Source organism: Bos javanicus, chromosome 11 (assembly GCF_032452875.1).
Source record: "Bos javanicus breed banteng chromosome 11, ARS-OSU_banteng_1.0, whole genome shotgun sequence".
NCBI lineage: Eukaryota > Metazoa > Chordata > Mammalia > Artiodactyla > Bovidae > Bos > Bos javanicus.
The window spans coordinates 939,655-1,011,743 of record NC_083878.1 but is presented as its reverse complement, the minus strand read 5'-3'; positions in this window follow the sequence as shown (position 1 = coordinate 1,011,743).

The window sequence follows — 72,089 nt, the reverse complement described above, 5'->3', positions numbered from 1 at the left end:
ATTTTGAGATAATGGGGCAGCCACTGTGGAAAACAGTGTGGCAGTTTCTCAAAAAAAAAGTAAAAGTAGAATTACCATATGACCCAGCAATTCCACTTATCCAAAACAAACAGACAAACAAAGACACTAATTCAAAAAGATACATGCACCTCTTAGGTTCCCTGCACTGGCGGTGTGAAGTGCTAGCCCCTGGGCCACCGTGGAAGTCTCAGTGCGGTCATTTTCAATTTAAACTTGATCCTATGGTTTAGACTGACATCCACCAATGGCAAGTGGTACTGGCCTTTCGTTTTTGATAGCACTGTAAAGTATACATCCTAAGTACAATTGTTTGAGCATAATGAGTGAACCATAAGACAGGAAATGCCCAAGTGAACAGTCTGCAGCAACGCATGGATAAGGCAAACCTCACGAAAATATCATGGGATGCTCGAGAGACGTGTATTTACAACCCTCTCAAAGCAGTAACCTTGTTGAAGGCTTCCCTGAAGGCTCAGATGGTAAAGAATCTGCTTGCAATGCAGGAGACCTGGGTTCAATCCCTGGGTTGGGAAGATCCCCTGGAGAAGGGAAAGGCAACCCATTCCAGTATTCTTGCTGGAAAATCCCATGGACGGAGGGGCCTGGCAGGCTACAGTCCTTGGGGTCACAGAGTCAGATGCTACTGAGCGACTAAACAAAAACACATAGCTCACCAGAGCTGAGTCTCTCTCCTGACCTTGGAGTGGCCCAGCAAACACTCTGGAATTGGTCATTTCAATTTGCTGCTCTCCTGGACCAGACTACGCCAGCCATAGGACATCATTTTTGTGCAAAGTGGAGACACAGTGTCCCTGCCTCCCCAAACAGGTGTAGGGTGCATCAGCGATGAGGTTACCAGGGGCTGGGTGTGACCCTGTGGCCCCTTCCACACAGTGTGACAGACAGTCTGACCTGAAAAGGCCCTCTCCTTATGAAGGCAGCATATTTCCCCTTTGGCTGGTCTCACGTGCATACTCATACATGCTCAGTCGCTCAGCTTTGTCCAACTCTTTGCAACCCCATGGATTGTAGCCCACCAGGCTCCTCTGTCCATGGGATTTCCCAGGCAAGAACACTGGAGTGGGTTGCCATTCCATTCCCCAGGGGATCTTCCTAACCCAGGAATCGAACCTAAGTCTTCTGCATCTCCTGCGTTGGCAGACAGATTCTCTACCACTGAACCACCTGGGAAGCCTGGCAGGTCTCATCTCCACCCAAATCAGGACTGCGTGTGGAATCCCATTGGCTGCCAGGGGCCAGAGAGGCTCTCTCATCGGCCTGGGGGCCTGTCAGCAGGCCCTACCCCATCCCATGTGTTGTTGAACTCACAGGGCTCCTGCTCCCTGGGGAGGCCAGGCCGTGTCCAAACCACTTGAGCAGTTTTCTGGTAATGGATGGTGCCCTGTGCCTTTCCTCTTTCTTTTTTCTTTCTTTATGACTAATTGATTTTTTCACTCTAGGTGGCTTTTTATTAATAGACTCTTTTCTGAATAGTTTTAGGTTTACAGACAAATTGACCAGAAATACAAAGACTTCCTATAAACACCCTCCTCCCTGCTCCCCAGTCTCTTCTATTATTAACATCTTGCATGAATGTGGGACATTTGTTACAATGATGAGCCTTATTATTATCATCATTAGGCTTCCCAGGTGGCTCAGTGGTAAAGAATCCACCTGCCAATGCAGGAGATGTGTGCTGGATCCCTGGGTCTGGTAGACCCCCTAGAGTAGAAAATGGCCACTCACTCCAGTATTCTTGCCTGAAAAATTCCATGGACAGAGGAGTTTGGTGGGCTGCAGTCCATGGGGATCACAAAAGAGCCGATACAACTTAGCAAGTAAATAACAGCATTATTATTATTAACTAAAGTTCATAGCTTTGACAAACGTAAAAAGACATATATTCATCACTAGAGTATCACACAGAATAATTGCACTGCCCTCAAATCCTCTGCATTTCTTTCTTTTTCTACAAAATCTGCTTCTGCTGAAAGGCCAGCTGAGCTGCTTCATGCACATCCGAAAGGGGGCCTGGCAGTGTCTTCGGGCACCTTTCCTTACACGAGGGCTGGGGGATAGGGGAGCGGAAGGGCACAGGAGACAGCATCATCATGAAGAAGCAGCAGCAGAGCCAGTGAATTCTCTTCTTAAACCACTGCATGCATGCTCAGTAGCTCCAGTCATGTCTGACTCTCTGCGACTGCATGGACTGTAACCTGCCAAGCTCTTCTGCCCATGGAATTCTTCAGGCAAGCATACTTGGAGTAGGCTGCCATGCTCTCCTCTAGGAGATCTTCCCAACCTAGGGATGGAACTCATGTCTCTTAGATCTCCTGCATTGGCAGGCAGGCTCTTTACCACTAGCACCACTGGTGGTGGATAAAAACATTCTTCATCCTGCAGCTGTGGACAGCACCTTGCTTTGTGGTCACCACCTGTGGGAGCAGGACCCAGGATCTGGAGTCTGTGTGGCCCACACACCCTGGCTACTGGAGTTAGAGGACAATGGCCAAGTTCACAAGCATTTGCCACAACCGTCTGTGTCTGCACCTCTTCTCTACGAGGGGAGGGATGCAAACAGGGACAAATCTGGGCCTGACCAGGGCAGCTGTGGCATGCGGTTCTGTGGGCTCTGCCAGCACAGAGCCTGGGGCCCCCATCTCAGCCTCAGGAGCACAGGAAAAACCCTCTGGAGTGTTGAAGGGGTGGGCCGAGTTGGGGGTGGGGTGGGAGTTGGGAGGAAGACTGACTAGCAGATTCGAATTTCTCTACTTGAAACATAAGAAGATATCAAAGAAGTAAGTGTTCCCCCATGCTGGGAGTTTCTGAACTGAATCAAGCATCCTTTTTCCCCTTTTCTGAAAACATTATGTCCTGAGGCCAGAGCCAGCCTGTTCCTGGAAGAGGGGAAGAGGGAGACCCCTGAGGCAAGGAGATGTGTCCTGGTTGCCACATCCTGGGTGCCCCAGCACACTCTGCAGGTCAGTCCACATGTCACCAGATCACCCACGCCAGTCTCCAAAAGTGGACCAGAAGAATAATACAAAGTTTTTTTATTATTATTACTGTTATTCGTATACAACCTAATGCAAAAGATTTGAGAAGCACTAAAAATAAAGAATTCTATCAGGAGCCCCAGAGCATAAAAGATGAAGCACCCCACCCCACTGACTCACATGTGGTCTGTCCAAGTCCTGCTGGTACAGAAGCTCTATGCAGTCACCCCAGGGGCAGAATGGACCATGGGGGTGCTGCAGGTAAGTAGCCATCTCGAAGTCACCAGAACCACTCGCCATGACCACTCTTAGAACTCTAAAAAGACAACTAGAGAATTCTTCTCCAGCTCTAGTCTTAACAAACTCAGAGGAAATGGATGCACATGGACCCAATACCAAATATGACATCAAACGCACTAGCCTCTTGCATCCTCTGTGAAGGAAGTTGCCAAGAAGGGAGCCAGGCCTGGACCACGGTGCTGGATGAGAGTCCCAGCTGAGCTGCCTCTTAGCCGTGCAGCTGTGGGCAGCTTGGTCTTCCACTCATGGCTTTATCTGTAGAATGGGGCTGAAAAAACTGAGTTGGCTAAAACGTTTGTTCGGATTGTAAGCTACTACAGAAAAACTCAAACGCCAACCCAAAAATACAACCCTGGACCACAGAAGGGACTTGTGAGAAGGCATGCGTGACTTTGAGCGTAGCCCTTAGAACACAGAAAGGCAATCAAAAAATAAAGTTAGCTGTCCTTTTTGGTCCAAAGGACTGAAGGCACTCTTTTATTTATGTATTCATTTACTTTCAGCCAGAAGATGAGAAGTCATCACCAACTCAATGGGCGTGAGTTTGAGCAAGCTCCGGGAGTTGGTGATGGACAGGGAAGCCTGGCATGCTGCAGTCCACGGGGTCACAAAGAGTTGGAGTGACTGAACTGAACTGACTGAGAAGGTGAGATGGTTTTTTCCTCTCTGATTCATATATGGTGACCAAAACCACCTGGCTTCTTGGGGTTAGTGTGAATAAATTCACAAATCTCACTTTCTGATTGACACCATTCCTGTTCTAGGTCCCTGTGGCCGTGAAACACAGGGACCTTTGTTACAGGAAAGATAGGCTCCCTTATTCTCACCAAACTCAGGAAAGAAGATCAAGTTCTATAAGCAGGACCATCAGGAAAAGGTAATCATCTCACTAGGACATCCTTTCCTTGGCCATATTAAGACTTTAAGTTTTATCTTAAAAAATTAATAGCAAAAATGGTAAGTAAGTAATAGTAAGACACTGTCAATTCTACTGACACAACCCAGCAAATATTTTAAGAATATTTTAATAACATTTTAATAATATACAAACATTAATATTTACTTGTATTTTTAATAATATAAAATGTTTAAAATACAGCATACGCTATGTGGTTTTAGCAATGGTAAGACATATTTTAGAATGTGCAATCTTTCCAATATTCAGAACTAACATCCTCAATAAATGCTTCCCTGCATCTTTACCACCACCCACATCCACAACACCCTTCTGTTGCCCACTGATGAACATCTCAGAATTGGTAGGAAAGGGTTTTGAGAAATTTTTGACACATATTTTAAAACCATGGAATAATTAGGCTAAAAGCAGCAGGGGCAACAGCAGCAAAAAAAAAAAACAAAAAACAAACACAAAAACTCACACCTATCTGTGTTGAGGAACATGTTTAAGACGTTTGCAAAATGAATTCCATGTGTACCTTATGCATGCATACACAGTACACACACGTTCACACACACACACACACACACACACACACAGAGCGTCAGGCTAAGGCCCTGCTGGCCCGAGGAAAACCTTGTTACCTTTCAACACGATTTGGGGAACCCAGCTCTCACTCTCAATGGAAGCCCACCTTGGCAGCAGTGAATGCTGAGGCTGCCTCTTCCAAAGGCCAAAGAAAATTGAAACAAGTTTCATTTAGCTTTTGCCTGGAGGCAGCCCCACTTAGCATTTCACAATAAACCAGCTCTCAAAGAGCTCCTCTGGGGCCCTCTGTAATTTCTTTAGCTACTGTTGGCATTGCAAAGCAGGCCTGCCACATCTGATGGTTTGAGCTGTTCCATCCAGGGCACCTGCTATCCATAGAGCACGTCAGGGGGTGGACTAGGACAGCAACCGGACCTCCTGGACGACAGCCAGGCACCCAGGGGTGGGAAGCACACTCAGGCCCCAGCCCTGGTCCCCAGAGGCAAAATCTCAGACTCCTACTGGGCGCAAAGCCTGTGTCCTTTATCAAGAGTAAATACTGCTCAGCTTCCTTCTATGTGGGAGCCAAGAAACTAGAACCCCGCCCCCTGCCCCCCAAGTATTGCTTTTCCTTGGTTCTTGGGACCTGTTCTCAGTTATGTGGGATTTTGCCCCTTAAGTACAGTGGCTACTTCCTGTGTCCCTGCAAGCAGCCTGCAGGCCTTCTTGTGTCTTAATCTCTGGGTCTCACAGCCTCTCCCACAGGAGTCTTCAACAAGGGCTGCATGGTGGCCCTGTGGGTGAACGAACAAGGATTTGCTGGGTGAGTCAGAGGCCATTCTTGGAGGACCTGTTTAATTACAACATTCTGGGCAGTGGTGGGCAGAAAGGCTCCTGAGGACGGTCAGATCTGGCCTTCACTAGCACAGAGACAGTCTCAGGAAGGAGAACAGAGTGCCTTGTCCACAAAGACAGTCACCTCCGCGCACACACAGGCAAGAGGAACGTGACTTGTTCTGCACAAATGCATCTGAGTCATGACCCCAGAGCTGGCCGTCACTGTGGGTCGTTAGGAAACTGCGTGGCAGATATTTGCATGTCAAAACTGACGTTTTTCAGAGGTGATGGGGAAACATTGTTAAAGTCAGGCTTTGGGGAGAGGGACACACTTTTTTGTGTGTGTGCTGCATTGGATCTTTGTTGCTGCGTGCAGGTTTTCTCCAGTTGTGGTGAGTGGGAGCTTCTTTCTAGGTGTGGTGCTCAGGCTTCTCGCTGCCATGGCTTCTCTTGCAGCAAAGGTCGGGCTCTAGAGCACAGGCTCAGTAGTTGCGGCGCACAGGTTTAGTTGTCCCAAGGCATGTGAGGTCTTCCTGGACCAGGGGTCAAACCCATATCCCCTGCATTGGCAGGTGGACTCTTAACCACTGGACCACCAGAAAAGTCCAACACACATTATTTTAGATTCCAAAAGCTCCCTGAGTGAATCAAGAGCTAGATCTGGCCAACTTGGGCGTGGAGTTGGCTGTAAGCCTGAATGAACAGCAGATGAGGACTTTGGTACTTTCGGAAGCTTCCCAAAGCTTTGGGAAGCAGGGAGATGCCCTCTGGCAGAGAGGAGAGGACTGAGGGAGAGACTCAGGGAGAAGAGGGATGTGTCCCAGTCCTGCTACCGAATGAATTGAGTCCTGCTGCTTGCCACTTACAAAGTCAAACTCATAAGCATTGGTAGAGGGGAAAGTTGTCTTTAATCAGAATGCCAGCAATCTGGGGAGATGGTGGACTCAGTGCCCCCAGAGAATCACCTCCCAAGATTCTGCTAGAGTATTAAGGTTTTTAAGGAAGGACCGGAAGCAATCTCAGTAAAGCATTGAGGTAGGGGGTCACCAGCCCCTCCTGCATGCAAGCTCATCCTTGGGATCTTCCTCTAGATGTTATCTTGTTCACATAGTCTGGTCATGCTGTTTGTTCATGAGATTGCTAAAGGGGAACCTAGGGAAGAGATTCAGTCATCTGTTAATTACTGATCCTTCATCCCTTCTTCTCTGATCTACATAAAGAACCTGACAAGTTAGGCAAGATGTTGTATGATTAAAAGATTTGAAAGGCAAATACACATTAACACATGTATATGAAATCTAGAAATATGGTACTGGTGACCCTATTTGTAGGGCAGCAAAGGAAACGCAGACATACAGAACAGACATATGGTCACAGTGGAGAGGGAGAGGGTGAGAAATGAGAGACTGGCATCAAAACATATATATTGCCATTTGTAAAATACACGGCCAGTGGGAGTTTGATGTACGATGCAGGGAATCCAAAGCTGGTACTCTGAAAACCTAGAGGGATGAGATGGGGAGGGAGGTGGGAAAGCAGTTTAAGAGGGAAGGAACATATGTATACCTATGGCTGATTCATGTTGACATATGGCAGAAAACAACACGATATTGTAAAGTAATTATCTGCCAATTAAAACTAGAATAAAATCTAAAACAGATTCGAAAGGTTTGCTCAGCTGGAGATGTAGAGCATAAGGGTGCCCAGTTAGCAGTTAGTTACAGTACAGCTTTGCTAAAGTGACGAGGACAGGGCTTCCCAAGTGGAACTAGTGGTAAAGAATCCCCCTCCCAGTGCAAGAGACGCAAGAGACGTGGGCTCAGTCCTGGAGCCAGGCAGATCCCTGGAGGAGCGCAGCTCACTCCAGTATTCTTGCCTGGAGGATCCCATGGACAGAGGAGCCTGTTGGGCTAGAGTCCTTAGGGTCGCAAAGGGTCAGACATGACTGAAGTGACTTAGCACACACACACACAGTAACAAGAATAGGGGCTTCCTGTTGAGAGCAGTTTCCTGCAAAGAACTCCTTACAGTCCCTCCTGGGAGAGGTAGGAGAAACCCCCAGCTCGGTGAGATGGGACAGGCCCTGAGAAGAAGGCCTGAGCTAGAGGCTGAGTTCTTTGGGTTGTTTTCCATCCACACTAGGGAAGATGAAGTGCATCCAGATAAACCTGTCTGCCTCTCCTGATGCTTCCTTATGGCCTGAGAAGACCCATTGTTCCTCAGTGCCCACAGCAGAGAAGCAGGGGCAACTGGGAGCTGGCCTGCTGTAAGGCCACCATTGCAAAGCCTGGGGACAGGTGACAGACAGGGCTGAGATTGAGAATGATCCATGAGGCCAAGGGGATCTGAGCTGTGATAGTCCCAAAAGACAGAAAAGTCAGCCAGACCCAGTGATGACCAGTGCTGACCTTCAAAGACAGGGCCAAGCTAGCTCCAGCATAGCCATCAGCCACTATGTCCCGAAGGCTGGATAAGTTCAGTGGCCACCCCACACACGACAGGAATCCACCAGTTTCTCCCTCTTCGGCTGCCAACTTGGGATAGAGGTGGGTGAAAAGTCACCTTTTCAGATGGAAGTATAAATTTGATGTAGCTGTGTATCTACCCCAAAGTGAATTAAACCCAAAGACTTCAAGTTGCTTTCAGCAGGCAAGTTTAAGTTCTCCTCCATCCAACAACTGTCAGCAGGAAGTGATGAGATCACCTTAGCAGACTTTTTAAATGAAATAAACTATCTTTTTCTTTTTAAAAACTTTTATTTCGTGTGGGGTCTAACCGATTAACAATGTCATGATAGTTTCAGGCGAACATGGAAGCTCCAAACTAGAAGGACAATTGAGAGAAGAGGCTGGGCCCTGCCCAGATAAAAGACCACATATTTGTTGTTTTGTTTTTTTTTTTACTTTTGACTACTATTTTATTCAATAAATACTTTATACAAATTCTAATCTTATTGGCCCACCAGGAATTTCGCATAGCCATGTTCAAAGGGCTTTTCATTGCTCCCTTTTCCAGAAACCTCTGGACCTAAACTCCTAAATATTTTTCAAGCAACAGCTTCATCAATCATTATGACAGCCATTGGGGTAGACCAGAGACCCGTAAAGGGTTGCATTATGGATGAAAAAACAATGCAGTTGCAAAGTATTATGGTTGAAAACTTTTCACCATCAAGACCACATATTTCTCATTCTTGAAGTCAAGGAGACCTTCCCAACTAGGAGGTCAAAAGGGGAGTGGTGCTAACTGACACCAAGCCACCCCTGGGTCTCTTTGGTGGAATCCTTCTTGGTTGAGACATGTGCACTCACACACGGGAGGATCCTGAGACTGGCCAGAGAGAACTCAGAAGCAACGCTCCGTGTAAGTGATTAAACTACCATGAGGGCACAACTCTCTCTGTCTATCCGCACACACCATACTCTCTTTCCTCCCAGTAAAGACTTAACTTGTTTCACTAATCCCGGTATTTGTGGGAATTATTTTCTGCAAAGCTGAAGGGCCAGGGCCCTTGTCACTGGCCACTGATTTAGCAGCTCGGATTCAGTGTTCTCACTGTCATGACCCAACCTCAATCTCTGGCCAGGAACTGAAAACTCTTGATTCAAGCCCACACAAGCCGAGGCCATCCAAGATCAAGAACAAATAAACTGGGATTTCCCTGGTGGTCCAGTTGCTAGGACTGTTCTCTCAGTGCAGGGGACCCAGGTCAGGGAACTAGATCCCACATGCTGTAACCAAGAGTTTGTATGTCGCAACTAAAATCCACATGCTGCAACTAAGACCAAATAAATAAATACTTTCTTTAAAAAAAGGACAAAGAAACTACAGTTATACATAATAGTATGGATGGTTCTTAGCAGTATGTTAAGAGAAAAAAGTGAGTGATAGTATTAGTCACTCAGTCGTGTTCGACTCCTTGTGACCCCATGGACTGTAGCCCCCCAGGCTCCGCTGTTCACGGAATTCTCCAGGCAAGAATACTGGAGTGGGTTGCCATTTCCTTCTCCAGGGGATCTTCCCGACCCAGGGATCCAAGCCTGGTCTCCCGTATTGTGAAAAAAGTAAGATTCCCTAAAGTTACATGGAGCATACCACTTCTTTTCAAAGTTAAAAACAATTAAGTATATACGAAACCTTCTAGAAATACATACAGAAGCTGAAAACTAAATAAAGGGTGTTAGGAATACGACAAAATGATAGTGACCTCAGGATGAAGAGAAGGGGTTAATGAGACACAGGGGACAGAGTGAGATGTAGGTTATGTCTTGGTCGTGGTTTTCATTGGGGGTGTTGGAAACATGGGTGCCCATCACACTATGGTAAACAACTCATTACACAGTTAAATAGATGACCAAACCACACACAGATCACAGGGGGAGACTGTTATAACCAAGGGTTGTGATTAATCTAACTTGTGAGCTCTAATGGATGGGGGGAAGGGGGCACCCCGTGGGGTAAGTGCTAGTTTTCTCTACATGTTACAGGCAAGGAAACTCAGACTGCTTGAGCGACTTGCCCCAGACCACACAGCTAATAAGCAGTAGAGCCAGAGTCTTGATGACACTGATGTAACCAACAGGGAGCCAAGAGTGCATGCACTCAGAAGTGGCCTGTCCACTGAGAGCAGACACCCCACGGTGTCCACAATGGGTGGGCCTCTCAGTTTAAACTGGGGTCATTTATCCCACGTCAGCTCTCAAGGCTGTTCATTCGCCATCACCATCTGGAGGTCTTGGGAGACTCCCATGAGCAGATATCCACCCACACTCTCAAAGTATTTTCTGGCACCTTTTCAAATCATTTTCATATTCTTTTTGAGAAGTTTCGTTTTCTAGGCCTGTTACTTCAGAACTCATTCATAGGATACATATGAAAGAAGGGCTGCTCAGCATTGACTAAGCATTTGAGTAAGGTTTTATTTTAATAGCACCGTGTAGGAGGCAGCTTTACAAATGAATGAGGAGAAGGGAGGCAATTCTTGCAAACTGCCCACAGACAGGAGCTAAAAGCTGTAAAAGCAGGCTAACACAGAATTACTCTTTTCAGGTTCAGACTGAGCTCTGTTTTGTAATATCTTTTGCAAAAAAAAAAAAAGACAATGAATAATCTTTTTACATTTCATTTCTTAATGATGTCTGCTGATGCAGTGAGTGGGAATGTGTGGACCTCCTAAACAGACAACACATTTATCAGGATTCCATTCTTGCCCAAAATGTGTCATGGAAATGCTCATCGTGGAATTGAGAAGTATAGGCTGGTCTGCATTGAGGTACCATGACTTTGCATTGCCCTGAGCTGCTCAACTCCAAAGGCAAAATCATTTTCAAAGAGATTGAGCTGCAATTGGATTTAGGATGGGCTGTAGGCAGCATGGGCCAGGGAAGGACTGGGTAGAGTCAGGAAATGCTGTTAACATGTGCTCTCTGCCCCCAGCTTGTAGACTGAGCCCCCTATCCGAGGCACTGAGGTGGTGGCCTCTCTAGAGAACAGAGCCCAGCAGAGCTGCCCCTGAGTGCATGGGGAATGGACAATGTGGAGCCACCACAGGCGGGGTTGGGAGTGGTCCTGCTGGAGGGGGCTTAACTCCCTACCTATCACCCCTTCTGAGTGTTTCCTGTGCACTCTGTAGCCTCAGAGAATGGGTCCTGGCTTCCTTTTTCTGAGACATTGCTGGGGGTGCAGAGAGGAGGTTAATATATATGTGATTTTATTTTTCCAAGTTTCTACTAGTCTCCTGAAGTATTGCATCAGCATGAAGGATTTTAGTGCTTTTCTAGATATGGGGAGAAACAAGAATTGGACTCATAAAATCAATTCCTAAAAATATCTAATTTTGTGAAGAACTGTCCTGCCAGTTTTTCCCCACAACATAAAGTGCCTCGTTCCCGCCCTCCACCCTGAACTCCTTTCAAGGTGCTGAAGGTCAGCACTGCAGCAGCTCATGACTTAATCCTTGAGGAGGGAGATGGCGAGCACCCAGGGCAAGTGCTGATTTGTAGTTGACACTAGTCAACAGTTTCGGGTGAGCACAGCCTGAGTAGACGAAGATGTCAAACGCAGCCCTGTACTCCCCTGGCTCCTGGAGGATGGATGGCAACTGTCAGGGGTGGGGAGCGGACTGCGGGCGGCTGTGCTGCTCTGCTCAGGTGAGTGTGCTGCGGAGCAGGACCAGCGGCCGGCATTGGGCTGACACAGACCATCTCACATCTCGACTTCCCAAGGACCTGTTCCTTGCTTTCTAGCAAAGCCTAATGTCCACAGCATAACTCACTTCCTCTTCCTTATTCTTTTTAAATCTTTTATTTTTATCTTATTTTTTTGGCCATACATGTGGGATCTTAGTTCCCTGACTAGGGATAGAACCCTCAATCCCTACATTGGGCGCATGGGGCCTTTAACTACTGGACTGCCAGGGAAGTCCCTCTTCCTTTTTTTTTTTTTTAATATTTCATTTTATTTTTTTGGCCACTCATGCAGCACATAGGATGTTAGTTCCCTGAGCAAGGATCAAACCCACACCCCCTGCATTGGAAGTATGCAGCCTTAACCACTGGACTGCCAGAAAAGTCTTCTTCCTTCATTTTTTAAAATTAGCGGTTTTTTCAAAATTGCAAAAGTTCAACATCTACCAGGTGTATAGGTGAAAGGTCAGAATCTCTTCTCCTCCTCGAAACCCCATGCTGCAGCTGTGCCAGCAGTCAGCAGGCGGTGGTGCTGCCTCCTCGGTGAGTGCAGCCAAGGCTGGAGGCACGGAAATGGGGTCTGGGAATCAACAGCTCCTTCGACCCCTCTCTCAAAGGAACTGACAATGAGAGGCTGCTGCCCCCTGGGCTATTCATGCAGCTACAGCTGTCAGGAAATACACGCCCCCCCAGGAGCTCTGGGAGCCTTCACCCTAAGGGTGCTGGGTGGGGAATTCTACAGCAGAAATGGGCTGCAGAGGCCCATCGTCATGCCGCAGAGGTTTTCCTTCACACTGAGGGAAGGTTAGGTGCTAGGGTCTTTAGAAACCGTGATGCAGTAACAGCAATTGCGTGTTACTCTACGTAAGACATAAAATACATCCAATTCTAACTTAAGAGAAAGGAGTTGATTTTGGGACAAGTGACTTTTGCCTAAGAAAATAATTTTTAAAATACAGAAGGGATGTACTTTTAAACTCCCATTCATTGAAATTGTCAGTTCATGGTTCAACACAAAATTATCGACTTTCCAGTTTATATCTTAACCAGGTGGCTCAGTGGTAAAGAACCTGCCTGCCAATGCAGGAGATGCAGGAGATGCAGGAGATGCAGGTTCAATCCCTGAGTCGGGAAGGTCCGCTGGAGAAGGGAGTGGCAACCCTCTCCAGTATTCTTGCCTGGGGAATCCCATGGACAGAGCAGCTTGGCCACCAGAGTCCATGGGGTCGCAGAGAGTCAGATGCAACTGAGCACAGCACAGGCAACATTCACATCAAAATTTAAACACCCTTTCATTGTCTTTTCTGGATAAAAAACAAAAACACAAACCTTTCTTGTAATTGAAAATGTTAGTCGCTTGATCACGTTCGACTCTCTGGGACATCATGAACTGTAGACCGCCAGGCTCTTCTATCTATAGAATTTCCTTGTAATTATTAGCTTCTAATTCAACATAAGGTCTTTAAATAAAGTTCGCATTAATTTTAAAACTTTTTAACTTTAGAAACTAATGTACGTGTAATAGAAATAACTGAAATGTGACAATTAAAAACAAGTATAATTTGAAAAAGTTGGCTTAAAGCTCAACATTCAGAAAACGAACATCATGGCATCTGGTCCCACCACTTCATGGGAAATAGATGGGGCAACAGTGGAAACAGTGTCAGACTTTATTTTTGGGGGCTCCAAAATCACTGCAGATGGTGACTGCAGCCAGGAAATTAAAAGACGCTTACTCCTTGGAAGGAAAGATATGACCAACCTAGATAGCATATTCAAAAGCAGAGACATTATTTTGCCAACAAAGGTCTGTCTAGTCAAGGCTATGGTTTTTCCTGTGGTCATGTATGGATGTGAGAGTTGGACTGTGAAGAAGGCTGAGCGCCAAAGAATTGATGCTTTTGAACTGTGGTGTTGGAGAAGACTCTTGAGAGTCCCTTGGACTGCAAGGAGGTCCAACCAGTCCATTCTGAAGGAGATGAGCCCTGGGATTTCTTTGGAAGGAATGATGCTAAAGCTGAAACTCCAGTACTTTGGCCACTTCATGTGAAGAGTTGACTCATAGGAAAAGACTCTGATGCTGGGAGGGATTGGGGGCAAGAGGAGAAGGGGACGACAGAGGATGAGATGGCTGGATGGCATCACTGACTCGATGGACATGAGTCTGAGTGAACTCCGGGAATTGGTGATGGACAGGGAGGCCTGGTGTGCTGTGATTCATGGGGTCGCAAAGAGTCGGACACGACTGAGCGACTGATCTGATCTGATCTGAATGCTACTTTTATCTTCCTTCTCATCTCCAATATCTCTTAGGATCCTTGTTGTAAAGGTAGCAGTTTGGCATTTCTTGATGTTTCAGGGTCTTCTTCATGACATTTTATCTCATCTTTCATCTCAAAGTTGTTGACTTGTGGGTGTCTTTTTTTTACACGAACACCAAGATTGTCCCTTAATTAGGTGATCTCACTTCAGAATATGCCATTTGTTTTAGAGACTGAAACACAGCCAAAGTTAAAATGACATCTGTGAAGGCACAAACATCACAAAGTGCACGGACAGTGTGGCTCGCACCCAGAAAACTGAGACCAGAGGGACCTCCGCCTGCCTTCCCGCCTCCGAGACAGGAAGCAATCCACTCACCCCCACCTGTACCTCTACAACATGCGACCCCCAGACCTCTGTCAGCCGGCTGTGTGGCCCCTCACTTATCAGAACATGAGCAAGGAAGGCGTGCTCACCCCAGGAGGCTGCCTGGGAAGCTAGACTGACCCACTCAGGCCAGTATGGTGGGACTTCCTTGGATGGGACAGGGTGTTGGGGAGACAGCTGTGCCCCATGGTGCGCCACACACCGCTCCCTCAAACAGGAATATGGCTCATGGCGAGGCTCTGCTCCCAAGAGCTCCCAGCTGTGAAGCCTTCCTGTCTGGAATCAGGTGGCCCCAGGGAGCCTGACCTGCAGGGCCCAGAGCCCCAGCCCCCAGCCCTGCCCAGCCCAGGCACTCTGCAGAGCAAGCATTGCTCAGTGCTAGCTTGGCACCTGCCACCTGGCCAGTTTAGCTGTGGACATGCCAGGCATTGGGTTCAGAGCCCACCCACTCCCACCCCCCTTGCCCTTCACCTTCCCCATCTCTCTCCAAAAACAGTCTGCTTTTGACTCTCTCTTTGTTCCTGCGGTACATGCTATGGAGGGTTTAATTCTTTCTTCTTCTATATATTGTTGCTGTTCCCTTGACTCCATGCACTGCAGCATGCCAGGCTTCCCTGTCCTTCACTATCTCCTGGAGTTTGTTTAAACTCATGTCCATTGAGTCAGTGATCCCATCCAACCATCTCATCCTCTGTTGTCCCCTTCTCGAGAATTCCATAAACAGAGGAGCCTGGCGGGCTACAGCCCATGGGGTCACAAACACTTCTCTCTCTTTATATATACATACATATATATATATATATGTATTGTTTTAAAGAATTATTTTGTCATTCTTATTTATTTTTATTTTTTTGCCATACCGAGTGGCATGTAGGATCTTATTTCTCCAACGTGGGATCAAACCTATGCCCCCCTGCATTGGAAGCATGGAGTCTTAACCAGGGAAGCCCCTTAAATCTTTCTCTTTGTTTAATGTTCACATCTTCATTTGCATTTTTCCACTACAACTTTCTGCAGAGACATCAGCCGTCCACAGGGAAGTCTGCAGTGTGAATGGTACCATGTCAGAGGCAGGTTTCCCGGGCCCACCACACCAGGTTGGGTGGGAGCAGGCAATTCCCACCATGGAATTGGAACATGAAAGTGAAAATGTTAGTCACTCAGTCGTGTCCCACTCTTTGTGACTCCATGGACTGTAGCCCACCAGGCTCCTCTGTCCATAGAATACTGGAGTGGGTAGCCATTCCCTTCTCCAGGGGATCTTCCCAACTCAGGTATCAAACCCAGGTCTCCCGCATTGCAGGCAGATTCTTATATTGTCTGAGTCAAATGTGGAATGCGTGCGGGTCTAATTCCAGGAGCCACGGCATACTGACACCGTTCAGGCTGAGGCCAGGGTGCATCTGCGTCACAGACCTGTTGACAGCTCAGGGGAAGCAGAAGACCTGCAGGAGCTGGCAGTTTGGTTTAGGAAGCAGGAGCCTGGGGTGGGGTAGAGGTGGTGATGCTGGGGTGGAGCACGGAGAGAGGCCAGAGGAAAGAGGAGAGGCTTAGGGGAAGGGGGCCCCAGAGAAGAGGGGCAGTGGGGATTTCTGAAGAAGACACTTAACAGCTAGAGCTAGCAGGGTGTCCAGGAAACCGCTGATGAGAGGGAGACCTGGCGGCCGAGGGCCACTCCACAGGTGAGGTGATTTATGCTGTCTGGGGGAGGCCCTTGGCAGCATCTGAGCCTGGGCAGTGAGCAGTCCATCACAGCCATCCTGCACGGAGATCTGTGCCTCTGTAGAAAAGCGGAGCCGCCAGGAGCCACCAGGAGAAGTGTCCTTTTTCATCACACCACTGCAGCTTAGGCCCCTAACAACATAGCTTTCTAATAACAAAAACTGTACTGATGAAACCTATTCTAACCATAGCATCAGCGTTACGTGGCTCACGCATGCATGCATGCTAAGTCACTTCACTCGTGTCTGACTCTTTGCAACCCTATGGATTGTAGCCTGCCAGGCTCCTCTGTCCATATGGATTCTCCAGGCAACAATACTGAAACGGGTTTCCATGCCCTCCTCCAAGGGATCTTCCCAACCCAGGGATGAAACCTGCATCTCTTATGCTCGTGCACTGGCAGGTGGGTTCATTACCACCAGTGCCGCCTGCGAAGCCCCATATGGCTCATACGATGTATGAAAGAAACCTACTGCGAGTACACTGTACGGGAGACAGGGATCAAGACCATCCCCAAGAAAAAGAAATGCAAAGAAGCAAAATGGCTGTCTGGGGAGGCCTTACAAATAGCTGTGAAAAGAAGAGAAGCGAAAAGCAAAGGAGAAAAGGAAAGATATAAACATCTGAATGCAGAGTTCCAAAGAATAGCAAGGAGAGATAAGAAAGCTTTCCTCAGTGATCAATGCAAAGAAATAGAGGAAAACACCAGAGTAGGAAAGACTAGAGATCTCTACAAGAAAATTAGAGATACCAAGGGAACATTTCATGCAAAGATGGGCTCAATAAAGGACAGAAATGGTATGGACTTAACAGAAGCAGAAGATACTAAGAAAATACACAGAAGAACTATACAAAAGAGATCTTCATGACCCAGATAATCATGATGGTGTGATCACTCACCTAGAGCCAGACATCCTGGAATGTGAAGTCAAGTGGGCCTTAGGAAGCATCACTATGAACAAAGCTAGTGGAGGTGATGGAATTCCAGTTGAGCTATTTCAAATCCTAAAAGATGATGCTGTGAAAGTGCTGCACTCAATATGCCAGCAAATTTGGAAAACTCAGCAGTGGTCACGGGACTGGAAAAGGTCAGTTTTCATTCCAATCCCAAAGAAAGGCAATGCCAAAGAATGCTCAAACTACCGCACAGTTGCAGTCATCTCACACGCTAGTAAAGTAATGCTCAAAATTCTCCAAGCCAGGCTTCAGCAATACATGAACTGTGAACTTCCAGATGTTCAAGCAGGTTTTAGAAAAGGCAGAGGAACCAGAGATCAAATTGCCAACATCTGCTGGATCATGGAAAAAGCAAGAGAGTTCCAGAAAAACATCTATTTCTGCTTTATTGACTATGCCAAAGCCTTTGACTGTGTGGATCACAATAAACTGTGGAAAATTCTGAAAGAGACGGGCATACCAGACCACCTGACCTGCCTCCTGAGAAACCTGTATGCAGGTCAGGAAGCAACAGTTAGAACTGGACATGGAACAACAGACTGGTTCCAAATCGGAAAAGGAGTACATCAAGGCTGTATATTGTCACCCTGCTTATTTAACTTATATGCAGAGTACATCATGAGAAACGCTGGGCTGGAGGAAGCACAAGCTGGAATCAAGATTGCTGGGAGAAATATCAATAACCTCAGATATGCAGATGACACCACCCTTATGGTAGAAAGTGAAGAAGAATTAAAGAGCCTCTTGATGAAAGTGAAAGAGGAGAGTGAAAAAGTTGGCTTAAAGCTCAACATTCACAAAACTAAGCTCATGGCATCCGGTCCCATCACTTCATGGGAAATAGATGGGGAAACAGTGGAAACAGTGTCAGACTTTATTTTGGGGGCCTCCAACATCACTGCAGATGGTGATTGCAGCCACGAAATTAAAAGACGCTTACTCCTTGGAAGGAAATTTATGATCAACCTAGGCAGCATATTGAAAACCAAAGACATTACTTTGTCAACAAAGGTTCATCTAATTAAGGCTATGGTTTTTCCTGTAGTCATGTATGGATATGAGAGTTGGATTATAAAGAAAACTGAGTGCCGAAGAATTGATGCTTTTGAACTGTGGTGTTGGAGAAGACTCTTGAAACTCCCTTGGACTGCAAGGAGATCCAACCAGTCCATCCTAAAGGAAATCTGTCCTGAGTGTTCATTGGTAGGTCTGATGATGAAGCTGAAACTCCAGTACTTTGGCCACCTGATGTGAAGAGCTGACTCATTTGAAAAGACCCTGATGCTGGGAAAGACTGAGGGCAGGAGGAGAAGGGGACGACAGAGGATGAGATGGTTGGATGGCATCACTGACTCAATGGACATGGGTTTGGGTGGACTCCGGGAGTTGGTGATGGACAGGGAGGCCTGGTGGGCTGCAGTTCATGGGGTCACAAAGAATCAGACACGACTGAGCGACTCAACTGAACTGCAATATTCTCCCCTAAACTTGCACAATGTATCCTTTTATCTGGGGGTACGGTGTTACCACATATTTTTTTATAGGATCATGATCTCTACACACCAATGTATAATGAAAAGAAATACTATCCATCAATACTTTCTTTAAAAATTTTGTTACTGAAACCTATCGTTACCAGTGTAAGGTGTGGGGGATGAACTGGGAGACTGGGATTGACGGGTACACACTGCTATGTGTGAAACAGATAACTAGTAAGAGCCTACTGTGTGGCTCAGGGAACTCTGCTCAGTACTCTCTAATGACCTTCATGGGGAAAGAATCTAAAACAAGAGTGCATATATGTGTATGCATAACTGACCCACTTCGCTGTAGGGAAGAAACTACATAATGCTGTAAATCAACTATACACCAAAAATTTTTTTTATATTTTGTCTTTGAGCTTCTACGGAATCATTGCAAATGATGATGTCTTCTGGGGGAGTGGGAGAGTCTTCTGCATCCCAGGGATGACTCCCTTATGAAACACTCCCTGGCTCACTTGGCACCTGGCTGGAGGCGCTGCCTACAAGAGAACTATCTCTCCAGAAACTCTAGGCCCTGGGCCTGAAACTTTGCCAGGACATTTAACTTCCTGCCAGGAAGTCGCTGTGAACTGTGCTGCAGGAGACACTCCAGAGAAAGGGGGTCGGGGTGGGGGGACAAACAGGACTGAGACTAGTTGGAGAGAGCTGGAAGACAGCAGGGGTTGTGGGAGGGGAGGCGCTCGGGTGGCAACACAGCAGTCAGCAAACTCCTCTTGGGGCTCTGGACACAGTAGGAGGAGACTCAAGGCCAGAGGGACCCTCAGCAATGCTGGCCTGACCACTCTGCCTGTCTGGCCCCTTGCCTTGGTGTAACTTTTCCTTATTGCCATCTGATATCAATGAACATGAACTTGGGCAAACTCTGGGAGATGGTGAGGGAGAGGGAAGGTTGGCATGCCGCAGTCACAAAGAGTCGGACAAGACTTGGTGACTAAACAACATTATTGTGTTGGCCAAAAGGTTCGTTCCCTTTTTGCACAAGATGCTATGGGAAGCCCAAATGAACTTTTTGGCCAACTCAATATATTATATTGTGATTATTCATCTATTGTCTGTTCATCCTATTAGAATCTAAGTTCTGTGGCCATAGAGCTTTACACGCTCAAACACCCCATTATTCATCACCATGGCCATCTCCACCATCATTTAATTCTCCTGGCAAACGGCCCAGTATATGTGATCATTCTGACTCTACAGAGAAGGAAACTCACACACACACACACACACACACACACACACGCATACACGCGCGCGCGCACACACACACACACAAGCAAAAAGCAGAGCTGAGAGCCATGCCGAGGGCCCTGAGGTTTCAGGACCCAGCTGCTTCTCTTCCATCGAGGACACCTTTGGCAGCAGCCCAGAGGGAGTAGGGCCGAGTCAGCACTCAAAGCACCCTGAGTAGAACACTGGGATCCAGGGACAACCCCACTCTGAAGAGCAGAATGAGCAAGAGATAGGCCGCCATATACCATCACATAGCAGAGCATCTTCACCATATGGATGCAATAGATATAAATAATCTCGAGATGTTGAATAGTAACCTGCAGTAAAATGATTAGAAGTAGTAAGCTCTGGGTTCATTACCATCTACTACCTCTGCTTTTGGTATAATCTAATTAACTGAATATGTATAGAATTTTTAACAGCAGCTGTTAACCAGCACACCAAATTCCTGAAAATCTTCTAGTAGACTCTAGGGAGCCTGCTGGCAGCTCCACGGTCTGTCTTCGGAGGAGCAGGGGAGAAGAGGGGCCCAGGGGCCCGGCCCTAGCTGCTGCCACGCCCATGCTGTCACGTGGGAGCCACGAGGCTCAAAACTCGAGCACTCCCAACAGGAAGCAGACGCTAAGCATCCCGGAAGTCACGTGCACTGTGCATCCTAGCAGACAGCTCCTGTTCCCACGGATACTAGAAGAATGGAAATTCGCTGGCCAGACAGGGGCCCTGGGGAGTTTCAGGGATGTTGCTACAAGGGGAGATGAAAGAATCCAACTGTGGGAATGTCCTAGGGTAGCAGTGGGAGCACAAGATAGGGGCTGCAGGAGAGTGGAACCTACCGGAAAGACCCAGAAATGGGCGGTGCCTCTGGTCCCACCCCACTCCAGTACTCTTGCCTGGAAAATCCCATGGATGGAGGAGTCTGGTGGGCTGCCGTCTATGGGGTCGCACAGAGTTGGACATGACTGAGTGACTTCACTTTCACTTTTCACTTTCATGCATTGGAGAAGGAAATGGCAACCCACTCCAGTGTTCTTGCCTGGAGAATCCCAGGGGCGGGGAAGTCTGGTGGGCTGCCGTCTATGGAGTCGCACAGAGTCGGACACGACTGAAGCGACTTAGTAGCAGCAGCAGCAGCTGGTCCCACCCACGCCTCAGAACCACCGGCTGGATTTCTGCTGCTGCTGCTGCTTAGTCGCTTCAGTCGTGTCCGACTCTGTGCGACTCCATAGACGGCAGCCCACCAGACTTCCCCGCCCCTGGGATTCTCCAGGCAAGAACACTGGAGTGGGTTGCCATTTCCTTCTCCAATGCAAGCACTCAGCAAAGGACTACTTGGAATTTCTAAGGGCTGAAAATCTTGGATCGTGGTCAGAGGGCCTTGGAAGAGAAGGGGAGGAAGAAAGGCAGTGGGGTAGGGGGAGCCCTGACTCCCCACATTTGTTGCTCTGAACTGTGCCTCACAGGCCTCCCACCTTGGTGAAGCAGGGACACTGGGAGGTACACACACACACACACACCCTCACACTCACCACCACACCACCCCTGCCTTAGGCCAATAACAGTAAACAGTGCCCCATGGCGAGACTCATACAGGCGTCAGGGAAAGAGGGTTTCAGGGAAGTGGGGCTCATTCTAGCTTGGCCTTGCCCTGGCTCCACCATGAACACAGAAGCAGGGAGCTGGGCTAGATTCTTTCGGAGAATCAGCAAGCCTCCATCCTTACAGCTGCAGCCAGCGGAGAAGGTGACAGCAGGGGCTGAGACAAGCAAATTCGTGGCATTGAGAAATGGGAGAGTTTCCAGATGAAACACACTATGCCTAGTTAACTTCGAATTCCAGATTAAGGACAAATGATTCTTGGTATACTCATATTCTAAATATTGCACAGGACACTTTTGTTTTTGGCTTCAGGGATCTTAGTTCCCCAACCAGGGATCCAACTGGCATGCTCCCCTGCCCACCCCACCCCACGTCCCCCACACTGGAAGTACAGAATCTTAACCACTGGACCGCCAAGGAAGTCCCCACATAGGTCATATTTGTACCCCAAGTTAGTCATTGCTTGTCAGTATTCACTTTTCACTGACTGTCCTGTTTGTCCTTTGCTAAATCTAACAGCCCTAGAAATGGGTCTAGTGCATCCCTGTTACCTGGCCCATCTGCATGTTAGCCACACTCTCGCCTGAAAGGAAGATGAAGCTGGGCATCATGGGCTGTGTGGTATCCCACAGTCTTTAGGCCCACAGTTCATTTCATGCCTTAGGACGGGTTGCAAGGACAACCACCATCCGTGTGAACTTGTGGCATGTTTCTGCCCCTGCCCCAGGTGCCTCATGTAGACAAGAAAACTGGGGTCCAAGGACCAAATCAAGAAAAGATGTAAAATTGTTTTTCACATCGCTCTACTCTTGTGTAATCAAAGGAACACGTGCTCATGATGTAACATCTGGAGAAGTAAAATTAAGTTTTTTTTTAAAAGCCTCTAAAATGGTTTTAGGGGTCCGCCTAGGTGGCTCAGTGGCAAAGAATCCATGTGCCAATGCAGGAGACCCAGGTTCGATCCTTGGGTGGGAAAGATCCCCTGGAGAAGGAAATGGCAACCCACTCCAGTATTCTTGCCTGGGAAATCCATGGATAGAGGAGCCTGGCGGGCTACAGTTCATGAGGTCAAAAAAGAGTTGGACTTAGTGACTAAACAACAACAAAATGTCTTTACAGCCCTGCTCCTGTAAGCCCTGACTAGTTGAGTGGAATGTGAGCTTTGCTGGGCTCCACTGCTTTGGAGTAGGGAATGGGAGTGAAAAGCCCAATCCCACCATTTGGCACAGCCCACTTCTGCATCACTGATGTGCCTCACTGATGCCAGGCAGCAGGGAGCAGTCATGACCCTGTTCTCTCGCAGGCTCATTCAGTCTCGTTGCTTCTAGGTGAGGATGGGGCTCAGGTCCCACTGGTCTCCATTGACACTACCTCGTGGGAAAATCAGAATACTACTTGCTTCTGCTGAGAGGGGAGTGGACAATCTGCCTCCTTTTTGGTTTACCAGTGGGGGAGTTGGGCTGCTACCTGCTTCTACCAGGTGGGGTGGGGGGTTGGGTAGAAGACCAATCCCCCAGCAGGGGTATCATAGCATCATCACCTGCTTCCATCTACAGGTCATGGGAATGTGTGGAAGTTTCTTTCTCTTCTCTACCTGAAATGGGGGCAGTTTTCCTGTTGGTGTTTGACTGATATAGAGGTGGTACAATCGAAAGGTTTTCTGTTCTAGTGGACTGCCCCCTTCTCAGTCTTTTGGCTAGAAGAGACAGGTTTTACTTATCGCTTTTTTTGTTTGTTTATATCTGTTCGTGGTTCTGAGTTACAAGCTTTTCCAACACTTCATCCCATGTAGGAGGCAAAAAAAAATTAAAAATAAAACAGAGGATTCCCCACCATGTTATTATTCAAGTCTTGATATCCCTAGACAGTTCATCTTCATTCCCCAATTCAGAGCCTTCCTATGTTTGCTGTGTTATGTCCAGAGTTGTGTTTTTTTGTTACTGGTAAGAGGAAGGACCTAGAAAGAATGGATCTACTCCATTTTGACCAGAACCAGAAATCCAAATATACTTCTTAAAGAAAGCTGGGGGTGGAGGCTTCCCTGGTTGTCCTGTGGTTAAGAATCTGCCTGCCAATGCAAGGGACACAGGTTCAGTCTTTGGTCTGAGAAGATTCCCACATGCCCCAGAGCAACTAAGCCTGTGTGCCATAACTTCTGAGCCCGTGTGCCCCAGAGCCTGTTTCCACAAGAGAAACCAGCACAGCGAGAAGCCCTCCCACTGGCGCTGAGAGCATGGCCTGCTCGCCGCAACTAGAGAAAGCTCATGCACAGCAATGAAGACCCACCACAGCCGATAAGTAAATAAAAATAAACAACCCTTTCCTAAAAAACTAAAGCCCAGCAATTATTAAAGTTGTAGAGGAAGACATTTTTCCCACACACTAATTTTCTTACACCTCAAATTCTGTCATAGGTAGAACTAGCTTCAGTGTAGCTTGTGGAATCTCCAAATTTGGAATTCTCATAATCAGCTTGGAATCGTTCCATCCAGGAATGCGCTGGTGAACCACTAATGCCTTGTCTTTCGTGATGAGTTCTCTAGCTCATGTCTGATTTCACATTTGGTTTCAGGCTTTCCTTTCTATTTCTTCCTAACATTTCCCTCTCTGAATGCAACTCCATGGGAGTTTCTCACAGGGCATGCTCAGGAGGAATATGGAGCAGGGTCTCTGAATTTTTAGATGGTCTTCTGTGACCTGGTTTTGCTGTTATATCAGAACCACAAGTAAAGTGGAATGACGGTCATTTTTCTTCAGTTCCCTTTCTGGAGGAAGCATGGTCTCTGCTTTTTCGTTTAAGGTGAGATGCACTCTCTCCCAACTGCAATTAGAAACTTGCATCACTGGTTGATGTGCTTCAACGTCACTGTTGGTTATAACTGTTCCATACTAAAACACATGAAGAATGGGACTTCCCTGGTGGTCTGGTGGTTGAGAATCTGCCTGCCAATGCAGGAGGCATGGGTTCAATCCCTGGTCACAGAACTAAGATCCCACATGCCATGGGGCAACTAAGCCTGTGAGCCAAAATTACTGGAGCCTATGCATCGAGGGCCATGCTCCCCAACAGGAGAAGCCACTGCAATGAGCAGTCCAAGCACTACAGCTAGAGAGTAGCCCCTGCCCACTGCAACGAGAGAAAGTCCATGTGCAGTGACCAAGACCCAGCACAGCCCAAAACAAAAATTAATTGAATAAAAAATCAAGAATGGACCCGTTTATCAGTTTGTGGAGATAGCCGCATGCTCATCTCTGTTATCCCATCTATTTCAACTTGACTCAACATGCAACACATTATTTGGAGGATACAGGGTGATTCTGAAATAAATACAGGCTTTTGCTCCATTTCTGGACTTTTTTATGCTGAAGACTTGCTCTGTCATCCATACCACATTATTTTCCCCAAATGCCTTCTGAGAAGCATGTCATAATTATAGCTGTTCTTTTGGTTCATTTTTTTTTTAATGTTCTCCAGTAATGGGTGGAAAATATCTAATGCTATATTTATTCATTTTTTTAAGTGTGTTTGTTTCTTATTCCACAAAGTGGAATGACTTGACTCAAAAGGCTTGAGCTTCCCAGGTGGCACTTCCCAGGCTAGTGGTAAGGAACCCACCTGCCAATGCAGGAAATGCAGGACACCTAGGTTTGATCCCTGGATCATTGGAAAGATCCCCTGGAGAAGGGAATGGCAACCCACTCCAGTATTCTTGCCTGAAGAATACCATGGAAAGAGGAGCCTGGCAGACTACAATCTACAGCGTCACATGAAGTCAGACACGACTGAAGAGACTTAGCGCACACACACGTTCTATTGTATAGCGTAGGTAACTATCGTCAGTATCCTCTGACAAACCATAATGGAAAATAATATGAAAAAGATTATATATATATATTTAACTGAATCCCTTTGCTGTACAGCAAAAATTAACACAACACTGTAAGTCAACTACACTCCAGTTGTTAAAAAATTGTCTTGTTTCTGCAAGCAATAGTGACCTTTTCCTTTTGTTTTTTTCTTTGAAATGGAGCTGAATTGGGTTACAACCATCTTTACCTTCTTTGTTCGGATGCTTTGTTTAGGCTGAGTTTGCTTTGGAATCTGGATCATGGTTGATGTGGATCAGAAACAGTGCAGAGCACCAGAAGAGAAGAATTTATCACAAGCACTCACTCAGTGGGCGCTGAGGTGCCTCTAGAGCTGGCCCACGCCAGCTCCTTTTCCAAAAGACATTTTGAGTTTACAGTTTGTTTTCTGTACACCAACTCTGCTCCCCACAGTTCTTCTGGAAGTGTTAGACTTCTTCAGTAAGTACAGCTCTCAATGGTTATGGTTCTTGTTATTGTTGTTTGAGAGGGTATCTAATCCATGGTCCTTGAGAGCTTTCTCAACTCAAATTTTTCTGTTTGCACACACTGAGTCTGGAGCCTTAAATGAATGTCCAGCACGTCTGAGACGGGGTGCAGTGGCTCAGGTGTACATGCGGATTCTGGACTTGGTCTTGTCCCCAGATTTGCGGCAATCTCCCCTCCTTTGGGGCTTCCCAGGTGGCTTAGTGGTGAAGAATCCAAGAATCCAATCACCAATGTGAGAGATGCAGGTTCAATCCCTGGGTGGGGAAGATCCCCAGAAGTAAATGGTAACCCACTTCGGTATTCTTGCATGGAGGATCCCACGGACAGCGGAGCCTGGCAGGCTATGATCCATGGGGTTGCAAAAGATCGGACGTGACTGAGCACACATGCCCTTCCTTTTTATTTGAACTAACTGATATCTGAGTTCTCCAGTCTCACTTTATTAAAAGCTTTAATATCTTTTTTTTTGTCTTTTCAGAGATTATGGCAGGTGAATGAAGGAAATGTGATTTCCCAAATTGCTCATTTTCTAATGTTTCAAATGTTATCCATTTTCACAGATTTTGAAGATGACATTTCATTGCTATTTAGGTTTTTACTCAGCTTCCACCCTGGAAATGCCCTTTGCTGTGACCACAGGATTCATGGCAGCCATGGGTACCCACATATCGAGTCCAGAGAGGATCCCTGGTACCCGTGCAATCGAGAGGCCTGAATGCCTCTTCAGAGGCCTCCTTTCTGTCCTTGATGTACACTGACTCCCTGCTACCCCAGGGCTTTGCACATCCATTCCTCTGCTACAGGGCTGTTCCCTGGACCTCCACAGGGCAGCTGCCCCTCAACACGCCTCCACCCCCCACACACACACGTACATTACCGCCAGTCACAGGCCATTATTCTCCTCTGCTTCCTTTGTGCTGTTGGTGCTTGTTTTGGTAGGCCTTACCAAAATTAACTTACCCTGTGTATTTTTTGCTGAGGTACTCAGCATCTCACTCCCTTCCAGAATGTGAATCCTGTCCAGGCTGGAACCTTGACCTTCCCCTTTCCAGCCATGCACACATAACAATGCCCAACATCTAATGATCCTTGTGTAAATATTTGTTCAAATGAATTAACTGGCAGGGCTGGACAGAACTCCGGTGTGTCTCCTCGAGATGTGTCGGAGGGCCTGGACCATGCAGCAAGCGCACAGATTCACCAGACCTGCCCTTGGTGTCTCTTGCATCAGCCGCTCTCTCGGTGCCCGGGCCTTGGCCTGTCCTGACTTGATGTAACAGCATGGGGAACGCTGGACTGGTTTTAGATGAGAACAGCACGTGAAAGAAAGGTGGGGACAAGGAGAACACCTAATCAAAGAGGGGAAAAACTGAGCCTTATGCACTTATAGAGTGCCTGGAAACTCAAAACCCAAATCGAGTTTGGTAGAAATGCTAATCACAGTAGAAAAGAGTTTTGTTGGGGTGTTTTTGTTGGTTTTTTGAGGGAATTTTTTGTTTGTTCATTTGTTTGTTTATGGGTTTTTTTTTTCTGTCTTTGGGGGTTTTATTTTTTGGCTTTAGTTTGTTTTTTGCTTTTTGGTTTGTTTTTTGGCTGTACCACTTGGCTCGAGGGATCTTAGTTCCCCAACCAGGGATTGAAAGCACTGAGTCTTAACCACTGGACCTCCGGGGAACTCTCTTATTTCGTCTTTTAAATCATTTGTTTGTCACAGTGCTGTGAAACATGTACCATCACCTGTTATCTGTCAATCTCAAAAGAGCGTCAAAAATTGTCCACGTGCTTGTGAGTGGCTTCTGGCATCTTTAAGACAAGACTTTGACTAGATAAGGTACGTGACCCATCCAAGACTGGACACTTCATCGCTGCAAACTCCAGACTGAAGAAGAGGCATAGGAACACAGGATGAAGAGCCAGGAAACTTGGTAACTGAGGAAACAAGAGGACAGGAAATCGGGAAGAAAGGGAAAGTTCTCCTCCAGTACCTCTGAACCAGCTCTCCATGCTCTGGAAAGAGCCTGAGTTGTCCGCCTAGTGAACACTGGCTGTGGAACATTGAAACAAAGTCCTGGCCCGAAACTTAGGAGAAATTCAGGAATATAAAGAAGGACCATGAAAGAATAGCCAAAGGATGAAACCAATGACAAGAGGCAAGAGAGAAACTAAAGTGAATTCTGGTGACTTCCTGGGCAGTCTAGGGGTTAAGACTTCATGCTGCCAAGCAGAAGGCATGGGTTCGATCCCTAGTTTTTTTTATTTTTAATGAAAAAAAATTTTTAAGTCAATTCTGGAGAAGACTGAGAAGGGTTTGTAAGTGCATGACGGTGAAGCGCATGATGTCTTTTAAAATTTCTCTCAAGTAACTTTTTAAATTTGTGAATTTCATAACTCAGGGGGTGGCAGTTCAGGTGGAAAGATACACCCTGGACCACAGCAGATTACAAGATCACAGAGGACACTGGAGTCGCTCCTTCCTGGAGAACCCTCAAGGGCGAGCGGATCTGACACCTGGCCGGGCTTGGCAGTGGTTTTGTGAAGCCCCAGAGACAAATGAGGGGTGAAAGCAGGGACCCTCCCAACCCTGACTGTCCTTGCACAGAAAGAGATAAATGGACAGTCCGTTTTGAGATCCAAAGGGCGATGCAGAGGAAAGCAACCTGAGTGATGAAACTTCACCACAGAAAACCCCCTGAGAGGCATGCAGAGGAGTGTGTACAGCATAAACTTGGCTAAGGAAAAAAAACCGTGTAGATAGATAAATATGTTGAAGGAAAACATTTGAGCCCCAAGGTTTCATAAGTCATTGTCAAAGACCTAGTGTTCATATAGGTTAGAAATGCACATTATGTAAAACAACTGTGGACTTCCCTGTGGCCCAGTGGCTAAAATTCCTCAGTCCCAGTGCAGGGGGCAAGGGTTCCATCTCTGGTCAGGGAACTAGACCCCACATGCCCCAACTAAAGACCCCACATGCTGCAAGTAAGAACTAGAGCAGCCAAAAAAACAGTATTTAAAAAGAAAGGGAAAAAAAAAGAAACAAAAAAATCATTTTATGATAAGAAGGTGTCTTAAATCAGGGATCACAATTAATCCAGTTTTGTGTACCTGATAAGTAGTATTCCCTGGTGGTTCAGATGGTAAAGCATCTGCCTGCAATGCCAGAGACCCGGGTTTGATCCCTGGGTCGGGAATATCCCCTGGAGAAGGAAATGGCAACCTACTCCAGTATTCTTGCCTGGAAAACTCCATGGACAAAATAAAATGATTGGTAGGGTATATTCTCTTTTTTTTTTTTAAGATTTCTTTTTTATGTGGACCATTTTTAAAGTCTTTTATTGAATTTGTTACAATATTGCATCTGTTTTATCTTTTGGTTTTTTGGCCGCAAGGCTGGTGGGACCTTACCTCCCTGACGAGGTATTGAACCCCTCCCCCCCAGCATATTGGAAGGTGGAGTCTTAACTGGGCTGCCAAGGAAGCTCTGGTCCAGTGTATTCTTAAAAATAGGTGTTAAGTCTCTGGGTGGAATGATTATGGGACATTTTCATTTACTTTACAAAGTTTTCTTGGATGAGTGTATAATAGATTAATAACCAGAGGATATTTTAAAAGAAAGTAAACATCATAGCTACTCCAGCCTGTTCTCTCTCTACTTTTTTTTATTGGTCTCCCAATTATATTGGTTCTGCTGTTCAAGCTGGTTTTAGAAAAGGCAGAGGAACCAGAGATCAAATTGCCAACATCCGCTGGATCATGGAAAAAGCAAAAGAGTTCCAGAAAAACATCTATTTCTGCTTTATTGACTATGCCAAAGCCTTTGACTGTGTGGATCACAATAAACTGTGGAAAATTCTGAAAGAGATGGGCATACCAGACCACCTGATCTGCCTCTTGAGAAATTTGTATGCAGGTCAGGAAGCAACAGTTAGAACTGGACACAGAACAACAGACTGGTTCCAAATAGGAAAAGGAGTACGGCTGCTTATTTAACTTCTACGCAGAGGACATCATGAGAAATGCTGGGCTGGAGGAAGCACAAGCTGGAATCAAGATTGCCGGGAGAAATACCAATAACCTCAGATATGCAGATGACACCACCTTTATGGCAGAAAGTGAAGAGGAACTAAAAAGCCTCTTGATGAAAGTGAAAGTGGAGAGTGAAAAACTTGGCTTAAAGCTCAACATTCAGAAAATGAAGATCATGGCATCCGGTCCCATCACTTCATGGGAAATAGATGGGGAAACAGTGGAAACAGTGTCAGACTTTATTTTTGGGGGCTCCAAAATCACTGCAGATGGTGACTGCAGCCATGAAATTAAAAGACGCTTGCTCCTTGGAAGAAAAGTTATGACCAACCTAGATAGCATATTCAAAAGCAGAGACGTTACTTTGCCAACAAAGGTCCATCTAGTCAAGGCTATGGCTTTTCCTGTGGTCATGTATGGATGTGAGAGTTGGACTGTGAAGAAGGCTGAGTGCCGAAGAATTGATGCTTTTGAACTGTGGTGTTGGAGAAGACTCTTGAGAGTCCCTTGGACTGCAAGGAGATCCAATCAGTCCATTCTGAAGGAGATCAGCCCTGGGATTTCTTTGGAAGGAATGATGCTAAAGCTGAAACTCCAGTGCTTTGGCCACCTCATGCGAAGAGTTGACTCATTGGAAAAGACTCTGATGCTGGGAGGGATTGGGGGCAGGAGGAGAAGGGGACGACAGAGGATGAGATGGCTGGATGGCATCACTGACTCGATGGACATGAGTCTGGGTGAACTCCGGGAGTTGGTGATGGACAGGGAGGCCTGGCGTGCTGCAATTCATGGGGTCGCAAAGAGTTGGACACGACTGAGCGACTGAACTTAGGCATTGACTTCCCTCTTGGGCCACAGGACATTTCCTGAGCTTGGCCCAGTTCTCCTGAGAACCCAGGAGAGCCCAAGAGAGCCCAGCCCCAAAGCCAGGCCTCCTGAAGATGCCTGCCATGTCTCCTGCCCCAGTTCCCTGCCGTGGACGCCAGCGTCTAACACATGGTGTGTTTTCCGAGCCAGGGTGCCTTCTCAGGAGTCGGCTCGGTGCCACTCTGACTGGGGAGAAGCACTGTCCAGCCTGAGCCCTTCAGTTCAGACACTGGCCTCCAGCCAATGTCCAGCCCACGGGCGGCCCGTCTGCTGGGTCAGGAAGCCGTGGGTCAGCGGACGGAAGTCTGGAGCACACACGGCTCGCTCTAGGGCCCTCTTGTTCTCATTGTTTACAGCTCTCTCTCAAGACATGGAGCCTTCCTAAATAAAATGAACGATAGACGCAAAAGTGAAAAACAAACCCCCTCCCCTTTCTTCCCATAGACACAGAAAATTTCAAGGCTCCATCCAAAGTGGACAGCCCTAAAAAAATAGTGTAGTATAAGCAGTGATATCTTAATCTCCACTGCATCTCCAATTATGTCCCCTTGTGAATTTCTAATAATGTTTATTTATACTATTTTCTTTTCAATATCAGTTCAGTTCAGTCGCTCAGTCGTGTCTGACTCTTTGCGACCCCATGGACTGCAGCACGCCAGGCCTCCCTGTCCATCACAAACTCCTGGAGGCCATCCAAACCCATGTCCATTGAGTCAGTGATGCCATCCAACCATCTCATCCTCTGTCATCCCCTTTTCCTCCTGCTCTCAATCTTTCCCAGCATCAGGGTCTTTTAAAATGAGTCAGCTCTTACCATCAGGTGGCTGAAGTATTGGAGTTTCAGCTTCAGCATCAGTACCTCCAATGAACACCCAGGACTGATCTCCTTTAGGATGGACTGGTTGGATCTCCTGGCAGTCCAAGGGACTCTCAAGAGTCTTCTCCAACACCACAGTTCAAAAGCACCAATTCTTCGATGCTCAGCCTTCTTTATAGTCCAACTCTCACATCCATACATGACTACTGGAAAAACCACAGCCTTGACTAGACAGACCTTTGTTGACAAAGTAATGTCTCTGCTTTTGAATATGCTATCTAGGTTGGTCATAACTTTTCTTCCAAGGAGCAAGCGTCTTTTAATTTCATGGCTGCAATCACCATCTGCAGTGATTTTGGAGCCCAGAAAAATAAAGTCAGCCACTATTTCCACTGTTTCCCCATCTGTTTGCCATGAAGTGATGGGACTGGATGCCATGATCTTAGTTTTCTGAATGTTGAGCTTTAAGCTAAGTTTTTCACTCTCCTCTTTCACTTTCATCAAGAGGCTCTTTAGTTCTTCTTCACTTTCTGCCATAAGGGTGGTGTCATCTGCATATCTGAGGTTATTGATATTTCTCCTGGCAATCTTGATTCCAGCTTGTGCTTCCTCCAACCCAGCATTTCTCATGATGTACTCTGCATATAAGTTAAATACGCAGGGTGACAATATACAGCTTTGACATACTCCTTTTCTGATTTGGAACCAGTCTGTTGTTCCATGTCCAGTTCTAACTGTTGTTTCCTGACCTGCATACAGGTTTCTCAAGAGGCAGGTCAGGCGGTCTGGTATTCCCATCTCTAAATATGGCTTACTGTAAATTCATTTTGGTGGGACTTCCCTGGCGATCCAGTGGTTAAGAACCCACCTACCAATGCAGGAGACACAGGTTTGATCCCTGATCTGGGAAGACTCCACATGCTGTGGAGCAACTAAGCCCATGTGCACAGCTACTGAAGCCCTAGAAGCTTTGTTCTGTAACAAGAGGAGCCACCACATTGAGAAGTCCGCACGCTGCAACTGGAGAGTAGGCCCCACTGGCTGAAACTAGAGAAAACCTGAGCACAGCAACAAAGACCCAGCACAGCCATAAATCAACAAACATTTTTTTTAAATTGTATTTTGGGAAAGTTGACTCTATTCATTTCCCAGGTCCTTGAAGTGAATGCTTAGCTTATTCACCTGAAATAATTTTTTATAAATGCATTTAATACCAAAAAAAAAAGATAAAAGTGGGAGGCCCAGCCTGAGAGCAGGGACGGCTAGGAAGGAAGGATTGGAACACCCCTCCCCCACAATGGTGATTCACGGTCATTGAATTTCCTACAATGTAAAGGAACATGGTCCTCTGTCAAGTGAGGACTTCCTGTGCCTGAAGATTGTGAGACAAAAATGTGTTTAGAAATTCCAAATCTGATGGGTAAAGAGTTGGAGTTGTTACAGACCTCTAGCTCCAGCTGGCTCAAGCCTTTCATTTGTCTAGCCCTGAATTAGTCCTATGACCTCTCTGAGCCTCAATTTCCGTCTTTAGAAAATGATGGCGATAAGACTAACACCAAAGAGGGTTGATGAGGATTAAATACCCGGCACATTAACTAGCATATGGTATACCCTCCATGTGTGTGCTGTGTGCTCAGTCGTTTCTGACTCTCTGTGACTGCCAGGCTCTCCTGTCCATGAAATTTTCCAGGAAAGAAGACTGGAGTGGGTTGCCATTTCCCACTCCAGGGGATCGTCCTGACCCAGGGATTGAACCCTTGTCTCTTGTGTCTTCTGCATTGGCAGGCAGAGTCTCTACCACTGCAATACCTGGGCTTCCCAATATCCTCAATATTTGGTGGTCATTGTTATCATCCACCAATGCAAGAGACATAAGAGATGTGGGTTTGATCCCTGGGTTGGGAAGATCTCTTGGAGGAGGGCACAGCAACCCACTCCAGTTGGGATTCTCTTGCCTGGAGAATCTGCATGAACAGAGGAGCCTGGCAGGTTGAAGCCCATAGCATCACAAAGAGTTGGACACAACTGAAGCAACTTAACACGCATGCATGTTATCATCATATGCTCTTCCAACAGCAAATGTTGGGAGAATGAGGATTTCTTGCCAGGGGAGACTGGGATACAAGGGCAGGGGGTGACAGGAACAGTCTCTGCCTTCCTGACAGCCCGTGTAGAGGACTTTGGGAGGAAAGCCAGCCAATGACCACCATCTCAGGTGGTGCCTGACACGGGATACTGAATGGTCACTGCAATGGGAGTTGGGGAAATTGGGTCATCTCCAGTGCTCTTCACCGAGGACAGAGCATGTGTCGTTTTGGACAAGTCTCTTCCCATCTCCAGGGTTCAGCTTCCTCATTTCTAAAGTCAGGACCAGAAAATGAAATGATGAAAACAAAAGTTCATTGTGAACTGTCAAGTGGCTCTCCAGTACTGCAGTGGAACTTTCCACATGACTTCATTCCAAGATGACACCCTATAAATCACGTGTGTGGCTTCTCAAGTGACCCTGGAAACCTGTGGATGCTGACTCAGTGTTAAAGCATGTTGGTGGGGGTGCAGGTGAAAAAGAACCTGAAGGTGTGATTGCAGTTGGTACAAATACCTTTGCTGTTGGTGATTCAACTCGTGTTTCTTGAATACAAAGCATGAGCCAGCACCCTACTTGGAGCTCTCGGTCGCCTGGAACTAAGGCAGAGAGGAAGACTGAGCATAGGAAGTCAAATACAAGCGAAGAAACTCCCCACGTGGGAAATCAGGCTAGTCAGAGAAAAGTGGTGGGGTTAACCGCCACTCAAGCAGTGATATAACACTTGATAAATATCTTAAGATCTCTTGGCGCACTTCCTTTTAGCTGAAGGGTGCTAGACGCATCTTTAATGTATCATGCACCTTTGTGATGTCACTGAACTAAAAGGCTTTTCAAAGAACAACCCAACTCAAAAGGAAAGGGCAGAATCCAATCTAATGAATTCCAAGAGGACTGGTACAGATTGCTTACCATATGAGAAATTGCTTTACAGACGTGAGTCTTGGGAGAAAAAGAATAATTCTACAATCTTGTTTCTTCTAATTATAATTCAAAATTTAGAAACTGGAAAAAAAAACTGGAAAAATTCAACTACCTTTAAAAGTGACAGCTTTTTAATGACAAAAATAAATTATGGGCAAAATAAATCACATGGGCAAGCTACTGCTAAGTCGCTTCAGTCGTGTCCGACTCTGTGCGACCCCATAGACAGCAGCCCACCAGGCCCCGCAGTCCCTGGGATTCTCCAGGCAAGAACACTGGAGTGGGTTGCCATTTCCTTCTCTCTTCACATGGGCAAACTAGGATATAAATGCAATTAGTAACAAATAATGAGGAAGGGGTTTGTAAGGTTATAGTAAGAAAAGAGAGGGCTTCCCAGGCTGCTCAGTGGTAAAGAATCTGCCTGCCATTGCTGGAGATCCAAGAGACTCTGGTTTGATCCCTGGGTCAGGAAGATCCCCTAGAGAAGGAAACGGCAACTCACTCCAGTATTCTTGCCTGGAGAATACCATGGACAGAAGACTGGGGGGCTACAGTCCATGGAGTTGCAAAGAGTTGGACATGACTAAGCATACACTCATAATTTAATAATTATGTCTGAGATGAGTTTCATCTAAATTAAAGAGCATTACTATTCCATGTCTTCAAAAATATTCTAAGTTTCAGAAACTTTTTCAACAATCCAATCCGTCCTTTCCTTAAACACCCCAAATGTTCTCTTTGAACTTACATATTCTGTAAACATGAGGCAAGCCCAGTGCTGTGCTTAGTCACGTATGACTCTTTGCAACCCAATGGATTGCAGCCCGCCAGACTCCTCTGTCTATAGCATTTCCCAGGCAAGAATACTGCAATGGGTTGCCATTTCCTTCTCCAGGGGATCTTCTTGACGCAGGGATCAACCCCACATCTCTTGCTTCTACTGCATTGGCAGGCAGATTCCACTAGTACCACCTTGGAAGCCCAGAACCTTGGTCCATTCATACCTCTGTTTACTTCAAGCTGCTGATAAGGACCCAGGTTTGATTCCTCAGCTCCATCCCGAAGGACAACCCTAGGGACAAAAGACATCGGCAGGAGCATGGTTAGAATACTCCAGACAGTCAAGTCTGCCCTGGGCCATCTCAGGATGCCTGCTGTTGAAATGTGGGCTGCCTGAGGCTGGGCTGGACACCAGGCGGCTGTGCTGGGTACCAGACTTGGGCCTAATTCCCACACGGAAAAACCAGAGACAAGGGTCATCACCTAAACCTGCCATGGGCCAGACACGGCCCTAAAGTGCTTCACATGGATTACCCATGTGAAGGTGAGGGTGGCCCTCCTATCTTCCCTACTTATAAGTTGGGAAAGAAAGGCGCAGAGAAGCTAAGTGACTTGACCAGCATCACACAGGTTTTGCAGAGTAGAGCTTGGTCTTGAACTGGTTCTGAATCTCTGCCCCATGCTGACTGCAGGAACCCAGGGAATCATGGCAGAGGCAGAAAAAAGACACAACTGGGGAGCCTGGTGATAAGAGAAAGGGCCCCAGGAGAGGACATCCCTGGGGAGGCAGGTTGAGATTCCACACTTCTGTTGCAGGGGTCATGGGTTCCATCCCCGGTAGAGGAACTGAGATCCTCCACATGCTCAGCCAACCAATCAATCAATAAAACAGCTATAATTTTTCAAATTTTAAATAAAGAAAGATACACAAGAAAGTCTGAGACTGTGTCCAGCGGTCATTGTCCTGGTGCAGGGCAGGCCTGGGATGCCTGGGAACCCACGGGGAAGCAGAGGCCCTGGGCGGGCTGTCTTCCAGGCCCACACCCCTGGCTTCTGTCTCAGTAGATGGAAGGGAAAGGCTGGGCTCCGACTGCAGAAAAGACCCCCTGAGCGAGGATCCCCTGTCACCGGGGAGTGGCATACTTTTTAAGAAAAGGAGGGAAGATGAACACCTACACCTTACACGCTGACTCTGCAAAGCCATTCAGTTCAATGATCAGACCAACAGCAGGTAGCTCAGCGGTCGCTCGCAACTGTCAATATGTCCAGCGTTCAGGGCCGGCTTCTTGACCTCGAGACTCAGAGCAGGTTTGACCATTAGCTCCTTGTGGAAATGTGGAGTTAACAAAGATCATTCTCCTCCCATGTCTGTCATCTACAGGAGACCCGGCATTCCCACAGTTGCTAATATCTACCACACGCCTTCTCAAGTTCATCTAGCAGGAGTCCCCACAGTGGATGAAACATACTATAAATAACCTTTTCATTTAATATTGAACTATGACAGACTAGAAAAAAAATGCAGGAAAAAAATGCAGTATTTGCCATGCACAATAGAGTAAGGACTGAACTCAGAAGTTTAAGATGGGGTGAGAGCAGAGAATGAACCAAAGGTGGGTCCTTTTGAGTCTGAAGTGTGAGCAATGGCACAGGCTCAACCCTAGGACTCCAGGGTGAAGGGTGAAGAGTGCTTTTCTTCATGCTTCTGTCACCTGGAGCTGTTCCCTCAGGAGGCATTTCTCTGAGTCCTGCCCATGGATCTAAGCTGGGGCACAGAAAACAGATGAGACTGGGCCTCTCAAGGGAGCCCCCAGCCGACAGAGCAGAGAGTGGGCCCCCAAAAGCGTCATGACCACCAGATGGACGCACAGGTGGACAGGGTTTAAGGCGTCCACTCTTCTTATTTTAGGTCTCTGGGAAGCCCGAGCATCTGACTGATTCCCAATTTCTTGGTCATGCAAATGGAGACCACTAAGTCCATGGACCTCAGCTGAGACATCATAGCACATGCTGTTGGTCAGAAGATCCTCAAACAACTATATCATTTTCTTAATTGAAGTATAGTCAACTTACAATTTGTGTTCATTTCTGCTGTACAGCTAAGTGACTCAGTTTTATATATATATGTTCTTTTTCATTATGCCTCATCCCAGGATATTGAATATAGTTCTCCGTGTTTTACAGCAGGACTTTGCTATTTATCCATCCTAAATATAATAGTTTGCACCTGCTAATCCCAGACTCCCAGTCTGCCCCTTCCCCACCTCCTTGGCAACCACAGGCCTGTTCTCTATCCATGTGAGTCTCTCTCTGTTTTGTAGATAGGTTTATTAGTGTCATATTTTAGATTCGACATATGAATAGTATCCCATGGTGTTTGTCTTTCTCTGTCTGACTTCACTTAGATATGATAATCTCTAGGTCCCTCCATGTGGCTGCAAATGGCATTATTTCATTCTTTTTTATGACTGAGTAATATTCTTGGGCTATATATATGTATGTGTGTGTGTATATATCGGAGAAGGCAATGGCACCCCACTCCAGTACTCTTGCCTGGAAAATCCCCTGGTGGGCTGTAGTCCATGGGGTCGCTAAGAGTCAGACACGACTGAGCAACTTCCCTTTCACTTTTCACTTTCATGCATTGGAGAAGGAAATGGCAACCCACTCCAGTGTTCTTGCCTGGAGAATCCCAGGGATGGGGGAGCCTGGTGGGCTGCTGTCTATGGGGTCGCACAGAGTCGGACATGACTGAAGCGACTTAGCAGCAGCAGCAGCAGCAGCAGTGTGTATATATATATATATATATATATATATATATATATATATATATTTATATATCACATCTTCTTTATTCATTCATCTTTTGATGGACATTTAGGTTGTTTCCATGTTCTGGCTATTGTAAATAGCACTGCAATTAACACTGGAGTGCATGTATCTTTTGGCATTAGAGTTTTGTCTGGATATACACCCAGGAGTAGGACTGCAGGGTGACATGGTAATTCTGTTTTTAGTTTTATGAGGAACCACCATACTGTTCTCCACAGTGGAGTCACCATTTTATATTCCCACCAACAGTGTAGGGGGTTTCCTTTTCCTCACACCCTCTCTGGCATTTGTCGTTTGCAGGCTTCTTAGTGATGGCCGTTCTGACAGGTGTGAGGTGGAGCCCCACTGTAGTTTTGATTGGCATCGCTCTATAATTAGTGATGTTGAGCACCTTTTCACTCCATTGTTCTGATTCGATCAACTCACAAAGTCTTGGGCTGTTTCCTCTCCCCTTTCCTCCTTTAATTTTTTCAGGTGTGTATTTTAATGAAAATAAAATCCTTTTATTATGTGATTCATTTTCCCTCTAGCAATCAAAATATTTAAAAGCATTTGCTTCCTAGAGTGCTTTTAGTATTGGCGGAAGTTTGAAATTCCTTTTCCAGCTGACTCAAGTTCCGTTTAGATTGAATGGATGGCAGTGAGAGCTCCCCTTTTCAGTTTAATACTCATGGTCAGGAAGGGCTAATTCTACTCTTCCCGTTTGGGGTGGGAAGATAGACCATGTTTAAAGTCAGGTCAGATGCACTGCTCAAAGCTGTAGTCCAGTGGGAAAGAATGCCCTTGCCAACGCAGGGGACACCGGTTTGATCCCTGGTCTGGGAAGATTCCACGCGCTGTGGAGCAACTAAGCCCATGCACTGCGACTACTGAGCCTGTGTGCTGAAATCCTGAAGCCAGCACACCCGAGAGCCCGCGCCCACAGCAAGAGAAGGCGTTGCAATAGAAGCCCGTGCAGTGCGACCGGAGAGTAGCCCCCGCCCTCCACACGACAGAAAGCCCAGGGGCAGCCAAAGAGACACGGTGCAGCCAAACATAAGTACATACTTATATTTTTTAAAAGCTTCTCTTTGTAAAAACATCTGAATTTAGATTCTCAATGAGTGTTTCCCATTGACGCCCTCCCCATGGGAGGTCACACGCTCATCCACATGAAACTTCCTCGCTCAAAACACTTTTCGAACTACACTTTGGAAATTGCCTCAAAACTGTGGGCTCTCTGATAAGAATTCTAAATTCTGGCAAATTGTCCTCTGAGGGCAGATTAGCTTTCTGAAAGCAAACTGAAGTCACTTGAAGTCAAGTGGAGAACCAAAGGAGCACCAGAAATGAAACCAAGCTCTGCCCCAACTGTTGTTCTTGTGAGCCATCCTGGGGTTTGGGGGAAATTTAGAGAGGAACATTCCAGATCATTTCTGAACCAGGCATCATAGGGGCTTGGTTAAACTAAGTCTACATCCCTTAGGAGGCTGCTTTGATGAAAAAATAAAAAAAGTCATTTATTGTATAAAGTTGGGAATGTTTGTAAATAATCTTTTAATTCCCTTATTTTATAATAATATCTCATACACATCAAGTTGTAAAGATTTACCTTTCACCTACTGGCTATTGCTTTTTTAAAAACCTAACATTATTAAAGACTCTGATGCTGGGCAAGACTGAGGGCAAGAGGAGAAGGGGGCAGCAGAGGATGAGATGGTTAGATAACACCACTGACTCAATGGACGCAAGTTTGAGCAAACTCTGGGAGATAGTGAAGGACAGGGAAGCCTGGCCTGCTGCAGTCCATGGGGTTACAGAGACTCTGCCACAACTTAGCGGCTGAACAGCAACAATGTTGACAAACCACAGCTTTCAAAGAAACTGCCAATGAGATGGGACCAGGAAAAAACAAGAAAAAAAGGATCCAAATAATGCCACCAGGAGACAGTTCCACATAGCAACCCAAAATATAACATCTTTCAGAATGAGCAGCTTGCTACTGAGACTCATGGTACAATTTCAAAAGAACGTACATTGTCCTGTCATATTCTTTGTTGAGAGAACAAGTTAAAGACACTAAAAAAATGTTTTAAATAAAATGAAAACTTTTAAACCATGGCAGACATGGAACCCAATTGTTTTTTAAGGCAAGTGACTCTCACAACAAATTTGGTGATTTCTGTTAAGTCTAATGAGTCCTTTCTGTGTCAGACCATATTTCTTCAGACCCACATTGGCCATCCTATAAAGTCAAAAGCAGCTATCTTATGGCTCTGGCATCTTTCCGTCTGGGGCTTAGGCCATCTTCCCCCACTTCCTTTGATCCACTGTGGGCAGGCAGGCAGGGGTGTGGGAAATTACTAAAGAGGGGAAGAAGGATTATTTGAAAGTCAGGGCTGGAAACCTGGACTGAATATCGTTTGAAAAGCATAGTCAGTCCTGGGTTTTATCCTTCCATTGCTGAGATTATCCTTATGTAAACCCCATCTGTCTCATTCACAACAGAGGCAGCATGGGGAGCACAGGGAGCTCAGGACCCCCAGAGAACTCCAGAGTGCGTGTGTCACGGGTGATGTGGAGCCAGCCTGCCCAGACAGCCGGCCCCACTACAGCCTCCGCCTGCCAGGCAGCTGAGATGCAGGCCAGAGTGTGAGTAACTGCAGTGCTTCTGCCAACTTACTGGTCCAAGTGACTGGAACAGAAATAAGCTGCTCATGTAAAAAGTCACTAATCAGCAGGAACTTGCTGAATCTCTCTCTGCCCCATTCAGCATAGTCACAGCCCCTCTCTGCTCCTGGCCCCTGGCTGGGCTGTGCCAGGTACAGGTGGAAGGCATAGGAAAAATTCAAAGTCACAGACTGACTTGAGCACTGACCACAGCTGGGCAGAAACCACCAACTCAAGGGGCCCGCAAACAGTGGTACACGTAGCCTTGTACGTAAGGCTACTTCCCATCACGAGCCACGTCAATGTGCATGAAGACATTTTTATTGCAAGTGACAGAGATGTGTCTTAGGAAAGGGTTGCCTTTTTCTGATGTTAATAAATGGGTTTTAGCCATTCTAACCCTGGCCACTGATAACTAGGTAGCTTCTGCCTGTAAAAACAGAGAAGAAAGACTTCCCTGGTGGTCCAGTGGTTAAGATTTCACCTTCTAATGAAGTGGACGTGGGTTCGATCCCTGGTCCAAGAACTAAGATCCCATGTGCCATGGAGCAACTAAGCCCGAGCGCACTCTGGAGCCTGAGCTGCACCTAGAGAGTCCATGGGCCACAGCCAAAGATCCCACATGATGCAACTGAGACCCAACACTGCCAAAAATAAATAAATAATTTTTAATTAAAAAAAAATAAAGTCTTCTATTAAGTGACAATCTACTCTAGTATTCTTGCCTGGAAAATCCCACGAACAGAGGAGACTGGCTACAGTCCATGGGGTTGCAAAGAGTTGGACGCAACTCTGGAGTGTTGGAGCACAGTAGCACACTAAAAAATAAAACAGAAAAGAAGCACACAGCCTCCAGGACTAGGTGAGAGGGAAGAAGACGCAGTGAATGGGTCTGCTTTGCTCCTGTGTTCACGTCTGATGGAACAGTTTGGCAGATGTAGTCATTAGGAATTAAATTCAGCCTGTCGTTAAGAGGAATTGTTGCAGGAAGGGGGACCTCTTCCAGGGCCCGAAACTGGGCTCTTGTCTAACATTCAGAAATGAATTGTCCAATGAAACACTTGTGCTGACAAAGCAAGAGATTTTATTGGGAAAGGGCACCCGGGTGGAGAGCAGCAGGGTAAGGGAACCCAGGAGAACAGCTCTGTCACATGGCTCGCAGTCTCTGGTTTTATGGTGATGGGATTAGTTTCTGGGTTGTCTTTAGCCAGTCATCTGACTCAGAGTCCTTCCTGGCGGTGCACGCCTTGTTCAGCCAAGATGGATGCCAGAGAGAAGGATTCTGGGAGGTGGTCTGACATGTGGTGTCTCCTTAATCTTTCCCCAACTCTTCCGGTTGGGGGTGGCTTATTAGTTCCATGTTTCTTACCAGGTCCTCCTGTCATAAAACAATTCAGGCAAGTGGTTACTATCGTGCCTGGCCAGGGTGGGCAGTTCCAGTCAATGTGCTTCCCCTAACAGAATCACAAAATAATGGCAACTCAAGGGGAGGAGGGTTTTTCTCTCACATGGAAGATAGTGGGTAGATGGTCCCAGTACAGTAGCTCCACAAGGTCATCCTGTTTTTCCTTCTGATGTCAGTTACTAAAATTTAAGTTGGAATTTGAATGATTTTAATTGTAAATTAAGTGACTTCCACCAAAAAGAAATACTTACATTATATCATTAATGAAGGAAATGTTTGTTATTGCTCTATGAAGGAAATCAGACCCCTCGAGAACTGGCTCAAAAAAATATTAACACAAGATTTTTTGTTTTGTAGCACTGACCCATCTTTACAAATTTCAGACTGATCTTTGCTTTCTTATGGCCACCCCTTCGCCTCCTTGATCCGGTGGTGTTAGGCCTTTTTTATAAGATGCCAAGGACAGGAAATGAAGGCTTTGAGACGCCACAAGCTCTTCCCCAGCTCCACACCTTTCCCCCATAAAAACTAAATGGGTTCCAGGACTTCCCTAGTGGACTAGTGGCTAAGACTCCACACTCCCAATGAAGGGGACCTGGGTTCAATCCCTGGTCAGGGAACTAGATCCCACCTGCCACAACTAAAGACCCCGCGTGCAGCAACTAAGACCCGGCACAGCCAACTAAGTTCTTTAAAACCAGCAGCAACTGCAGGGGTTCCAACAACTGCAGCACTCAGCAGCGGGGGACAGCGGCGTCTCTCGTTATGAGCCCCGCCCGCACAGTGCGGTGGCACCCTCAGACCCTGCCCTCTGAACCCCTGTGTGTACACTCATCCCAAGGATTCAGACGTGTATCAGGGACAAGAGCACCTTCCTTCCCAAGGTCGGGAGGTCTGACAGGGCTGTCATCCTTTACTTCCTGAGTGCTGGGCTTTCAAGCTGCTCCCACTCTCCTTTCCTCTGCACACACATCCTTTCTCCCACTGTCCCTCCTCCTTCCCAGCCTCTTCTTCCTCCCTCACTTCCTGTCTCAGAGCCTCTGGATGTTGGCTCAGCCAGGCCCTCCAAATCCCTCACTCATCCCATACCTGCTCTGCAGTCACTTAGATGACACCCTCACACCATGGACACCTGCGGGGGCAGGGGGCCCAGGCCACACTCTGGCTCTGGTGCCCCTGCAACCGTCATAAAGGACGCAGCCCACAGGGAATTCCTTGGCAGTCCCATTCCAGTACTCTTGCCGGGGAAATCCCATGGACAGAGGAGCCTGCCGGGCTACAGTCCGTGGGATCACAAACAGTCGGACACAACTGAGCAACTGAGCCACACCAGTGGTTAGGACTTCAGACTTTCACGGCTGAGGGTCTGGGTTCAATCCCGTGGTTGGAGAATTAAGATCCCACAAGCCTCGGTGTAGCCAAAAATAATAATAGTACATAAAGGAGACTGTCCCTTGAACACAAAGAACGTGTTCATTGGGGAAAGCAGCTCTGACTAGCGCTGACCCGTGAGCCCCCACCGGTCCTCCCCTGGAGGGCGAGTCACGAGCAGCCTCCTGAAGGGAGGTGCAAGAAAGGCCCGGGGCGGCTTCCCGACTCACGGCCAGAGGCATTGCCTGTGACCCAGGGCAGGACACGCTGTTTGAAGGGCGACAAAACAGTGAGGCGGCCCGTACAGCTGTCATTTTCTGTCCCCAAGCATCTTGTTCCCTCGTAGTGTAAATGACCTGTAGTTAAAGTCAACGAGATCTGAGAGGATGCTGTTAATGGCACACTGCTGAAGAGGGTCATGACGTGAGAGATGAGGGCACCACTCCCTGGAGGCAGTTCAGAGCTTGGGCTGGCTGCCAGAGCCACTGCAGAGGCAGGCAGGCAGCCCCTGGTGGGGCATCCCTTCGGCATGCTGCTCCCCTCTCAGCCTGGAAACAGACCCTCTTCCCTCTGCCCACTGGTGTCTGCTGGTAAGACGAATGGTCACGCTCCCCTACTCCACCACTGACGTGGTCCAGGCCCACCCTGCTGCCATTAATGGCTTAGAAAGGGAGGTGCTGTCCACCTAGATGTCTATTGACAGATGAATGGATAAATAAGATGTGGTGCACATATACAGTGGAATATTATTCAGCCATAAAAAGGAACAAAACTGGGTTATTTGTAGTGATGTGGATGAACCTAGAGTCTGTCATACAGAGTAAAGTAAGTCAGAAAGAGAAAAACACCATGTATTAACACATATAAATGGCAACCCAGTCCAGTACTCTTGCCTGGAGAATCCCTTGGACAAAAGAGCCTGGAGGGCTACAGTCCACGGGGTCACAGAGTCACACGCAACTGAGCGACTGACACATACACACACAGAATGTAGAAAAATAGTACTGATGAACCTATTTGCAGGGCAGGAGTAGAGACACAGATGCAGAGAACAGACCTGGGGGCACAGTGGGGAAAGAAGAGGGCGGGGTGAATTCAGAGAGCAGCGCTGACACATCTACATGACCGTGTATGTAAAGGACAGCTGGGGGAAGCTGACACACAGACAGGGCGCTCAGCTCAGCGCTCTGGGCAGACCGAGAGGGGTGGGGCGGGAGGGGGGAGGAAGAGGGAGCGGGTATATGTGTACAGATAGCCGATCCACTTAGTGTACAGCAAAAACTAACACAACATTGTAAAGCAATCATACATCAATTGAAAACCTGGACTGCAAGGAGATCCAACCAGTCCATCCTAAAGGAGATCACCCCTGAATATTCATTGGAAGGACTGATGCTGAAGCTGAAACTCCAATACTTTGGCCACCTGATGCGAAGACCCGACTCATTTGAAAAGACTCTGATGCTAGTAAAGTAATGCTTAAAATTCTCCAAGCCAGGCTTCAGCAATATGTGAACTGTAAACTTCCAGATGTTCAAGCTGGTTGTACAAAAGGCAGAGGAACCAGAGATCAAATTGCCAACATCCGCTGGATCATGGAAAAAGCAAGAGAGTTCCAGAAAAACATCTATTATTTCTGCTTTATTGACTATGCCAAAGCCTTTGACTGTGTGGATCACAATCAACTGTGGAAAATTCTGAAAGAGATGGGCATATCAGACCACCTGACCTGCCTCTTGAAAAACCTGTATGCAGGTCAGGAAACAACAGTTAGAACTGGACATGGAACAACAGACTGGTTCCAAATAGGAAAAGGAGTATGTCAAGGCTGTATATTGCCATCCTGCTTATTTAATTTATATGCAGAGTACATCATGAGAAATGCTGGGCTGGAGGAAGCACAAGCTGGAATCAAGATTGCCGGGAGAAATATCAATAACCTCAGATATGCAGATGACACCACTCTTATGGCAGAAAGTGAAGAACTAAAGAGCCTCTTGATGAAAGTGAAAGAGGAGAGTGAAAAACTTGGCTTAAAGCTCAACATTCAGAAAACTAAGCTCATGGCATCCAGTCCCATCACTTCATGGCAAACAGATGGGGAAACAGGGGAAACAGTGGCTGACTTTATTTTTCTGGGCTCCAAAATCACTGCAGATGGTGATTGCAGCCGTGAAATTAAAAGACACTTGCTCCTTGGAAGGAAAGTTATGACCAACCTAGACAGCACATTAAAAGCAGAGACATTACTTTGTCAAAAAAGGTCCATCTAGTCAAGGCTGTGGTTTTTCCAGTAGTCATGTATGGATGTGAGAGTTGGACTATAAAGAAGGCTGAGCATCGAAGAATTGATGCCTTTGAACTGTGGTGTTGGAGAAGATTCTTGAGCATCCCTTGGACTGCCAGGAGATCCAACCAGTCCATCCTAAAGGAGATCGGTCCTGGGTGTTCATTGGAAGGACTGATGTTGAAGCTGAAACTCCAATACTTTGGCCACCTGATGCGAAGAGCTAACTCATTTGAAAAGACCTTGATGCTGGGAAAGATTGAGGGCAGGAGGAGAAGGGGATGACAGGATGAGATGGTTGGATGGTATCACCGACTCGATGGACATGGTTTTGGGTGGACTCTGGGAGTTAGTGATGGACAGGGAGGCTTGGCATGCTGTGGTTCGTGGGGTCGCAAAGAGTCAGACACGACTGAGTGACAGAACTGAACTGAACTGAACTGATGCTAGGAAAGATTGAAGGCAGGAGGAGGAGGGGACGACAGAGGATGAGACGCCTTGATGGCATCACCGACTCAGTGGACATCAGTTTGAGTAAACTACAGGAGTTGCCGATGTATAGGGAGGCCTGGCATGATGCAGTCCATAGGATCACCAAGAGTCGGACACAACTGAGCGACTGAACTGACTGACTGAAAACTAAATTTAAAAAAGAAAGTGAGCCCCTAGTGTGAGTGATTCAATGCATAGGCGACAGATTGGTGGCAAGTACGACACCTGTGGATCTTCCCATGTACTGGACATCACCAGAGCCAGTGGAGTCTGCAGACAAACTCCCTTCCTGTACAAGCTCCCAGTAACTAATCCTGCCCTGAGGATGATCTCCAACCCAAGAGCACACTTCACAGCCTGTGGGGACAGGCTTCTTCCTGAGTATTTCAAACGCATGCTCTGTTTTAATAGCCTGGACCAAACCCAGGAAGCACTGAGCCTCTGCACACAGTTGGTGTCTTGGATCTTATTTCGCCAGTGGCTGCTTTTCTGATGGGCTCTGCTCTCCTTGGGAATTCCCCTGCTAACGCTGCAGCCCTTCACTTCTGCCCATCTCCTCCTCGGGGCTCCTGTCTCCCGCTCCAGACACACAGCAGAAAGTGGCGGTTTGCAGCACCAATTACCAAGAGGCACGGAGATGCCCAGGCCTGCTGGTCTGCTCCCCACACTTAACTCAGATACGAGGAGTTGGAAAGGGCCCTCGAGGTAGCAGTGAACTAGGGTGACATAGGCTTTTGTCTCAGATAGATATAAAAACAAACAAATACTGAAGACTTCTTTCGAGCTAGTTTAGTTCAGATGCCCCTGACTTAACAGTCCACAAGATCCACCCCTTATCTGCATTTCCATAGATTCAATTCCAAGTTGAAATTAAGCTTCTAATCAAGAATTTGGAGGAACTACTCTGCCAAGCAGGAGGATATTTTTTATTCCTTGTGCAGTCTAAACTTGTCCATTTGTCCTCTCCTGTCATTCCCTGACTTACTGTGTTTACTACTTTTCTTCTAACAAATCTTTTTTTCCTAGTCCCTTAAGCCCTTCTCCTGTCTGCCATGTAGTTTATTCCCTTCCCGAGAAACATTGAACTGAACGGCAGAGGTCGAGGACAGCAGGGGTTTCGAGCCCGACACCTGGGGTTCCCAATCCCGACTCTGCTACGTACATGCTGTGCCACCCTGGGCATGTTGCTTAACCTCTCTGTGCCTTAGTTTCCTCAGAGGTTAGACTGACGTGCCTTCATCATAGGGTTCTATGCAGATGAAATGTGTTGACATATGAAAAACTCTTAGGGACTTCCCTGGTGGTCCAGTGGCTAAGACTCTGCTCTGCCAATGCAGGCAACTCAGGTTCGATCCCTGGTCCAGGAACTAGGTCCTACGTGCTGCAGCTAAGACACGGCATAGCCAAATAAATAAAGCATAATAGAGCATACAAGGAAAAAGGCTGCAGAAGTGTGTGCTGTTAAATGCCCCAGAATGTGAGGGTTCCCAGGGTGAGCCAGACCAAATAGTTGGCCTCAAGGAGCTCATCCTCGAGTGAACGAGGAATGGCAAGGGAAAAAAACAACAATAGAGTTAAGAGATAACAGTGAACTCAAGATAAAAGTGGGCTTCCCAGGTGGCGCTAGTGGTAAAGAACCTGCCTGCCAGTGCAGGAGACATAAGAGACACGATCCCACGAACTCGATCCCTTGGTTGGGAAGATCCCCTGCAGGAGGGCATGGCAACCCACTCCAGTATTTTTGCCTGGAGAATCCCACGGACAGAGAAACCTGGCAGGCTACTGCCCAAAGGGTCACAAAGACTCAGACAAGATTGCAGTGACTTAGCACGCACTCACGCAAGGTAAAAGTCACGCTCTGTGAGAACACAAAGGTCAGGGCAGTTCACCCCGCTGCTGAATCTAGGACTGCTCGCTCCCTGGCACGGGGCATAAGGGGTGAGGAGAAGTCCGACGAATCCTGGGTCTATTAGTCATCCATTTCTGCATAATAAATTACTCCAAAACTTGAGGCTTAATAACAACAAGCATTCGCTATCTTGGGACGTTTCTAGCATTCCAGCGGTTATAAATCTACCTTCCAATGCAGGTTTCCATCCCTGGTTGGAAAAATAAGATCCCACATGCCTCGGGGCGACTACCGAGCTAGTGAGCGCTAGAGCCCGCACCACAACTAGGGAGTCTGTGCTCCGCAACAAACGAGTCTGCGTGTCGGAACTAAGAGCTGAAGCAATCAATTGTTTTTTAACTAAAATCATTTTTTAATGTTACTATCTCACAGTAAATTTGGTGGGTCGGGAATTCAGGACTGACTCACCTGGAAGTTTCTAGTTCAGGGTGTCCCTTCAGATTACAGGCAGACTTCAGCAGAGCCTACTGTCATGCGAAGGCTTGGCTGGGGCAGAGGAGCCCCTTCCACCAGGGCTCCCACGCGTGACGGCTGAGGGAGTGCTGGCTGTGGGCAGCAAGCCTCGTTCTCTACAGGTGTCCCTCTCCACGGGATGCTGCCCAAGTGTCCTCAGCTGGAGGCCAGCTTCTCCAGAGCAAGTCACCCCTGGGGGACATGGTGGATGGGGCAGTGTCCTGTTAGACCTAGCCTCAGCAGTCACACTGTGTTCCACAAGGCTGGTTACACGAGGCAGCCCTAGGAAGGAATAAAAAAGTCGAGAACCACTAGAGGGGACTTCCTGGTGGTCCAGGGGATAAGAATCTGCCTGCCAATGCAGGGGACGCAGGTTCGATTCCTGGTCCAGGAAGATTCCAAGTGCCATGGGGCATCCAAGCCCGTGTACCACAACTACTGAGCCTGTGCTCTGCAACAGGAGAAGCTGCCGCAAGGAGGAGCCCGGACACTGCAACCAAGAGTAGCCCCCACTCCCCGCAACTGGAAAAAGCTCGTGCACAAACAACAAAGCCCCAGCGCACCCAAAACATAACAAACAAATAAAAATGAGCCACTGGAGGCCATTCGGAGGCTGGCGATCACAAAGGCAGGGCTATGCCAGGCTGTGTGCCATGCATGGGAAAGGGAGACTCTGGGCCCCAGAGGCTTGCCGTGGCTCCAACAGACAGGGTTTTGGCATGGGGAAAAACCACATACTGCCTTAAGCAGATGAAGCTGTTACTAAATACTATGAGTTGATTAAAAAAAAAAAAGAAGTTGTTATCAACTCCCAAAGCTCCCAAGACCTACTTTCCCCCTTGTAATGAGATACCAGTTAAAATTGGTCAGTTAATTGGATAGCTGGCTGCTCTAGGAGGTGAGCTCCCTGAGTGGGTGGGATGCTTCCCTTTGGCATCCCCACTCCTGGTGCCCAGCCTGGCATGCAGGAGGAGCTGGATGAGTCTTTGTGGAGTGAGGCTGCGGGAGCCTGCAGGCCCTTCTCCCTGTCGTGTGCTGAAGGCAACAGCCCCCAGGCTTACCCAGTCCCTGCACAGCAGAGGGGCTGCCCAGCATACCTGCTCCTGAGAGTCAGGTGGGTAACAAAGCCAGAGCGTTTGGGTCTGATCGCTGCCCCTCCCTCCTGTTCAGCAGGAGCTCATCTCCTGCACAAATGGGACACACGGGCCTCCATGTGAAGCAGAATTTGGCTGTGATGGCACATTTCCATCACTGTCTGTGGTCTTTTCAAACCAAGCATCAGAAAGCAAGGCTTCAGGGTTGGGTAATGGTTGGGGCCGAGCACCCCCACTGGCCCAGTGGCAGCACACTGTCCAGCGTCCTTTTTCAGGCAGAGAATCCTCCCTCTAGACAAGAAATGGGCTTTTTCCCCACCCCAGCCTGGCCCCCTGCCCCAGCATCTTTAAGCAGCCGGAGTCCTAGGAGAGTCCTGAATTTCGGAGCACTCTGGCTCTGACCTGGGAGTGCTCCGGCTCTGAGCTGGGGTCCAGGAGTCAGCTTACACAGGCAGCGTTACTACTCCCTGTCAGGAGTGAGGTTTCATCTTTGTGCCTCTTGAGGGGAGAGGAACATGCCCTGATCCTAACTACACAACGTGCGTTCATCTCTTCCCTATAAAACAACAACTCCGAGTCCCTGAGTTCTAATCAGAAACCATGTGCTGGGTGACTTTTAAAATATTACCCTCCAAGTACATATAGATGATGCCAAGAAGCCAGCCACCATAAATTACCTCCTGCTCCCCGGACCATGACATGGTTACTGTCACCAGGCAAGCCATTCACATAAAATCCCAAATGTCTCACCCTTTATCTTTCAATTTTACAAAATTTACTGGTCTTCATAGCCATAAGAGGCAAGAGGAAATATATTTCAAGTTCATGTCTTTTATTACGGACCCAGCCGATCTTGTGAAAGGCTCAGGCTTATCCTCCCATCCAGTCACCAGCGTTTACAGCAACTTTTAAACACGTCACTTTGCCTTTTGCTGACTTCTTCCCATGGTTTAGGACTCTTTGGGAGTTCTCTGAGCAACTCTGATTTCAGGACCAGAACGAATAAATGGTTTAAGTTCTTTTGCAGCTCACTGGAAAGAGAATTTGAAGTTCCCTTGAGGAGACTGTTAACCACGGACCACAGAAACCTAGGAAGGAGAAAACGTTTCCCAAATTTACATCTTTTTCCATATGGGACTAAGGAGAGGAGCGCCCTCTGCCAAACAGATCCCCAGGCTCCCTGGTGTGAGTGTCTGCTGTGTCCCAAGGTTTGAGAAAACAGCATTCAATTGCATCTCCACTTGCCAAGGAAAAAGTTATTACTGATAAATGTGAAATGAAGAATTGGTTTCTTTAAACATGTCCTTTAATGCTGAAGCTGAAGCTCCAATACTTTGGCCACCTGATGTAAAGAGCTGACTTGTTGGAAAAGACCTGGATGCTGGGAAAGATTGAGGGCAAGAGGAGAAGAGGGCAACAGAGGATGAGATGGTTGGATGGCATCACTGACTTGATGCACATGAGTTTGAGCAAACTCCAGGAGATAGTGAAGAACAGGGAAGACTGGGGTGCTGCAGTCCATGGGGTCACAAAGAGTTGGACACGACTTAACGACGGGACAACCACCACCACAGAGGGAACATGAACAAAGCAGTCACTGAGGAATTCCACCTTTGTTCTTTACAGAAGCAAGAAAAGATTGGTTTTTAAAATACCAGTCTTTATAGAAAAAGGATAAGCATTTGCAGGCGTCAAACTTGGTGTGTTCCAATGTGACCCATGTCCAACTGGCTCAAGAACAGAGGCTCAGGCTGCATAACCAGCCAGCCCCAGCCCTGGGTCCCGCTTGATGCATTTCACCTTGCTCTCCGTCCATGCTTTCTCCTCCCCTTAACCTTGGTTTTGTGATGTCACCTCTAGGCTCAGACACCTTGTAGGGAGTCACTGCCCGGACCCACAGAACGAAGTTGACAGCTGTCTGTCTCCAAGGCAGAAATCATCTGTGTATGTCTCCAATCTTATACTCCACGAGATTTTTTTTTTGTTCCAGAGAGCCCAGCAAACCCAAATGCACAGCTGCCTTCAGACTTCACTTACAAAGCCTCATAGCCAGCATGCCTCCCAAGCCTTTCTAAAGTCTCTGCACCTGTCAAGATGCAGAGGCGGCTGAATGAGACCGTCCTCCTGTTCCAGACCACCGCTGACGCGCAGGTGCAAGGCAGCACTACGGCACGCTGGGCAGCTGGTCTCCGGCTCTGTCCTCCGTAACCCATGGTGGGTGCTCAACCCACGCTGCGTGTGCTTGTGCTCGCATCGCTCCCTCACAAGACTGTGCATCCGAGGGTGGGCCCCCTGCCCCACACACAGCTCTCCTCCCTGGAATCTAGCCCAAAGAGTGGGTACTCAATAGCCAGGTTTCAAATGGAACCACATATGTCTGCAAAAATAAAATATTATGGCTCTAAGCTAGAAAAAAAAGTGATGCAAACTCATTTACTTTGTGGAATTCTCTGGAAGGTTAATTATAATAATACATGTTCATTTTTCTCAAGTCACTATGGTGTCCACCTTCATTAAAGATCTGGGACTGAGCTACCAATGAGGAAACATCTGGCAACATCTGTAGAGAGTCATCATCTCTAGAAGTGACCGCTCACTTGCTTGTGTCTGGGCCAGATACCTTTGGTGTTCCCCTTTCCCTGAAACGGACGCTTGTGCGCGAGATGGCCAGCTCCTTGTCGGCTGCGTCTTGGCAGTTGTACCTCTTTGAGGTCCCAGGACTCTCCAGCATGCGAGAAGAGCTCAGAAAGTGTTTGAATAGGGCAGGCAGCAGACTGGGCCTCTCCAAACAAGTGAAACTAGCTTAACTCTGTGAGTTAATGAGAACTCACATGTACTGGGGTTTCTAAATGTGTTCAGTAAGGTTGGAAAACACCTTCTTTTTAGGTACAATGGGTTTGTTCCAGATTCAGAACCCAGCCTTATCAATGTACATTCCCATCAACAGTGCTAGAGGAGCAAGAGGAATGTAAAGTCAGTTTACATCATGAGCCACTTTGAAGAACAGTATGGAGATCTCTTAAAAAACTGAGAAGCTACCCAACAATTCCACTACTGGGCGTATACCCTGAGGAAACCGTAATTGAAAAAGCACAGAGTACACAGAGTACTATTTACAATAGCTAGGACGTGGAAGCAACCTAGATGTATACCCACAGAAGAATGAATAAGGAAGTTGTGGTACATATACACAGTGGAATATTAGCCATAAAAAAGAATGCATGTGAATCAGTTGTAATGATGTGAATAAACCCAGAGCCTACTACACAGAGCGAAGTCAGAAAAAGAAAAACAAATATTGTATTTTAATGCATATATATGGAATATAGGAAGATGATACTGATGAACTTATCTGCAGGGCAGCAATGGAGACACGGACATAGGGAACAGACTTGGGGACACAGTGGGGGCAGGAGCGGGGGACGAACTGACAGAGGAGCATGGAAACATATACACTACCATATGTAAAATAGGTACCCAGTGGGAATTTGATAAACGATTCGGGGAGCTCGAACCAGCGATCTGTGACAACCTAGAGGAGTGGGACGGAGTGGGAGGTGGGAGGGAAGCTCAAGAGGGAGGGGACATATGTACACCTATGGCTGATTCATGTTGATGTATGGCAGAAATCAACCCAATATTGTAAAGCAATTATCTTCCAAGTAAAAATAAATTAATGTAAAGAAAGCCCAGTCTTCACAGCTCTCTCTGCTCTGTCCTGCGAGGTCCCACCCTTCTGCAGCAGAAAAGTAAAGTGTTTGTATCAGTCTGCTTGGGCTGTTATAACAAAATGCACTGACTGAGTGGCTTTAACAGCAGAGAGTTACATCTCACAGTTCCGGAGGCTGCAAGCCCAAGAACAAGGTTCTAGTCGGCTTGGTGTCTGATGAGAGCCCTCTCCCTGGCTGGTAGACAGCCACCTTCTCACAGTGTCTTCACGTCGTGGGCTCTTCCTCTGCTTATAAGAAGCTCCACCCTCATGACCTAATTACCTCCCTGTGGCCCTGTCTCCAAACACCATCACATGGGGGTGAGGGTTCAACGGGTGAGTTTTGCAGGGGTGCACACACTCAGTCCGCAGCAGCCTTCTCTGGCTCTGGGCTTCCTCTTCATCTGTCACTGGGGCCTACAAGGACACGTGGACTTGCAGAGCAAGCTGCCCATAGTGTCAGAACGACGTCTCCACTCTCATCTGTGAACAGACAGCAAGCTTGCGAGTCCCACCTGCTCGCAGCTCCCTACCTGCTGGAGCCAAGGGTCCCAGCAAGTGGGCACCAGGGGTCCAGGCAAAGAACAGCCTACTCAACATTAATCACATGTTCCCGGCCATCTATTTGCCAGGAAAAAAAGAAGAAGCAAGGGAACAAAAAGAGATGGGGGAAAACCATAAAAGAAAAACATATATACTTCACCATGTGACTTCAAGTATTTCGTGCATGAAATGGGAGCTTGCAAGTATCCTCAGACAGCCCAGAACTGTCTGTATTTTTTAATTAATTATCTGTATTTTTTTTTTTTGTCTGCCTGCTGGGTCTTTGTTGCTGTGTGGGCTTTCTCTAGTTGCAGCGAGCAGGGGCTGCTCTCTAGTTCAGTGTGTGGGCTTCTCATTGCAGGGGCCTCTCTTGTGGAGCACCAGCTCTGGAGCACTCAGGCATAGTCGTCGTGGTACACGGGCTTAGCTGTTTCCTGGCATGTGGGATCTTCCCGGATCAAGGATTGAACCTGAGACCCCTTCATTAGCAGGCGGATTCTTAACCACAAGACCACCAGGGAAGTCCCCAGAACTGTGTCTTAAGATGTGAGATGCTCATATTCTCGAAAGGGCTTCCCTGATGGCTTGGTCCATAAAGAATCCGCCTGCAATGCAAGAGATCTTGCAATGCAGGAGACCTGGGTTCGATCCTTGAGTCAGGAAGATCCCCTGGAGAAGGAAATGGCAATCCAGGATTCTTACCTGAGAAATCCCATGGACAGAGGAGACTGGCAGGCATGAGCAACTAAGCTGGTACCCCACAACTACAGTCCATGGGGTCACAAGAGTCAGACACAACTTAGCGAGTAAACCACCACCATATTCGTGAAAAGGTAAATTGGATTTCCTTCTTCCCAACAATGCACTGTTCTGGGTATGAAGCTTTCAGATGACCTCTTCTGTTAGTTAACGAGGGGTGTCATAGCAGAGTTGCACCAGCTGGGCTGCTTACACAACAGAAATGCAGTGTCTGCTGGTTCCGCAGGCTGGAAGTCCCAGGTCCAGGTGTCAGCAGGGCTGGCACCTTCTCAGGACTGGGACCCACGGCTCCATCCAGAGCTCTCTCCAGCTCTTAAGAGTTTGCTGGCATTCACTGAGGTTCCTTGGGCTAGTAGATGTATCTCCCTGATCTCTCCCTTCACTTTCACGTGGTCCTCCCTGAGTGTGTGTGTGTGTGTGTGTGTGTGTGTGTGTGTGTGTGTGTATGCGTGCACATGCACATGTCCAAATACATTCCTTTTAAAAGGAAATTATACAAATGAATTTATTTACAAAACAGAAACAGACTCACAAACTTAGAGAATAAACTTAGGTTGCCAGGGGGGAAAGACTAGGGGAAAGGGATAGTTAGGGCATTTGGGACAGACATGTACACATTCTTATATTTAAAATGGATAACCAGCAAGGACCTACTGTATAGCACATGGAATTCTGCTCAATGTTATGTGGTAGCCTGGATGGGAGGGGAGTTTGGGGGAAATGGATACATGTATATGTATGGCTGACTTCCTTTGTTATATACCTGAAACTACCGCATTTCTAATCGGCAATTAACACTGTAGCCCACCAGGCTCCTCTGTCCATGGGATTTCCCAGGCACGAATACCTGGGTGGGTAGCCATTCCCTTCTTCAGGGGATCTTCCCAACCCAGTGATCGAACCCAGGTCTCCTGCATTGCGGGCAGATTCCTTACCCTCTGAGCCACTGCAGAAGCTCCATCAGTTTACTATGGACGTCTTAACAAGCTACCACAGATTGGTGGTCTTAAAAAAGAGCAAGTTTTTTAAATGTTATATCTTTTTGGCTGCCCTGGGTCTTCACTGCCGTGTGCCAGCTTCCTCTGGTTGCAGCGAGGAAGGGCTCCTCTTCACTGGTGCACAGGCTCTAGGTTCAGGGCTCACTAGGGCAGCTCCCAGGCTCTGAAGCGCGGGCTCGGGAGCTGTGGCACACGGGCTTAGTTGCTCCTCGGCGTGTGGGATCTTCCCCAGGGATCAAACCAATCTCTCCTGCATTGGCAGGCAGATTAGTAACCGATGGACCACCAGGGGAGTCCCAACATTAGAAATTTATCTTCTTACAGTTCTGGAGGTTGTAGCGCAAGATCACGTTGTTGGCAAGGTTGGTTTCTTCTGAGGGCCACGAGGGACAATCTATTTTCTTTCTTTTTTTTTTTTTCAATGCCTCTCCCCTAGCTTCCAGTAATTCACTGGCAATCTTTGGCGCTCCTTGTTTTGTGCAAGCATCTTCACGCTCTCTGCCTTTATCTTCACATAGAGTTCTCCTGGTACACACATCTGTGTCCAGACTTCCCCTTTTTGTAAAGATTCCAGACATATTGGATTAGGGACTCACCTTACTTCGAGAATGATCTTATCTTAACTAATTACATCAGCAACTCTCTTCAGTGAGGTCACATTGTAGGGTACAGGAGGTCAGGACTCAAGCGCATGAATTTAGGTGGGGGACACAATTCAAACCACAACACGATGTGTCTGGCACTGGATAAGCCTCAGACACAGGGAAATAAATGCGACGAGGCTCCGAGAATGAAGCAGCTCACCGCAGGGACACTGACGACTGCATCCCCTCTCTGTTCTCACAGCTGTAACCAGATCCAAACAGACGTGAGCCCAGGGCAAGCCCAGATGCCCACGATCTGGAAGACCCCCCAGTGCACACTGGGGTAACACCTTTTACCACAGGTAGACAGGTAAGGTTGGGGGAGACTTTGCAGATTCTGTAGGTCTAAAAATCTAGGCAGTATGTCTGAGTCTTAGGGACACAGAAACAGGAGGCACTCAGATGACCCGGCTCCTCTGCCCATGGGATTCTCCAGGCACGAACACTGGAGTGGGTTGCCATTTCCTTCTCCAGGGGATCTTCCCAACCCAGGGATCAAACCTGGGTCTCCCCCATCACATGCAGATTCTGAGCCATGAGAGAGCATTTAATACAATGAAAGAGCCACTCTAATGGAGAATGGGCCACAGGTGATGGATCCTACCTCCTGCTCCGGGGAGTAGAGGGCTGCCAGGTGAATCTGTGGAGACCCACCCTGGAGCAGGAGCCAAGAAGGATGCAGGAGCTTACCTGGGGCTCAGGATGGAGACATACCCGGCAGAGGGAAGACCGAGCATACAGCATGTTGCGGAGTGACGAGTCCTGGGCACGTTTCTGAGAACCTCGATTGTGCACTGTTGCTCAGTTTCTTATCACCGAGTTGGTATGTGTGAGAAGTGAAAGTGTACAGTACCCGTGGTTTCAGCAATAGGGTGTTTATGCACCTAAAAGCTCTGAAAACGCCTTGATGTGCTTGTAGACAATTTTAAAACTAGGGGGAAAAAATAAGTAAAATAGGGTAACTAGTTTCTTAACTTCTGATCATTTCAAAGATACCCTAAGCAAAGTGAATTCGTTTTTACTAATGTGTTTTAGAAATGTCTGCCATCTGAAGGACCCCAATTTTTTTTAAGTCTAAAATTTAATCTGCGTTGTATGAAAGGAGGAAAAACAATCTCTCTTCAACCTCCTTTATCTCTTCTTCTCCTTTAAGGAGGTGTGGTATGTTTTCTTGAGATGCTTATCAGACTCTTCCCCATCTTTCTCCAAGGTCCTCTCGTGGGATATGTACAGTGTCATTTCTGGTTCCTTGCTTCTCCCAAAGGTGACTTAGCCAAGAGCAGAGGAAACAATCTCTACCCTCCTTTTCCTTTTCAAGTCTTTATTGAATTTGTCACAGTGTTGTTTATGTTCAGTGGTTTGGTTTTTTGGCTGCAAGGCATGTAGGATCTGAGCTTCCCAACCAGGGATCAAATCTGCATTGGAAGGTGAAGTTTTAACTTCTGAACCACCAGGGAAGTGCCTCTGTCTTTACCTTTGAGTGCAAAGCTCACATCCTGGGATTGGGCCACAAGGAATGTGTGGCCACACAAACTGACACTCTGGCCTCGGTTGTAGAGATGTCTCCTGGGCTGGGTGGAGAGTCCTAGGGTGGTCTGAGCTGTGACATTTGCACAGTTTGGGGGATCCATGAGCAGAAGGCTACTCAGACTCCAAAGCAAAGCCCACAGTGGCCAAAACCCCCAGTTCCCCAGAAGAGGCAGACAGAGCAAATAACCTTTTAAGGATCCAGAATCAATGAGGCTGATCCAACTGTACAGGATGCGGCTGCCGGGAGCAGCCGGTGGGAGGCTGTGGCCCTGTGGGCAGGCGTGAATCAGAGCTGGGATGAAGCCAGGACAAGAGGCAATGGCAGAGACCAGCAGGGCCTGACAAGCAAGAGCAGGCAGAGGAGCAGCTTCCTAGCCTAAGAGGAGAGATGCTGCTCCAGGGCCAAGCAGCCGCCCAACCCCGAGCACCCGGCACACCCCCAGGAGAGGCTGGGGCCCCAGTGGACCCGGATGAAGTTTCCTCTTCCCATGCACAATGGGAGCCCGAGAAATTCAACTGAAGAAAGGCCCAGGTGCGTTTCCTGCACCCGACTCGTGCGTCTAAGATTCATGCCTCCCAGACACAGGCTTGTTGGATTATGACAGGGCTTGTCCTCAAATTGGCCAGGTGAGGGGGGAGCATGGGGCAGGGGGGACAGTGACCCACAGGAACCCCACCCAGCTGCAAGCTAAGAGTTTAAGGAGGAGGTGGGAGGGAAAGAGAGTCAAAGATTTGAATGCAAAACAGATAAAAGCAAGAGAGAAAGACGGGATCTGGGAGTCACCTCGCTGTTTTTTGTCATAACAGCTCCTGAGAGGACTTCCCTGGTGGTCCAGTGGTTAAGAATCCCCTGCCAATGCAGGGCACACGGGTTTGACCCCGGGTCCAGGAAGATCCCCTACAAAAAGCAACTAAGCTGGTGAGCCACAGCTACTGAAGCCTAAGCACCCTAGAGCCCATGCTCCGCAACAAGAGCAGCCACCACAGTGAGGAGCTTGCACAGCACAGCTAGAGAAAGCCTGCTTGCAGCAACAGAGGCGCAAACGACAGATCAGGGGCTTCCCTGGCGGCCCAGTGGTGAAGAACTCACCTTCCAGCGTGGGAGCCATGGCTCCAGTCCTCTGTCAGGGAACTCAAATCCCACATACCCGGGAGCAACTGAGCCTGCACGCCGCAACTAGAGGATCCATGCACCGCAGCAAATGATCCCACTTGACGCAACCAAGAACTCGCACGTCATGACTAAGGCCCGACACAGGCAAATAAGCAGATAAATGAAGAATGAACAACAGATCAGGAAGGCAGAAGAGGTGACTCTAAGGACTTTCGATTTCAATAGACAATTATTTTGCAAACTTCTCTCTCCCTGACACACACACACACACACACACACACAGGGTGTTTTGTTAGTATTAACCAAAGGTCAAAACAGCAACCTTGACCTTAACTCAGAAAGGGCCTCCACAATAAGGAAAAAGTCTCTGAGTGTGGGGAGTATAAACCAGCATACCCCTTCTGAGAGCAATTTGACAGCAGGTATTATACTTAAAGCCTGAAATTTTTCATACCCTGTGACCTAGTAATTCAGTCTTCAAATATGTCTCATAAGGAAATAGGATGTATAAAAGACTTATGATCCCAAATGTTTTACACAACCTTGTTTATGATAGTAAGAAACAGGGAGCAATCTTGGCATCTAACCGTGAAAGAAGGATGAGCTAAAATGCGACACAGTGAACAGAAGTACGCGTGCCCCTTCGGGTGGAAAGGACTCCTGAGTCCCCATCACCCTCACCCACAAGCAGAGTTATGGAATCTTCAGGAACACCCAGGGCCTGTGTGCATCCCCCGTTTGTGGCATTCAGAGTGTGGAATAGGGGATAGAAAGTGGGTCCATGGCCAGACCAGCCCAAGTTCAAATCCGGCTCAGTCTCACCCAGGCCAGGTGGCCTTGGCAAACCTTCCACCACCCCTACCATCTACCCCACACTCAGACGTTCATGGAAAGTGGGTTGAAATCCTGAACCTCCTGGGCTCTTGAAGAATTACACCGGGCCCAGCCACCAAGCGTGCACGCTCCGTCCTGTCAGACTCTTTGTGATCCCATGGACTATAGCCTGCCCGGCTCCTCTGTCCACAGAATTCTCCAGGCAAGAATTCTGGCATGGGTTGCCATTTCCTTCTTCAGGGGATCCTCCCTATCCAGGGGTTGAACCCAAGGCAGAGTCTTTACTGTTGAGCCACCTGCACCCAGGGGAGCTAGCAATAATCCAGTTCACTCAGCCAGCATACTGCAGAGTCAGGATTTAAAATTTTGGCCCAGCCTCCAAAACACAAAAACAAAATGAGCAAATAAATAAAATAAAATAAACTTTGGGCCAGCCTGTTCCAGGATTATCATCGATAATATTTCATTTTTTCATTTAGCCTTTTTTTTTAATTGGAGTATAATAATTGCTTTACAATGTTGTGTTAGTTTCTGCTGCACAACAAAGTGAATCAGCTATATATATATATATATATATACACATACACATGTATCTCCTCCCTCCTGAGCCTCCCTCCCTCCCGTCTCCCACCCCACCCCTCCAGGTCATCACAGAGCACTTGGCTGAGCTCCCTGGGCTGTGCAGCAGCTTTCCACCAGCTTTTTATTTCACACATGATAGTGTATACATGTCAATGCTACACTCTCAATTCAATCATTACTATTTCTGTCCTTCTACCCTGGCGCCTGCTCTAGATCATCCTCCCCAAATCCCCAGGGAAGCAGCAATGGCATGAACCACAGACAGACGGCCAAGAGGCAGAGATCCAGCTGGGGATGGGAACATGGTCTTTGCCTTTGGGACACAAGGAATTGATTCAAGAGATCATGGAAGTCAGCTGCTGGGAAGCCTCAAGTCCTGGAATTAGGGTGCTGGAGGGACATCCAAAGACAGCAGTTCCGGGTTTGGAAGGAGATGTCATCTTGCATCTAGGAAATGGCAACCCACTCCAGTATTCTTGCCTGGAAAATCCCATGGACAGAGGAACCTGATGGGCTACAGTCCATGGGGTTGCAGAGCACTGGACACGACTGAGCGACTGAGCTCTCACACGTTCATGTGGCCCTCTACCGTGACCAGCTGTCAGGGGACTCGGGCTGAACTCCCAGGCAGGGAGGGACATCTTGTTTTGCTTGGCCGAAACCAGTGTGTTTTTCCAGTTGATGAGGGAGTCAGGAGGTTATTGTCTTGCCTGCTGCAGACAGAAAGCGTACTGGTGGCAGCTGCCTAGAAGAGGTTCCTTCCCAGAGCTCAGGGTGGTGAACTTGGCCCTGGTGGGTGTCGAACTCAGTGTCAGTAGCTCTCCCTGCACCGTGGAGGCCCCCAGGCACTTCGCCAAGAGAAGCTCCATCTTCCCCTCCACTGTACACTCTTCACTTCCCCTTGAGCTTGAAAAATATACCTATTCACCAACTGTCACTCTGTGGCCTTCTTCTGTCACGTTTGTGGCACTCTTTTGACAGCCTTTCTTGGGGTTCCCTTTCTTTTTTCTGGGGTTTCATGTCCCCCTGGCGATGGCATCTTTCCAGAGGCTGCTTGGGTTGTGATGATATATTGCAAGGCAGAATGGAGGCTCCTCGATAGAACAAACATCACTGCCACGTGTGAACAGATTGCCAGGGCTCATCACGGCAGCCACAGCCAGTGGTCTACAAGCAACGAAACGCTTCTTCCAGGCCCACAGGCACAACTGGCGGCTGCTTCCTGGTCCTCCCTCCTTCTCGTCCCTCTTTCTTTCCCTTTCTTCTTTCCTCTTTCCTCCTCCCTCCTCTCCTCTCCTCCCCTCCCTTCTTCCTCCTCTTCCTCTTCTTCAAAGAAACCACATGGAAATAGGAAAAAATGATGCAAATGAACTTACTTGCAAAACAGACTCACAGATTAAGGGAACAGATTTATGGTTACCAAACGGGAGAGGGGTTGGGGAAGGATAGAGTAGGGGACTGGAATTAACATACACACGTGTGTGGATGTGTGGTAAGTTGCTTCAGTCGTGTCTGACTCTGTGTGATGCTATGGTCTGTAGCCCACCAGGCTCCTCCGTCCATGGGGTTCTCCAGGCAACAATACTGGAGTGGGTTGCATGCCCTCCTCCAGGGGATCTTTAGCCCAGGGATCGAACCCACATCTGTTACGTCTCCTGCATTGGCAGGCAGGTTACCATTAGCACCATCCGGGAAGCCCCAACACACTCAACCTACTACATAAAAATGCATAAGCAACAAGGATCTACTATGAATAGATCCAACACGGATCCATCTATAGCACAGGGAACTCAATATTCTGTAATAAGCTAAAAGGGAAAAGAATTTGACATACGTACAGCTGAATCATTTTGCTATACACTTGAAGCTAATACAGGACTGTAAATAAACTATACTCCAAGGTACATTTTTTTAATAAAAATAGAAGAGACCATGTGGAAGTAAGGTTGACGAATTCTGCAGGTGCTCTAAGAGACAGAGCAAAACACTCCAAAGATCCGCGCAGGGGAGGTGAGCCAGACACCTCCGCGTGGTTTCACCCAAGCTACAGTCACTCTCCCTGGGATGAACAACAGGCTCGGCCAGAGGGAACATCTCCTGAGAACCTCCTGAGTGCCAAGTGCACTGACAAGCCTGTGGGGCAGGTATGGTCCTTCCAGTCTGTAAAGTTGAACCTGAATCCAGGGGTCAGGAGAGGTGCAAGCATGATAGAGACAGGACCAGATTCATCTGGCAGCAATGAATCCACCAAAGAGGCTCTTGTTGAAATATGAAGACCAGTGACCTTTGCCAAAAGGTCACAATAAAAAGACCCCTGTGTGTTCACTCAGAAATACTAAACAACAATGAGAAAGAATGATATACAATTATACACCACAATGTGAGTGACTCCTATAACCTGATGGGTCTGGCTTACACCAGCTCGTAAAAGCTGACTATGGAATATTCTGAAATTTTGCAAGCTAATTGTTAAATCATTGGTGGCTTGAAATCAGTCAAAGTGGGAGCATTTACACCATTGAAATGGGCAGACACTACAAACAGGACCTTTTTCTTTCTTTCCTTCTTTTTTCTTTCTTTCATCTCTTTTTCTTTTATTCCTTTCATTTTCAATTTTATTCTTTTTCTTTTATTCCTTTCCTCTTTCTTTTTCTTTTTTTTTCTTTAAAGAAACAGCTTACCAGCACACCTCTGGTTGGGTCTTACAGATAGTGATCAGAAGTAACCACACAGGGCTTCCACGGTGGCTTAGTGGGAAAGAATCTACCTGCCAATGCAGGAGATACTGGCTTGATCCCTGTTCCAGAAGGATCCCAGGTGCCACAGAGCAGCTAAGTCCATGCACCACAACTATTGATCCTATGCTCCACAGCCTGGGAATTAGCACTACTGAGCTCATGTGTGCAACTACTGAAGCCCATGGGTGCAGAGCCCGTGCTCGGCAACAGGAGAAGCCACCCCAGTGCGAAGCTTGAGCACTGCAACTAGAAAGTAATCCCTATTCACCAAAACTAGAAAAGGCCCATGCAGCAACAAAGACCCAGCACAGCCAACAATAAACATAAATAAATAAGTAATTGTTTAAAAAATAAGCTAACCAGACAGAAAAGAGGGCACACTGATCCCATTTATAAGGAATTCTAGAACAGGGAAAGCTAATGTATGTTGCTGGAAGTCAGAATAGTCGTCTGGGACCACTTCTCCTCTTCCATCTTCCAGGATCTACCTTCCTTCTTACACAGAGCAGATCCACCATCTTTCCTGAATGACTTCTTTTCCCTCTGCTAATCCAACCCTGCTAAGTATGTGTTTGCCTTGAATTATCTGGATGTGTTCCTTTAAGAGATGTCAAGCGTAGACTTCCCCGTTATAAATCAGTTTGCGTAGAAAGAGTAGCTTTGTTAAGCAACATGTTCAGATGCTAATCCTACTTAAGCCCGGTGGAGTAGCGCATTTCTCAACACGGATTTCTAAGAAGAAAGCTACAGTGAGGATTCAGGTTACAAGATTTGCTCACAGAAGCTGTTTCAGTAGCAGTTGCTCCATTTAGGGTTAGAGTATAGGTTCTGTCCTACTTGGGGGCTTTCATTCCAAAGATGATTTATTTTTTTGAGCTTTTGTGCTAAGTCACTTCAGATGTGTCTGACTCTTTGCGACCGCATAGACTGTGGCCCGCCAGGCTCCACTGTCCATGGGATTCTCCAGGCAAAAATACTGGAGTGGGTTGCCATACTCTCCTCCAGGGGATCTTTCCAACCCAGGGATGGAACCCAGGTCTCTTACATCTCCTGCAATGGCAGGTGGGTTTTTTGTTTACCACTAGTGCCATTTAGGAAACCCTTTTTGAGCATGGACAATGCTATTCTCATCGATTTTGTTCTTCGGGTGCTACCGGGGCTCCTGCTTATCCTATGCTGACATTTTCTGCAGGTGCAGAAGGTGCTTCTCTGGGTTGTTCACTGTCTCTGGGTGACCATCTAGGAAGGGGCAGAAGCCACTGGGTCTCCTTATATTTCTGGGTAGAGCACAGGCACAGGGCTTCATTGCTTCGGCTGTGAGTATATGGGACCACCTACTTGGTCAACTTGTGAACTGGGGCTGGGATGGCCAAGGTTTTGCTGCTTCTGCTATAAAGAGACCAGATCTCCTGCAGGGACCATGGGTGTGGAGCTGCGGCTGGGGGTCCCCACTCCACATCTGTTGGACTTCCTTTCTTAGTCCTCTGTGCAGGGACAATAAGCTTTTCTTGCTCATCTGTCTGTCTGTCTGTTGTCTGTGCACACTGGAAAGTTTAGATTGCAGACCTCCCCTGCATCCAGTCTAGGAGAGGAAAAGAAAACCCGAGGGACTCACCGCCTATCTGCTCCTCAAGTCCTTTTCCATCCCATCGTCCTCTTCCTGTTCAGCTCTGAGTACTTTTACAATTATCTTTGCAATAATTTCCAGGGGATTTAGTTATAACTTTGTGGGGAGGAACTGGGGAAAGTGAGTATATGCTATCGTTTTGGAACTGAAAAAGCTGGCATGTATGTTTGCTGCCCACTCCAGCCAGGACTCTGCACTCAGCTTCCACAGTTACCCAGACAGAAGCAAACCCCCATGGACTTTCCCGAATGCCTGGACCATGAGCATGGGGTGTCTCTTCTACAAGACTATTGCTTTTCCAGTGGTAAGATTTCACAAGAGTGAAATGTTAATTGCTCAATCGTGTGACCCGTGGACTGTAGCCCACCAGGCTCCTCTGTCCATGGAATTCTCCAGACAAGAATATTGGAGTGGGTAGCCATTCCTTTCTCCAGAAGATCTTCCTAACTCAGGGATCAAACCCAGGTCTTCTGCATTGTAGGCAGATTCTTTACCATCTGAGCCACCAGGGGAGCCACAAGGGTTAATCTCCCATTAATCCCAAGTTTCAAAGTTGCTTTCATTTTAATCACAGGGGATGGGAAGTTTTCTCAATGTATTGCAAAGTCACGAAATGGGTCAAAATCTGAATTTTTCCCAGTGTGCTCCCTCCTTTGCTGTGCCCTGTCTCCTGCCCATAGTCAGCTCAGTAATTGGAGCTCCTTCCAACTGCTTCCACCTGTGTTTGCAGCTCCCCTCTCTCCTGCCTTACTACCAGCCTGCAAGCTGTCTCTCTGACTTCAGGGTACCTATTTTCAGACTCTGTTCAGTCCTTACTTCTAACTCTCTGAGGGTTAAGCAAATCATTGAGCCAAGAGTGTGCTTACTGGATCTAAATGAAGAGTAAAATTGACTCTGCAGAGACACCTGACAGACGTGTGGGTTATGAGCCAGAGTTGGGGAGCTGCTGGGGAGCTTGGAGTTTTGATAATATTTTGGCAGTTCTATGGCTGTTTTTATTACATGTTTGTTATTGGCTGTGTTCCAGATCATCAAGGCTGCTAGAAAAGTGCCTTCTAGAAAACGAAGTACTTTGACATATATTTTATAAACAGTCGCCATCTCACACAACGCCTGACAGTTTTAAGTTCACGACATGGACTCAAAGAGTCCTTGTTGGGTGAAATAGACAAAAATGAAGACACTTGCTTTTCCTACTTTTCTATTACAAGAAAAAGAGCTGAAAGGATCTTTTACAACTCTCTCCAAAAGAAATTATTTCTGCGCCAAAATCAAACATGAGACATTTCAACCCAAAATAAAATCTGACAATGCCCTGGGTAACTTAATTACAGCTCTTCTCCAAGAACACAGTGTGAAAGCAAAAGAGGGGGTTTCAGTGGAGTTTTGTTGGAAATTAAATCCAGTTATAGTTAGCATTAATTCAGTACTGGATAATGCCATTTCCAAAATGCAGAACACTCTTATCCTAGACCCAGATTTGAATGATGAGACTCCTGCAAGGGACCTCCAACCACTGAAAGGAAGCCTGGACGCCCACACTGCAGGCCCTGGAACTAGGCCTCGCTGGTAAATGGACGCATGTGACTCCACTGAGCAAAAGTAACAGGCTGCCAAACACTTCAAAACTCACTTGTCTGGATTCAAGATAAGCCTCTGAAATAATCACATGCCCTGATTCCCTAGTAACCTTTACCCATGACTATAGAAGACTCTACACATGGCCATCACCAGATGGCCAACACTGAAATCATATGGATTATATTCTTTGCAGCCAAAGATGGAGAAGCTCTATACAGTCAGCAAAAACAAGACCAGGAGCTGACTGTGGTTCAGATCATGGACTCCTTATTGCCAAATTCAGACTTAAATTGTGGCAAGTGGGGAAAACCACTACACCATTCAGTTATGATCTAAACCAAATCCCTTATGATTATTCATTAGAAGTGAGAAATAGATTTAAGGGACTAGATCTGATTGACTGCCTGATGAACTGTGGATGGAGGTTCATGACATTGTACAGGAGACAGGAATCAAGACCATCCCCAAGAAAAAGAAATGTGAAAAAGCAAACTGGCTGTCTGAGGAGGCCTTACAAATAGCTGTGAAAAGAAGAGAAGCAAAGGAGAAAAGGAAAGTTATACCCATCTGAATGCAGAGCTCCAAAGAATAGCAAGGAAAGATAAGAAAGCCTTCCTCAGCGATCGGTGCAAAGAAATAGATGAAAACAATAGAATGGGAAAGACTAGAAATCTCTTCAAGAAAATTAGAGATACCAAGGGAACACTTCATGCAAAATTGGGCTCAATAAAGGACAGAAATGGTCTGGACCTAAAAGAAGCAGAAGTTATTAAGAAGAGGTGGCAAGAATACACAGAAGAACAGTACAAAAAAGATCTTCATGACCCAAATGATCACAATGGTGTGATCACTCACCTAGAGCCAGATATCCTGGAATGTGAAATCAAGTGGCCCTTAGGAAGCATCACTACAAACAAAGCTAGTGGAGGTGATGGAATTCCAGTTGAGCTATTTCAAATCCTAAAAGATGATGCTAGGAAAGTGCTACAGTCAATATGTCAACAAATTTGGAAAACTCAGCAGTGGCCACAGGACTGGAAAAGGTCAGTTTTCATTCCAATCCCAAAGAAAGGCAATGCCAAAAAATGCTCAAACTACCACACAGTTGCACTCATCTCACACGCTAGTAAAGTAATGCTCAAAATTCTCCAAGCCAGGCGTCAGCAATACATGAACTGTGAACTTCCTGATGTTCAAGCTGGTTTTAGAAAAGGCAGAGGAACCAGAGATCAAATTGCCAACATCTGCTGGATCATTGAAAAAGCAAGAGAGTTCCAGAAAAACATCTATTTCTGCTTTATTGACTAGGCCAAAGCCTTTGACTGTGTGGATCACAAGAAACTGTGGAAAACTCTTCAAGAGATGGGAATACCAGACCACCTGACCTGCCTCTTGAGAAACCTATATGCAGGTCAGGAAGCAGCAGTTAGAACTGAACATGGAACAACAGACTGGTTCCAAATAGGAAAAGGAGTACGTCAAGGCTGTATATTGTCACCCTGCTTATTTAACTTATATGCAGAGTACATCATGAGAAATGCTGGACTGGAAGAAGCACAAGCTGGAATCAAGATTGCCGGGAGAAATATCAATAACCTCAGATATGCAGATGACACCACCCTTATGGCAGAAAGTGAAGAAGAACTAAAAAGCCTCTTGATGAAAGTGAAAGAGGAGAGTGAAAAACTTGGCTTAAAGCTCAACAGTCAGAAAACTAAGATCACAACATCCGGTCCCATCACGCCATGGCAAGTAGATGGGAAACAGTGGAAACAGTGTCAGACTTTATTTTTCTGGGCTCCAAAATCACTGCAGATGGTGACTGCAGCCATGAAATGAAAGGATGCTTACTCCTTGGAAAGAAAATTATGATCAACCTAGACAGCATATAAAGAGCAGAGACATTACTTTGTCAACAAAGGTCTGTCTAGTCAAGCCTATGGTTTTTCCAGTGGCCATGTATGGATGTGAGAGTTGGACTATAAAGAAAGCTGAGAGCTGAAGAATTGATGCTTTTGAACTGGTGTTGTTGGTGGTGTTGGAGAAGACTCTTGAACGTCCCTTGGACTGCAAGGAGATCCAACCAGTCCAACCTAAAGGAAATCAGTCCTGGGTATTCATTGAAAGACTGATGTTGAAGCTGAAACTCTAATACTTTGACCACCTGATGGTAAGAGCTGACTCATGGGAAAAGACCCTGATGCTGGGAAAGATTGAGGGCAGGAGGAGAAGGGGACGATAGAGGATGAGATTGTTGGAGAGCGTCACCGACTCAATGGACATGGGTTTGGGTGGACTCCAGGAGTTGGTGATGGACAGGGAGGCCTGGTGTGCTGCAGTTCATGGGGTCGCAAAGAGTCAGACACGACTGAGTGACTGAACTGAACTGAACTGATAGAAGCTTTATTAACAGAACACATGTTAGGACTTGATAAACCACCCTCCTTGTCTTGCTGGTCTCCTCTGGTGCACAATTCCTTATTTGTTTCTTATTTAGTTGCTAAGTCATATCTGACTCTTTATGACCTCATGGACTGCAGCTCGCCAAGCTCCTCTGTCTATGGGATTTCCCATAAAAGAATACTGGAGTGGGCTGCCATTTCCAGGGGATCTGCCATCTCCAGGGGATCTTTCCAACCCAGGGATCGAACGCATGTCTCCAGCATCTCCTGCACTGGTAGGCAGGTTCTTTATCAGGTGAGCCACCAGGGAAAGGGTTATTTGGATGTATTTCCCCTTGTCCTCTCCTAAACACAGTGATAGATTCATCTGCAACAGTCAGATGATTTAACTGTGTTGAAGTCTCCTTGTCCACTTTGAGGCCAAAAGACATGGGCAATTATATCACCTTGAGGGTCTACTCCCCTTCTTAGGCGTAGTCCTGTCCTCAGGGCTCCAAGAAGAGATGAAAGGAGATTGGTCTCCAGAGCTGCTGTTTCCATGGACTCTCCTTCCATGGTACATCGACCTGGCACCAGCCTGAGCAGTGACTTCCATCCCGCAGCTTCTACATCTGGCCATGTGGGAGCGTGCATGAGAGTGTGCGTGTTTGTCTGCATGTACGTGAGAATGCAGAGGTTCCAAATCAGGAAAGCCTCATGGGCACTAGTTTCTATTATTTTAAACTTTTTATTTCATACTGAAGTATAGTTGATTAACAATGTTGTGATAGTTTCAGGTGGATGGCGAAGGGACTCAGCCATACATACGCACATGTGTCCATTCTCCCCCAGACCCCCTCCCATCCAGGCTGCCACACGACATCAAGCAGAATTGCCTGTGCTACACAGTCGCTCCTTGTTGGTTATCCATTCTAAATACAGCAGTGTGCTCATGGCATGGGCACGAGTTTAGCACCCAAGTCTGAGGACTCCAATCAGCCTCTCGTCAGTGCTCCCCATCTGACCTGCCCCATCCAGTCCCTCCTCCTCACACCTGCCAGATGGGTCTTCCTGAAACCCAACTACAGGGAGCTGCATAGTCCCTGTTCAGAACTTTCTGGAGACTCCCTGCCTCACTGCCTGGAATGCAGTCTAGATCCATTGTCTCCCTCACAGCCTCCCTCACTGCTCAGAAAGTGCCTACTGACCTCTCATTGCTACTATAAACTCTCAACCCAGCCATCTCCCCAACTCAGCAAGCAGAAATAACACTACATCACATACTTTGTAGGTACTGTAATAACCCAGTACAAAAGTCTTGCTCTACTGGATGAAAAGTACCCTCTAGGCAGGACCTCTGCAAGTGATCTTCGGATGCTCTGCTTCTCACCTGAGCCCCAGGCACACAGGACTCAGTTGATGTTCCACAAGGACACGAGTGCATCTTTCAGCTGACAAAGCATTCCAGGCCCTCCCTGGGATAAAGGATACATTCAAGGGAAAATCCAGGGGGACCTCCCACATCAGGAAATTGCGTAGTGTAGGAGCCTGCTCGGTCCTTCAAAAAACCACAATGTGCCTCCCAAGACATCCATTGTGTGAATGCCAATCACGCAGACAGTGGGGAGAAGGGCCCAGAGGTGTGACCAGAGTCTCCCTTCAACACGCCCTTGCACGGGGAGCGGAGGGCGAGGAAAGGCAGAGGAAGAGCAAGGACAGGGCAGACCTTATCTGCGCCCCTGTCCGCTGATGGTCCCCAGTTCCTGGGCCAGGCTCTTCCTGCAGGAAAGGACATGTGGAGAGGATTTTAACAGCTGACTCCCTTTCCTGCTTCCTCTCTCCTGGGTTCTTAGGCTCTCACTTCCTTTTTAAAACTTACTCCTAGCAAAGTATCTGAAAAGAAATCAGCTAGAGGATGCATACGTGCCTTCCTTCTCAACCCAGATTTCTAGAAATGAAAGTAAGGTCTGCTTTATAAAAGAAAACAATCCCTAAGCATAAGGGGGGGGCGGGGGGGGGGCGGTGCTCAGAGGACCAGACGCTTACACAAACCCGTGGAAGGCAAGATCAGGCGGATGCAGAGCCCACGTCCTACCACACAGCCTTTCCTGTCCTATCCCCACCACCACGCCCCCCTCACTAATGGCAGTAAAGGAGATACAGGATTCAGGCAACTTCCTATTCAGAACTGGAGAGTGTATCTGCAAAAGAACAAGCATTTAAAGAATAAATAACAAATAATCAACAAATATTTAAAGAATAAATAATTTCGTTGTTGTTCAGTCGCTAAGTCATGTCCAACTGTTTGCGACCCCATGGACTGCAGCACACCAGGCTTCTCTGTCCCCCAGAGTTTGCTCAAATTCATGTCCATTGAGTCAGCGACGCTATCTAACCATCTCATCCTCTGCTGCCCCTTTCTCTTTTTGCCTTAAACCTTTCCGAGCATCAGGGTCTTTTCCGAGGTATTATCTCTTCACATCAGTACTCAGTATTGGAGCTTTAGCTTCAGCAACAGTCCTTCCAGTGAACATTCAGGGTTGGTTTCCTTTAGGATTGACTGGTTTGATCTCCTTGCATCCAAGGGTCTCTCCAGAGCCTTCTCCAGCACCACAGTTTGAAAGCATCATTTCTTCAGTGCTCAGGCTTCTTTATGGTCCAACTCTCACATGCATACATGGCTACTGGAAAAAAGCATAGCTATGACTACATTTATGATAATATAAATATGTATAATATACATTTATATAAAATATCTATATTTATATAGTATAAATATATAATACAGTATATATAATAATAGACAGTCAACTTAAGAAGCATCCAACTCACAAATATAAGAATAAATTGGCCAGAAAAAGAACTTAAAAAGAATAAACAGAAAGGGATCCAAAAATAAACATACTTAATTTTATGGCAAACCTGCGAACATATTCCTTTACACAGACAATATTTTTTATTTTAAAAAATTTTAAGTAAAATGTACTGAAAAGGTCACAAGTAAAATCTTCCAGGTATAAGAGAGGATAGGCTTCAGGAAAAGATGTGGGTAGAGGAGGGAGATGGAGAAGGCAATGGCACCCCGCTCCAGTACTCTTGCCTGGAAAATCCCATGGACGGAGGAGCCTGGTGGGCTGCAGTCCATGGGGTCGCAAAGAGTCGGACACGACTAAGCGACTTCACTTTCACTTCTCACTTTTATGCATTGGAGAAGGAAATGGCAACCCACTCCAGTGTT